Source organism: Somniosus microcephalus, chromosome 7 (genome assembly GCF_052327205.1).
Source record: "Somniosus microcephalus isolate GS21.2 chromosome 7, FLI_Smic_1.0, whole genome shotgun sequence".
In the NCBI taxonomy this organism is placed as follows: domain Eukaryota; kingdom Metazoa; phylum Chordata; class Chondrichthyes; order Squaliformes; family Somniosidae; genus Somniosus; species Somniosus microcephalus.
Genome location: NC_140993.1, coordinates 14,843,937 through 14,916,025, shown reverse-complemented (window position 1 = coordinate 14,916,025; position 72,089 = coordinate 14,843,937).

Genomic DNA, 72,089 nt, shown 5'->3' with positions numbered 1-72,089 from the left:
TTAAGAAAGGGAAGATAGATTATGAAAGTAAATTAGCAAAAAATATAAAAACAGATAGTAAGAGTTTTTATAGTTATGTACAAAGAAAAAGGGTGGCTAAAGTAAATGTTGGTCCCTTAGAGGGTGAGACCAGGAAATTAATGGTGGGAAATATGGAGATGGCAAAAACACTGAATGAATATTTTGTATCAGTTTTTACAGTAGAGGACACTAAGAATATCCCAACACTGGACAAACAGGGGGCTATAGCGGGGGAGGAGCTAAACACGATCAAAATCACTAAGGAAGTGGTACTCGGTAAAATAATGGGACTCAAGGCGGATAAATCACCTGGACCTGATGGCTTACATCCTAGGGTCTTGAGGGAAGTGGCGGTAGGGATTGTGGATGCATTAGTAATAATTTCCCAAAACTCCCTGGACTCGGCAAAGGTCCCGGCAGACTGGAAAACTGCTAATGTAACACCCTTATTTAAAAAGGGCAGTAGACAGAAGGCTGGAAACTATAGACCGGTTAGCCTAATATCTGTGGTAGGTAAAATTTTGGAGTCCATTATTAAGGAGACAGTAACAGGACATTTGGATAATCATAATTTAATAGGACAAAGTCAGCATGGTTTTATGAAGGGGAAGTCATGTTTGACAAATTTGCTGGAGTTCTTTGAGGAAGTAACATATAGGGTGGATAAAGGGGAACCAGTGGACGTAGTGTATTTAGACTTGCAAAAGGCATTTGACAAGGTGCCACACAAAAGATTATTGCTTAAGATAAAAAATCATGGGATTGGGGGTAATATTCTGGCATGGATAGAGGATTGGCTATCTAACAGAAGACAGAGAGTTGGGATAAATGGTTCATTCTCAGACTGGCAATCAGTAACTAGTGGTGTTCCGCAGGGGTCAGTGCTGGGTCCCCAACTCTTTACAATCTATATTAACGATTTGGAGGAGGGGACCGAGTGTAACATATCAAAGTTTGCAGATGATACTAAGATGGGAGGGAAAGTAGTAAGTGAGAAGGACCTAAAAACCTGCAAGGGGACATAGACAGGCTAAGTAAGTGGGCAGAGATTTGGCAGATGGAATACAACACTGGAAAGTGTGAGGTTATGCACTTTGGCAGGAAAAAATCATAGAGCAAGTTATTATCTTAATGGCAAGAAACTGGAAAATACTGAAGTACAAAGGGATCTGGGGGTCCTGGTGCACGAAACTCAAAAGGTTAGTATGCAGGTGCAGCAAGTGATTAAGAAGGCCAATGGAATGTTGGCTTTCATTGCTAGGGGGATAGAATATAAAAATAGGGAGGTATTGCTTCAGTTGTACAAGGTATTGGTGAGACCGCACCTGGAATATTGCATACAGTTTTGGTGTCCATACTTAAGAAAGGACATACTTGCTCTCGAGTCAGTACAAAGAAGGTTCACTTGGTTAATCCCGGGGATGAGGGGATGGACATATGAGGAGAGGTTGAGTAGATTGGGACTCTACTCATTGGAGTTCAGAAGAATGAGAGGCGATCTTATTGAAACATATAAGATTGTGAAGGGCTTGGATCGGGTGGCTGCGGAGAAGACGTTCCCGATGATGGGTGAAACTAGAACTAGGGGGCATAGTCTTAGAATAAGGGGCTGCTCTTTCAAAACTGAGATGAGGAGGAACTACTTCACTCAGAGGGTGGTAGGTCCATGGAATATGCTGCCCCAAAAAGCTGTAGAAGCTACATCATTACATACATTTAAAACAGAAATAGACAGTTTCCTAGAAGTAAAGGGTTACGGGGAGCGGACAGGAATTTGGACATGAGTCTAGGTTCGGATCGGTCATGGCCCTGTGGGTAGCGGAGCGGGCCCAGGGGCCGTGTAGCCTGATCCTGCTCCTATTTCGTGTGTCTAATTCTGTTAGATTCAGGAGATGGTTCTGTGATAGTAGATTGGCGGTTAGGATCAGATCAGCCATGATCTTATTGAATGGCGGAGCAGGCTCGAGGGGCCGATTGGCCTACTCCTGCTCCTATTTCTTATGTTCTTATGTTCTTATGTAAACTGCTTCCAGTGGCAGGAGTGTTGGTAACTAGAGGACACAGATTTAAGGTGATTGGCAGAAGAACCAGAGGCGACATGAGGAAACATTTCTTTTTACGCAGCGAGTTGTTGCGATCTGGAATGCGCTGCCTGAAAGGGCGGTGGAAGCAGATTCAATAGTAACTTTCAAAAGGGAGTTGGAGAAAAATTGGTGAAGGTGGTCCCACAGTGCTGGTAGGGAGGGAGTTCCAGGATTTTGACCCAGCGACGATGAAGGAACGGCCGATATATTTCCATGTCAGGATGGTGTGTGACTTGGCTTTGTCAAGGGTAAATCATGTCTGACAAATCTGATTGAATTTTTCGAGGGGGTGACTACGGGGGTGGATGAGGGAAATGCTGTGGATGTGGTTTACATGGACTTCAGTAAAGCTTTTGACAAAGTCCCGCATAGGAGACTGGTCCAGAAGGAAAGAGCCCATGGGATCCAGGGTGCCTTGGCGCATTGGATCCTAAACTGGCTGAGTGGCAGGAGGCAGAGGGTGATGGTCGAAGGTTGCTTTTGTGACTGGAAGCCTGTGTCCAGTGGGGTACCTCAGGGATGGTGCTGGGTCCCTTGTTGTTTGTGATTTACATAAATGATTTGGATGAGAATGTAAAAGGTATGATCAGTAAGTTCGCAGATGACACGAAAATTGGTGGGGTGGTAAATTGCGAGGAGGAAAGCCTCAGGCTACAGGACGATATAAACGGGTTGGTCAGATGGGCGGAAAAGTGGCAAATGGAATTTAACCCTGAAAAATGCGAGGTGATGCATTTTGGACGGGCAAATAAGGCAAGGGAATACACAATGAGTGGTAGGACCCTAGGAAGTACAGAGGGTCAGAGGGATCTTGGTGTACATGTACATAGATCCCTGAAGGCAGCAGAGCAGGTAGATAAGGTGGTTAAAAAGGCATATGGGATACTTGCCTTCATTAGCCGAGGCATAGAATATAAGAGCAGGGAGGTTATGATGGAGCTGTACAAAATGCTGGTGAGGCCACAGCTGGAGTACTGTGTGCAGTTCTGGTCGCCTCACTATAGGAAGGATGTGATTGCTTTGGAGAGGGTGCAGAGAAGATTCACCAGGATGTTACCTGGGATGGAGCGCCTCAGCTATGAAGAGAGGCTGGACAGGCTGGGGTTGTTTTCCTTGGAGCAGAGAAGGCTGAGGGGGGACCTGATTGAGGTGTACAAAATGATGAGGGGCATAGATAGGGTAGATAAAGAGGAACTTTTCCCCTTAGTGGGGGGGTCAATAACAAGGGGACATAGATTCAGGGTAAGGGGCAGGAGATTTAGAGGGGATTTGAGGAGGAACTTTTTAACCCAGAGGGTGGTTGGAATGTGGAATTCAATGCCTGAAAGGGTGGTAGAGGCAGGAACCCTCACAACATTCAAGAAGCATTTGGATGAGCACTTGAAACGCCATTGCATACAAGGCTATGGACCAAATGCTGGAAAATGGGATTAGACTGGACAGGGATGGATGGGCGGCGCAGACACGATGGGCCAAAGGGCCTCTTTCTGTGCTGTAAAACTCTATGACTCTATGACTCTATGACTTGGGGGGAGCTTGGAGGTGGTGGTGTTCCCATGCACCTGCTGCCCTTGTCCTTCCAGGTGGTAGTAAAAGTTCTTTCATTTTTGTAAAGTCCGCGCCTCAATAATACACGGACTTCGGGAGAACAGTTTAACAGGTACTTTACTGAACAAGAGGCAGCTTGAAACTGAAACTACAGAAGCCTGCTAGGGCCTTTTATACAGGGGTGGTCACTGCCGGTACTGCAGTCTAAGACCAGTTATTCCCTTAAAGGTACATACACAACAATTCCTCCCCTTTTAGATAAACAGTACATAACATTCATTTAACAACTAAATAATAACTAATTACAATTACAATTTTCTCAGTAATATATACATCAACTGAAATAGTCAATTATAAGTTCAGTCTTTGAGGAGGGCAGCATGGTGGCATAGTGGTTAGCACTGTCGCCTCACAGCACCAGGGACCCGGGTTCGAATCCGGCCTCGGGTGACTATCTGTGTGGAGTTTGCACATTCTCCCCGTGTTTGCGTGGGTTTCCTCCGGGTGCTCCGGTTTCCTCCCACAGTCCAAAGATGTGCGGGTTAGGTTGATTGGCTATGATAAATTGACCCTCAGTGTAAGGGGGATTAAATACGTGGGGTTACAGGGATAGGGTGGGATATGTGTTGGTGTAGGGGTTACGGGGATCGGGTGGGATATGTGTCGGTGCAGGCTCGATGGGCCGAAATGGCCTCGATCTGCACTGTGGGGTTTCTGTGATTCTGTGATTCTGTGAGGCTTCCGGATCCGGACTGGATAGCGCCTTTCTCGAGTATCCTGTTCTGGCGGTGGAGTCAATTCTGGCTCATTGTCATTGGTTGGTTCGTCAGCTTCCAATACCCCTGCTTCTGAGGTAGACGCAATCTGTACTTCGGGCTCATTACCAGGTGCACATGCTTGTGGTACAGGTTTGGCTTGTTCCTGTGACTCTAGAATTTGGTCAGCATGGCGTCTTACGATGCTCTCTCCAACGTCCACTGTGTACATTAGTGGTCCCTGCTGTGTGCATATCGTGCCTGGCTGCCATTTTTCTGTGCGGTAGTCGCGGGCCAAGACTGGTTGCCCTATCTTGAAGCTCCTGGTTGGCTTCTCCTTTATGTGCTGGAACTGCTTATCCTCAACATCTCATCTTATGTTTGGTTTGAGCAAATCCAAGCGACATCTTAGTCTCCGGTTGAAAAACAGTACGGCTGGAGCTTGGTTGGTTACTGCATATGTCGCATTCCGGTAAGCAAACAGGAAGTTATCCACCTTGTGTTGCAGTGGTATGTCATCATTATACATTGCCTTTATGGCCTTTTTAAAGGTCTGAACAAACCTCTCAGCCAATCCATTTGTGGCTGGATGATATGGGGCAGATGTGTAATGTTTCACCCCATTATTCTTCAGGAACCTCCGGAAATCCTCAGACACAAACTGTGGGCCATTGTCGGAACAGATCTGTTCTGGCAACCCATTCCTGACGAAGATGGTCCTTAGGACTGCAATAGTTTTCTCCGTGGTGGTGGAGGACATTTTAATGACCTCTGGCCATTTCGAATGGGCGTCCACAGCGATTAGAAACATTGAGTCCATAAATGGACCAGCAAAATCAATGTGTACCCATTGCCATGGAGATGAGGGCCACTCCCATGGATGTAGCGGGGCCTGTGGTGGAGTGTTTTGGACCTTCTGGCATCCTGTGCATCTCTTGGTCATATCCTCAATTTCTTTATCAATTCCCGGCCACCACACAAACGCCCTGGCTAGGCTCTTCATTTTTACCCCTCCCAGATGACACTCGTGAAGCTCATTGAGTACTCTACCTCTCAACTTGGGTGGAATTACCACTCGGGATCCACACATCAAGGTTCCCCGGCACACTGACAGCTGTTCCCTCCTTGGCGAGAATGCTGGCAATAGTGAGTTGCCATGTGCTGGCCATCCCTTCACCGTCAAATCATAGACCCGAGAGAGTGTCGGGTCATTTCGGGTTTCCTTCTCAATACTTGCGTTTGTAACAGGCAAACATTCGACTACGGTCGCATGGAATATCTCCACCGGGTCCACTGCAGGTGATTCTTCCGCCGTAAGCAACGGTAGGCGCGACAGCCCATCAGCGTTTCCATGTTGTTTCGTACCTCTGTACTCTATGTCATACTGATGTGCCCCTAGAAAAAGTGACCATCTTTGCAACCGTTGCGCTGTCATCACCGGAACGCCCTTCTTTGGGTTAAAAATTGAGACCAGGGGTTGATGATCAGTCAGTAGGGTGAATTTCTGCCCGTGCAGATAGTAATTGAACTTCTTCACCCCCCACACCAGGCTGAGGGCCTCCCTGTCAATCTGGGCGTAGTTACGCTCGGCTGAGGTTAGCGAGCACGATGCAAAGGCTATTGGCCTCTCTGAACCATTACAGAATTTGTGTGACAGCACCGCTCCAATGCCGTAAGGTGACGCATCACATGCCAACCGAATCGGTAGTGTTGGGTTGTAGTGGGCCAATACTTCTTTTGAAGTGATTTGGCATTTACATTCCTGAAAGGCACGCTTACACTCATCACTCCATTTTCATGTTACACCAGTTTGAAGGAGGGCGTTCAGTGGGTGCAGAATTGTAGATAAATTCAGCAAGAACTTATGGTAGTAGTTCACCAACCCGAGGAACGACCTCAGTTGCGACACATTTTCTGGTGCTGGAGCCTTGACTACAGCCTCAATCTTGTCCGGCGACTTATGCAACCCTTCCTCATCAATCATGTGGCCACAATACGAGATTTGTCTCCTGAAGAACTCGCATTTGGGGCGGTTGGCTCGTAGCCCATATTCTTGCAATCTCGTGAGCACCTGTTCCAGGTTGACAAGGTGTTCATTGTCATTTTCGCCCATAACCAGGATGTCGTCCAAATAACACTGGGTCCCCGGGATCCCTTGCAGGACTTGTTCCATTGCCCTCTGCCACATAGCCGGGGCCGATGCTACCCCAAATACCAGTCGATTGTACTGGTAAAGGCCTTTGTGAGTGTTTATCGTGAGGTATTTCCTAGATGCTTCTTCCACCTTCATTTGTAGATACGCTTGAGCCAGGTCAATCTTTGTAAAATGTTTCCCTCCAGATAGTGAGGCGAAAATATCTTCTATCCGCGGAAGTGGATACTGTACTGTGTGCAGGACTGGGTTCACAGCCACCTTGAAATCCCCACAGATGCGAACCTTCCTTGGCTCCCCAGGCGTGCTGCTTAATGCTTTCTTCATTACAGGAACGATGGGTGTGGCCCACTCGCTCCAGTCCACCTTAGACAGCACCCCCGCATGCTCCAGACTCTCCAGTTCAGCTTCCACAGTATTGCGTATGGCACCGGTCTGGCCTTGAAAAATTTTAGGGTTGCGTTATCCTCAATCTTTATGGTTGCCTTTACTCCTTTTAGAGTCCCAAGTCCTTGTTGGAACACCTCTTCCGCGTCAGATAGAATTTGTGACAGACGTCCAGGTGCGACGTCATCATCTTTTTTGTCAGTCACAGTTAGTGCCAGAATGGAATGCCAATCCAATTGTAGTCTTCGGATCCACTCACGTCCCAATAATGGTGGTCCTCCATCTCGTGGTATATACATGTATAGTTTCTGTGTTTCCTTTCCGTTATATTCAACTGGCACCCTTATTTTTCCTCTGGGGTAGACCTTTTGCCCCGTGTATGTCTTCAATACAATGGACGTGTCCTTTAAGGGTATGTGTGAGAATAGCCGCTCATAGTCTCGTCAATTCATGACAGTTAGGGCTGATTTTGTGTCCAATTCCATCTTCACTGGGGACCCTGCTATCATGAGGGTGACCCAAATGGTTCGGTGATCTTCTTTTGCGATCATGTTGTGTAACTTTAAACAACTTAGTCGCCTGCTCCCGGAGTCCTTATCACTCTCCTGATCTTCTGAACTACTATCTGTCAGTTTCTTTACTTTCCTGTACTGTTCCTTAGTAGTTCTTGTCATGTTGGTCTTCTTTCCCGACCTGCAGACTCTTGCTATATGTCCCATTTTCCCACATTGCCTGCATATTTTGTCTTTAAACCAGCAGTCCTTCTGCTCATGGGTTGTTCTGCCGCAGCGATAGCACTTTTCAGCTCCATACGCCATTTCGTTAGCGCTGTATTCTTGTGGTTTCTGTTGTATTTCCGCAGCTCCCCGTGCTGCTGCTTCGTAGGATACTGCCACACTGAAAGCCTGTTCTAGCATCAGGTCCTTTTTTGAAAGTAGTCGTTTTTGGGTTCCTTCACTCTGGAGCCCGCAGACAAACTTATCTCGTAAGGTGTCTGCCAGTCCTGCTCCGAACTGGCAGTGCTTCGATAACTTGCGTAGTTCCGTAAGATAGTCAGCATTGCTCTCATCTTCGTGCTGGTTTCTTTTATGGAACTTGAATCTTTCTGCTATCAGCAGTGGTGTAGGGCTTAGATGTTCCTGTAAGATATGAACAATCTCCTCAAAACTTTTCTCCATTGGTTTAGCTGGGGTAATTAAATTCCGCAATAGGCCGTACGTACTCGCACACATCAGATTTAATAATACCGACACCCTCTTTCCATCAGCCACCTCATTTGCCTTGCAGTACACTTCAATTCTTTCCACATACGTGGTCCAGTCTTCTACCTTGTTGTCGAAAGCAGTGATACTGCCACTTTTTGGCATCTTGGGCGATTTTAAATGGCGCCTCCCGCACTTTTGCTTCTTCCCCAATGGAATAAAATGGCGCCTCCCGCGCTTTTGCTTCTTCCCCAACGGGATAAAATGGTGCCTCCCGCGCTTTTGCTTCTTCCCCTTACTGCCACGCTGCTCCTAGCGTTCTACGGGGTAATGGCGGCGACCCGCAGCTTCGGCGGTCTCGCTTTCCTTCCCCCCCGTTTAGTTTCTCTCCGCTGTCCTGTTCTGGAGCACCGACCGCGCCCTGTGCGCTCCACCCTCTCTCTGTCTCTTGTTTTCTTTTCCCGGCGACGCTGCGCGGCCCGATTTGTAGAGCCGCTCGATCGAGCTTGAGCCCGCCGCAGTCCGGAAGGGTCAGCGCGCTACCTGCTACCAGCACGATTCACTGGAACCACAGTCTCTCCTGCAATTCTCCAAACACCGATGGATTCTTTGGGCGGTTGCCCTCGGTCGACGCCCGTTGCTCAGACTACGACCTTCCAGGACCTTCCTTTCAGGCGAGATCCCCGTGAGATGATGCCACACTGCAGGTGAGTTCGAACTTACTCGTCGCCACTGTAAGGTCCGCGCCTCAATAATACACGGACTTCGGGAGAACAGCTTAACAGGTACTTTACTGAACAAGAGGCAGCTTGAAACTGAAACTACAGAAGCCTGCTAGGGCCTTTTATACAGGGGTGCTCACTGCCGGTACTGCAGTCTAAGACCAGTTATTCCCTTAAAGGTGCATACACAACAATTTTTTACCACCTTAATACTGTATTAATGGGACTTTCAAAACCAAACCTCATATTTCGTTTTAAGTTATCAACAGCCACAACAAATTTTCAGTCTTGCCCATCCTCAAACTTTCATGAAAGCTTGCAGCGTAAGAGTTAATTTTTCAGCTCTCTCTGTTCTGCTGATAGATAAAGATTTGCCCCGTGCTGACAGTTTGAAATGGATGTTACATTTACAAAGAATTTACAGCACAGAAACAGGCCATTCAGCCCAACTGGTCCGTGCCAGTGTTTATGCTCCACTCGAGCCTCCTCCCACCTTGCCTCATACATAGAATACATAGATACATAGAAGATAGGAGCAGGAGTAGGCCATTCGGCCCCTCGAGCCTGCTCTGCCATTTAATGAGATCATGGCTGATCATCCAAATTCTGTACCCTGTCCCTGCCTTCTCACCATATCCCTTGATCCCTTTTGCCTTAAGAAATATATCCAACTCCTTCTTGAATATATTTAATGAATTGGCCTCCACTGCCTTCTGTGGTAGAGAATTCCACAGGTTCACCACTCTCTGGGTGAAGAAATTCCTCCTCATCTCTGTCCTAAATGGCTTACCCCTTATCCTTAGACTGTGACCCCTGGTTCTGGACTCCCCAGCCATCGGGAACATCCTTCCTGCATCCAGTCCGTCTAGTCCTGTTAGAATTTTATAAGTTTCAATGAGATCCCCTCTCATTCTTCAAAACTCCAGCGAATATAAGCCCAATCGACCCAATCTCTCCTCACACGTCATTCCTGCCATCCCAGGTATCAGTCTGGTTAATCTTCGCTGCACTCCCTCCATGGCAAGAACATCCTTCCTCAGATAAGGCGACCAAAACTGCACACAATACTCAAGGTGTGGTCTCACCAAGGCCCTGTACAACTGCAGCAAGACATCCTTGTTCTTGTACTCGAACCCTCTCGCTACGAAGGCCAACATACCATTTGCCTTCTTAACCGCCTGCTGCACCTGCATGCTTACCTTCAGCGACTGGTGCACAAGGACACCCAGGTCTCGTTGCACTTCCCCTTCTCCCAATCTATTGCCGTTCAGATAATAATCTGCCTTCCTGTTTTTGCCACCAAAGTGGATAACCTCACGTTTATCCACATTATATTGCATCTGCCATGCTTCTGCCCAATCACTCAATCTGTCCAAATCATACTGGAGTTTCTCAGCATCCTCCTCACAGCACACACGCCCACCCAGCTTTGTGTCGTCTGCAAACTTGGAGATATTACATCTAGTACATCTGATACTACACCACAGGGAGTGGTTGAGGCGATGAGCATAGGTGCCTTTAACAGGGAGCTGGATAAACACATGAGGGAGAGAGGATGAGAAGGATCTGCTGATAGGGCGAGGTGGACAGTTGGGCCCAATGGCCACTTTCTTGGCTGTAAATTCTCAGAAAAACATTGCAGTTAAAAATCAAAATGAAAAGATTTTTAATAAATGGTACAGCAAAATGAATAAAAATGGTACTAAAAATGTACTGTGAAAGTGGCAAGTACAAAAAATAGCTAAGAAGCCAGTGATTTTTTTTTTTTAAGAGCTTCATTGCACCTGTGGCATCCATTAGGAAAATCCAGATTAACGAAAGGAGCACCCAGCGTGAGGCCATCCTAAGTGGGCAGAAAGTCACAGCAGGCTTCATTTAAAAATGCATCATAACATGCCAATGAAGCTATGGCTCATTTTTGATGAGATCTTATTAGAAAGAAAGAACTTGCATTTCTATAGCGCCTTTCACGACCTCAGGCCATCCCAAAGCGCTTTACAGCCAATAACGTACATTTTTTTTTTGAAGTGTAGTCACTGTTGTAATGTGGGAAACACGGTAGCCAATTTGCGCACAGCAAGCTCCCACAAACAGCTTCTTCTTCTTAGGCAGTCCCTCGGAACCGAGGATGACTTGCTTCCACATTAAAAATGAGTTCTCAGATGACTGATGAGTCCAATGCAGGACCTACAGTCTCTGTCACAGGTAGGGCAGACGGCGGTTGAAGGGGCAGGTGGGTGGGGTGCTTGGGTTGACGTGCGCTCCTTGCGCTGCCTGCGCTTGGCTTCCGCTTGCTCACGCCGAAGAGACTCGAGGTGTTCGTCGCCTTCCCGGATGCTTCTCTTTCACTTTGTGCGGTCTTGGGCCAGGGACTCACAGGTGTCGGTGAGGATGTTACACTTTTTCAAGGAGGCTTTGAGAGTGTCCTTGAAGCGTTTCCTCTGCCCACCTGGGGCTCTCTTGCCGTGCCGGAGCTCCGAGTAGAGCGCTTGTTTTGGGAGTCTCGTATCGAGCTTGCGGACAATGTGACCCGTCCATCGGAGCTGATCGAGCGTGGTATAAGCTTCGATGCTGGGGACTTTGGCCTGAGCAAGAACACTGACGTTGGTGTGCCTATCCTGCCAATGGATTTGCAGGATCTTGCGGAGGCAGCGTTGGTGGTACCTCTCCAGTGCTTTGAGGTGCCTGCTGTGCATGGTCCATGTCACTGAGGCATACAGGAGGGCGGGTATCACTGCTGCCCTGTAGACCATGAGCTTAGTGCCGGGCTTGAGATCCTGGTCTTCAAACACTCTCTTCCTCAGGTGACCGAAGGCTGCACTGGCACACTGAAGGCGGTGTTGGACTTCGTCTTTGACGTCTGCCCTTGTTGACAGTAGGCTCCCGAGGTATGGAAAGTGGTCCACGTTGTCCAAGGCCTTGTCATGGGTTTTGATAATCGGGGGGCAGTACTGTGTGGCGGGGGATTTGAGGAGGACACTCCATAATCCCTCACGGTTGACAGTGTCGAAGGCCTTTGTGAGGTCAAAGAAGGCCATGTACAGTGGTTGGCGCTGTTCCCTGCATTTCTCTTGTAATTGACGTGCGGTGAAGGTCATATCCACAAACAGCAATGTGAAAATGACCAGATCATCTGTTTTTTTAGTGATGTTGGTTGAGGGACAAATGTTGGCCCCAGGACACTGAGGATAACTCCCCTGCTCTTCTTTGAAATACTGGCCTTGGGGTCATTTACGTCCACCCGGGAGGGCAGATGGTGGCCTCGGATTAACAGCTCACCCAAAATTTGGAACTTCCAACAGTGCAGCGCTCCCTCAGTACTGGCACTGGGAGCGTCAGCCTAGATTTTTGTGCTTCAAGTCCCTGGACTCGAACCCACAACCTTCTGACTCAGAGGCGAGGGTGCTACCCACTGAGCCACGGCTGACGCTTTGGCCACTGGCTGCACTGCCTCCGATTCACCACCGTGCTCCCTGCAGTGCATTCCAATTAGAAATGCAGGGCAATCTGGAGGAAATTATTGGCGGTGCGATCGGACGCGTTAGACGGGGAAATTTACGGCGTACGTCAGCAATCTCCACACTGCAGGAAAATCTGGGCCGTTGAGTTCAGAAAGAAATCTCAGTTGGTGTAAGAGCTTTCAAATAATCCAAGGGTATAACCCGCCCACATTATCAAGCTTTTTATATGAATCCTAATATTGATGGAAATAATTCACGACCTGTAGTAATTTATCTTCTTTTGTGAAGACTAAAATTACCATGATAAATGGACAACAGGATCCCTAGATTGATTCCTGGGATGAGAGGGCTGTCCTATGAGGAGAGATTGTGTAGAATGGGCCAATACTCTCTGGAGTTTAGAACAATGAGAGGTGATCTCATTGAAACATACAAGATTCTGAGGGGGATTGACAGGGTAGATGCTGAGAGGTTGTTTCCCCCTGTCTGGAGAGTCTAGAACCAGGGGTCATAGTCTCAGGATAAGGGGTCGGCCATTTAAGACTGAGATGAAGAGGAATTTCTTCACTCAGAGGGTTGTGAATCTTTGGAATTCTCTACCCCAGAGGGCTGTGAATGCTGAGTCGTTGAGTATATTCAAGGCTGAGATCGATAGATTTTTGGACTATGTGGGAATCAAGGGATATGGGGATCAGGCGGGAAAGTGGAGTTGAGGTCGATGATCAGCCATGATCTTATTGAATGGCGGAGCAGGCTCGAGGGGCCATATGGCCTACTCCTGCTCCTAATTCTCATGTTCTTATATTCTAAGGCTATCTAAGAGCAGGCAGAGGTTTCTGGGACTTTAACTAAAATGACCAACAAACAGAAACCTCTTTGAGTAGTTATGCTTTGATGAAAATACAGTAAACTCTTTCTTATCCGGCACCTATGGGACCAGGATGGTGCCGGTTGATGAAACATTCTGGATAACAGAGAGTTAGACCTACCAAGGCAATTTTTAACACAAACGAAAATAAAAACTGTAGTGTATGTAACTGTTCTACCTTTAAGAGAACTATTGTATGTAACCGTCCACCTTTAAGAGAACTATTTTAGGTGTGGCACTACTTTATCTTGGCTGCTGTATACTGTAATACCGACGGTGACCACACCGGTATATAAGTGCTGTGTCAGGATTTATTGGGCAGATTCGCCCTGGCCTTCGAATAGTAAAGTCCTGTTAAAGTTACTCTTGTAGTCTGTGTATTAATTCGCCATAATACCTACAGACCTTACAGTGGCGATGAGTTCGATCTTACCCTGCGGCAACAATACTTCCGAAGCAGTTAACGAGCGTCGAGAAGAGGCACCCGCCCTCGTCGTTCTGCGGAGAGAAAACTCGAGTCTGCAGAGCAAGGAAGAAGGAAGAATTCAGACACGAAGCCTTCCATCAGCAACAGGCACTGATTGTCCCTTCTGCCACGGTGGTGAGTGAGCCGATCAGCACGAGAAGCAAGTCGGCCACGGTGACTGTGAGTAAAGGGAAAATAAAAAAAATAAACGGAGGATAAGGGCGGTGAACTCGACCACGGTCGGGGGGAAAGGAGCCGGACAGAAGTCGGGCCCAGAGGCGCTGAGACTGGGGCAGCGTGGAGCACGGAAGCCGCGGTACAAGCGGGCTGGGAGACGCAACGGTGTCGTGAGACAGCTAGACCGCGACCGGCGAAAAAGGCCGGGCAGCTACCGAGGCCACGAGGCGCTGCGACCGGGATCGTAAGGCGCGGGAAGATATAAAAATAAATAAACCGCGGTGAACTCAGCCGCAGCCGGGGAGGAAAGCACCGGACTGCAAGAGGGCTGGGAGGCGCGATTGGAGTGAAAAAGGCCGGGCAGCGACCGAGGCCACGAAGCGCTGCGACCGGGATCGTAAGGCGCGGGAAGATATAAAAATAAATAAATCGCGGAGAACTCAGCCGCAGCCGGGGAGGAAAGCACCGGACTGCGAGAGGGCTGGGAGGCGCGATTGGAAGCCGCTGAGGGAGAGATAGAGCCCGAGCGAGCGGGAGAGACAGAGCCCGAGTGAGGGAGACTGAGCGAGATGCAGCCCAGCGGCTGAAACTGTTCGCCGTCAACGGGTTGTACCCAGCGCCGGTTGCCCTGCCGAGAAAAGGGAATAAGGAACGCACTGAAGCCGACGCGCAGGCTGCGAACCCCGAAAGCCAGCGGTCGTCGCCCGAGGGAAAAGCTTACCCCTCCCACCAGGGGAAGAAACGCGGGAAGCCGCCAGTAGGCGGGGAAGAAGACAAGCGCGGGAAACCACCATTTTGAAAAAAAAAGAGTTAAAGAAATATTTCGTTGTTGTTTCTCAGGAAGAGTGTGAAGATGCCTAAGCGTAGTAACATCAACGGTTTCGATTCCGATGTGGAAGATTGGGCCACGTATGTAGAACGCATCGAGATATATTGTAAGGTCAATAAGATAGCAAATTATGACAAAGCTCTAACCTTACTAAACTCAATGGGTGCAAAGACATACGGGTTATTGAAGCATCTTCTATCACCAGCTAAACCGGCGGATCAGTCTTTCGCTAATATTGTTGCTGTCCTGAAGGATCATTTTAACCCCGCACCGCTGATGTTAGCGGAACGATCTAAATTTTACGTGAGAACGCAACGAAAAGAGGAAAGCAACGCGGAGTACCTGGTTGAACTGCGTAGGCTAGCAAAATACTGTCAGTTTGGGGTAAATCTGACAGAGGCACTGAGAGACAAGTTCGTGTGCGGGATGTAGAAGGAAGGAACACAAAAACGACTGCTCGAAGAGAACGATCTTACACTTGATAAGGCTGTCCTTATTGCAGCATCGCACGAAGCCGCAGCGAGAGGCACGGCGGAAATGCAGCGGAAGACAGCGGTACTCAGTGTGGATCAAATGACTTCGGGTACAACGAAATGTTATCATTGTGGGAAGACAACACACGACCAGAACCAATGCTGGTTTAAAAACCAGGAATGTAGAAAATGTGGCAAGCTTGGTCACATAGCTAAGGTATGCCGGTCAGGAAAGAAGACCAGCAATAATAAGTCACCGCAGAAGAAGTACAGAAAGGTACATAAGGTGACTGGGAAGAGTCCAGATGAACAGAATTCGGACTCAGACTCCAACAGCAAGGAACTGGGTAGTCTGAGGATTCACAATGTGAGTAAAGAAGCTGACCGACAAACTATCTGGGTCACACTACAGATTGCAAAAGTCCAAGTGAAGATGGAAGTGGACACCGGATCGGCGTTGACGGTCATGAATAAGCAAGATTACAAAAAGTTATTCAACATATTCCCCTACGGGATACGGAGATAGTATTGCAGACATACACGGGGCACAAAGTATACCCCATCGGAAAGATAAAAGTCAAGGTGAGATACAAGGACAAAGATCACCAAGAGATGGACATGTATGTGCTGCCCAAGGGAGGTCCACCACTTCTGGGACGGGAGTGGATCAGGAAAATAAAGATAGACTGGCATTCACTAAACACAATGACGGTAGATTCCGGAAAGGAAGATGTCAAACCTGAACGGTTGTCCAGAATATTGGACGAAGCTAAAGAGGTATTCCAGCAAGGACTGGGAACACTGAGAGGAATTAAAGCAAAAATCAAGATTGCAGAACATGCAAGCCCAAAATTTTTCAAAGCCAGATCGGTACCTTACGCGATACGACCTGCTGTGGAGGTAGAACTGGAAGAGCTTGAACGTTCAGGGGTACTGTCTAAGGTGAACTGGAGTGAGTGGGCCACGCCCATTGTTTCCGTCATGAAGTCTTCATCAAGTAACAAGCCAGGGGGACCGGGAAAGGTCCGCATCTGCGGAGACTTCAAGATCACAGTTAATCCGGTGCTTCACACGGTACAATACCCGCTCCCGCGGATTGAGGATATCTTTGCTTCATTGTCTGGCGGGAAACACTTCACCAAGATAGACCTGGCACAAGCATACTTACAAATGGAAGTCGAGGAAGAATCGCGCCAGTATCTCACAATCAACACGCACAGAGGCTTGTATCGTTATAATAGACTGGTTTTTGGAGTAGCTTCGGCTCCAGCAATTTGGCAGAGGGCCATGGAGCAGGTCTTACAGGGTATTCCAAGCACGCAGTGTTACTTGGACGATATCCTGATTACGGGAGAAGACGAGGAGGAACACCTCACAAATTTGAAACTGGTGCTCACCAGGTTGAAGGAATATGGCCTTCGAGTTAATCGCCAGAAATGTGAGTTCTTCCAGAAACGGATCTCGTACTGCGGTCATGTCATTGACCAAGAGGGGCTGCACAAGTCACCTGACAAAATAGAAGCTGTCGTGAAGGCCCCCGCTCCGGAAAATGTATCACAGTTGAGATCGTTTCTGGGGTTGATTAATTATTACCACAAGTTTCTGCCAAATCTATCCACGGTGCTGCATCCGCTGAATGCTCTGTTGCGGAAAGAAGTACCATGGAAGTGGAGCGAGGACTGTAAGAAGGCCTTTCGCAGAAGCAAGGCGTTGATTACTTCTGAGGAAGTGTTGGCTCATTTCAACCCAACGTTACCTCTTCGTCTAGCTTGTGATGCTTCCCCTCTCAGTACTCTCACACAAGTTACCAAATGGCTCGGAAAGGCCAGTCGCATTTGCGTCCCGATCATTGACCTCCGCTGAGCGAAATTATGCTCAGATAGATAGGGAGGCCCTCAGCCTTGTGTGGGGAGTAAAGAAATTCAATCATTACCTGCAGGGCAAGAAGTTCACATTACTGACAGACCACCAGCCGTTGGTGTCCATATTCAACCCTAACAAGGCCGTTTCCACTATGACAGCGCAAAGGCTACAGAGGTGGTCCGTGTTACTTGGGGCACACCAATATGACATCGAATACAAAAGGTCCAAACAGCATGGAAATGCTGATGGGTTATCGCGCCTACCGTTGCCAGTAGTAGAAGAGGCGACTACAGTGGACCCGGTAGAGATGTTCCACTCATCCATAGTGGAATGTCTACCAGTAACAAATTCGATGATCGAAAATGAAACAAGAAATGATCCGACTCTCTCACGAGTCTACGATTTAACAGTGGGGGGATGGCCAGCACATGGCGAACCAACGCTGCCCGCATTTTCGCAAAGAAAAGAACAGCTGTCAGTGTGCCGAGGAACCTTGATGTGTGGATCTAGAGTGGTGATTCCACCCAAACTTCAGCATAAGGTGCTAAAGGAGCTTCACGAGGGGCATCTGGGTGGAGTGAAAATGAAGAACCTAGCAAGAGCGTTTGTGTGGTGGCCAGGTATTGATGGAGACATCGAAGAAATAACCAAGAGCTGTCTAGGATGCCAGAAGGTCCAAAACGCGCCACCACAAGCTCCTCTGCATCCATGGGAGTGGCCCTCATCTACTTGGCAAAGGGTACACGTCGACTTTGCTGGTCCATTTATGGACTCAATGTTTCTAATCGCGGTGGATGCACACTCCAAGTGGCCGGAGGTAATAAAGATGTCCTCCACCACCACGGAAAAAACCATCACAGTATTAAGGACCCTATTTGCCAGGAATGGGCTGACGGAACAGATCTGTTCTGATAATGGACCGCAATTTGTGTCCGAAGAATTCAGGAAGTTCTTAAAAAGGAATGGGGTCAAGCACTACACGTCAGCCCCATACCATCCCGCCACCAATGGATTAGCTGAAAGGTTTGTCCAGACCTTCAAGAAGGCCATAAAGGCCATGGGTAATGAAGACATCAACCTACAACATAAGGTAGATAACTTCTTGTTGGCGTATAGGAATGCAACACATGCGGTCACAAACCAAACTCCCGCCATGATGTTTTTCAATAGAAGACTAAGATGCCGGCTGGATTTGATTAAGCCAAACGTCAGAAGGGACGTAGAGAACTGGCAATTTCAGGGCATGAATGAAAGGTCAACTAGATCCTTTCAGATAGGTCAACAAGTTTTGGCCCGGGACTACCGTTGTAAGATTCGCAATTTTCAGCAAAAATCACGCAAGAAAAACTGGATAAAATAAGACTGTTTATTGACCAAAGTAAGCTTGCACAGAAAAACCTTTGATAAAAGGGCATACAAAATGGCCGCCAGGCCCCGTGATCAGTTTCTGAACCATTTTATTTCTGTTACTGCAAGCCAGACAGGCTTGTGGATTGAAGACAGTGAGCCCGCGAAAGCCAGTATCTGGGAACCGAAACTCAGAGGAACAGCATACATATTCAATGGATTACAAGTACAGGATGGGGCCCATCTAGATATGGGCGGACAATGCAAAATCACTCATACCCATTTATTGTACAAAGGAAAAACCGTTTAGCAGCCATCAAGGAAAATCTCCGGACCGATCAATATGCGAACCGAGCCGCGGTGACAATGCAAAAGACATTAAAAGACATTATCGGCCAGGAAGGCCAGTTTAAGTTATCACCAGCTCCGTTACAAGACAAAGCGCCCCTGCAGAGATTTCTGCCCGCCAAAATTAATACAAAGACAGGACTATGATTTGGCGGGAGATAAGACTGTTCCAAAAGAGTATAACTATGGATTGAAAGTCCATATACGTTACTTCTTCAACTTCTTCGGACGGGGCCAGGATCGGCGCCCCTTCCACTTCGGCAGATGCAGAATCGATGAAAACGTTTTCGTCTTTTTAAAGACGGACGGTTTCGGTAAAAGGACAACGTGGTCGGTGTTCAGCCAAACAAGGCTCGGCCACGACGAGAAGACGACGAGGGTGGCCCGGGTGCTGGGGTTGGGAGATCATCGACGACCCAGGCCGACGGAGAAGAAACCCTCTGGAGAACCGACCAGGCTGGAGACAAAAGGACAGTCCGGGCCTGACACTTCCGTGTCTCAACATCCCATTGGGTTGTTGTTCTACTCCATGAACAAAAATCCACGACAGGCTTAGTGGATCTCAACCTTGACGAGCGCTCATCGAGGCTGTGTCTACCCCATCGCCTCGAGAGAGAGAGAGAGAGAGAGAGAATATCGACTGCGCCAGAAGTTTCCAAATCCACGTGACGACGGAAAGCGGTGCCAAAAAGGCTGCGAAACCCCCCCTTCCACACGATTTCGAGAGTGGTGAGCATGATCCCAGGTTCCCCAGGTCGAAACTTAGTTTAGGTATAGGGGAGGGAGTTAAGGGAAATCGTAATGTGTTTCCCCTTTTTCGATGTGCCGTGTGTTCCCCATTTCCATAGAGTCAAGTTCATAAATTTGTGCATGATTGTAGTTGCTTTAATCTGTGCCTATGACATGTATTTTGTAATGCTTCAAACTGTTTAAAAATAAAAGCATCCATTTCGTGCTATTCAGCCTGGTCTATTGAGTCCTTTTCTCTGCACTACTGTTCTCTGCATCTAAGTCCAAGGTCTAGAACCGTAGGGGGAGTGGGTCGAACCACTCAAGGGTAATTCTTGCACGAAGCCTGGCAGGAGGCCAGAACGGGCAAGAGAGCAGGAAAAAAAACCCTACACCGTACCGAGAAATGGCAGCCTGGAACTTTTGGGAAAAGGCTAGGGCCGCTGATGTATACCATGGACATTGGTGACAGCATAATAAGGCGCCATGTTGACCAGATCATAGGGTCATCCACAAAGGACCAACCTACTCCACAACCTTACACGGCTAATGTTGAAGCAGAGATACCCAGAGCACCTACCTCCGATCTGGTAATACTGGAATCAGATGAACCTGACACTGTCCTTCAAGCCAAATCGACCTTGCCAGAAGAACCTACTACCCCGCCGAAAACTGCTACACCACCGAGGCGTTATCCGGACAGAGTCAGGAAGCCTCCAGAGAGACTGAATCTGTGAACTGTTTTGCATAAGTTATATATATGTTATGATGTTATGTTAATGGGGAATAAGTATGTTGTAAGCTAAAAAGGGAGGATTGTAGTGTATGTAACTGTTCTACCTTTAAGAGAACTATTGTATGTAACCGTCCACCTTTAAGAGAACTACTTTAGGTGTGGCACTACTTTATCTTGGCTGCTGTATACTGTAATACCGACGGTGACCACACCGGTATATAAGTGCTGTGTCAGGATTTATTGGGCAGATTCGCCCTGACCTTCGAATAGTAAAGTCCTGTTAAAGTTACTCTTGTAGTCTGTGTATTAATTCGCCATAATACCTACAGACTTTACAAAAACCACTGACTAACTCGGCCACCGCGGGTGACTCGGACTCGGAAAAACGAGTGCTGGATGGATTCGTCAAGATTACCGGTTATCTATTTTGCCGGTTATTAAAGTATTCCGGATGATTAAGTGCCGTTTAAACAAGAGTTTACTGTATGGTGTTGGTGATGAGATGGAGTCAATGGCCTTCACTAAAAACGATACCATTCACAAGACTGGTTTGAACCCAGGTTTCCAACATTTGAGAGCAGTGTATTAAGCCAATAGTGGTTTTGTTACTGGATGAATGATCCAGAGACATGAGTTCCCACCACAGCAGCAGGAATTTAAATTCAATTAATTAACTAAATGTGGAATAAAAAGCTAGTGTCAGTAATGGCGACCATGAAACTACTGAATTGTCGTAACAACCCATCTGGTTCACTAATGTCCTTTAGGGAAGGAAATCTGCCGTCCTTACCCGGTCTGGCTGATATGTGACTCCAGGCCCACAGCAATGTGGTTGACTCTTAACTGCCCTCTGAAATGGCCGAGTGAGCCATTCAGTTGTACCAAACCTTCTTCTCCCCTTCATAGGCAATCCCTCGGAGCCGAGGATGACTTGCTTCCACATTAAGAATGAGTTCTCAGGTGACTGATGAGTCCAATGCGGGACCTACAGTCTCTGTCACAGGTGGGGCAGACGGTGGTTGAAGGGCGGGTGTGTGGGGTGCTTGGGTTGATGTGCGCTCCTTGCACTGCCTGCGCTTGGCTTCCGCTTGCTCACGCCGAAGAGACTCGAGGTGTTCGGCACCTTCCCGGATGCTGCTCCTCCACTTTGTGCGATCTTGGGCCAGGGATTCCCAGGTGTCGGTGGGGATGTTGCACTTTTTCAAGGAGGCTTTGAGAGTGTCCTTGAAGCACTTCCTCTGCCCACCTGAGGCTCTCTTGTCGTGCCGGAGCTCCAAGTAGAGCGCTTGTTTCGGGAGTCTCGTATCAGGCATGCGGACAATGTGGCCCGTCCATCAGAGCTGATCGAGCGTGGTCAAAGCTTTGATGCTGGGGATGTTGGCCTGAGCAAGAACACGGACGTTGGTGCGCCTATCCTGCCAATGGATTTGCAGGATCTTGCGGAGGCAGCGTTGGTGGTACCTCTCCAGTGCTTTGAGGTGCCTGCTGTACATGGTCCATGTCTCTGAGGCATACAAGAGGGCGGGTATCACTGCTGCCCTGTAGACCATGAGCTTGGTGCCAGGTTTGAGGCCCTGATCTTCAAACACTCTCTTCCTCAGGCGACCGAAGGCTGCACTGGCACACTGAAGGCAGTGTTTGTCCAACACCAAACCACTACAAAGACGTATACTAAAATAAGACCTGATGGATCACATGCCAGCGATCTTGGCACCGAACACAACAGAGGCGCACCCAGCACAGTCAACCCTGCAAAGTCCCCCTACAACGTTGTGGGAGCACCTTCACCACACAGACCGCTGCGGTTGAAGAAGGCGGCGCTCAAGGGCAATTAGGGATGGGCAATAAATGCTGGCCTTGCCAGCGACGCCCACATTCCAGGAATTAATTTTTCTTTTAAACTGGCGGACCGAGACTCATGGAGGTGTAACTTTTGTACGAAAATGTCTCCAGTGTTTGTGATGAGGAACGAAAAGACTTTTTAGAAAGGTCTGAAGTTTTTATTCAATTTATGCGATTAAAATCCACCCTTGTCTGAGTTTGTCTCATTGAATACTTGCTGTTGCCTCATACCATTGGAAAAATATCAATTTAAATTGCTTACAGTGTAATGCCAAGTGAGTGCTTTGAGCTTCAGCCTAGTGGAACCCAAATGATGATTAAACCTTTCTGAATTTCTATGCCCACTGCAAATTGCGTAAGGATTCCGTCTCACTTAAGTTATGGAGTTACTGTACTGTATCCACAATAATCAGTTTGTGATGACTTGCCGTATAATAACCAGTGGTGAGGATGATCTTAATGAAATTGTAATACACAGTTAAATGAAAAAGCAGCATTGTGTCAAAGCACTAATGGATTTCTAATAGCATTGATGTGTTTCAAAATAGTACATTGCCAACGTACATTTATAATTGGGTGTTAGGCTAATTTAATGAATATATCAGGAAATTATGCGGTCAGTTCAATTATATTTTAATAATTATCACAACAATTGCTACTTATGCATTAGTTTCAGGGAAAGGTTAAAGTCTTACTGAAAAACACACTGCTCTGCAACCTGCGTTGAAAGCTGGTCTGTTTTACGAGGGTAATTTCAAAGAAGCTTCAACATAAACTTAACGATTTGTTCCGCATTCACAACATGATCGCTGGCAAAATCAATTATAATTGAAATTGCGCACAATGCAATTTGTACACATGGGGCATGTCCTCGAAAACCACCATTAAAAAACTATTAGCCAAGAAATGCAGGTGCGATTGAAAAGAAGGTTTTCTGGGGAGGATTTTGAAGCAAGGCAGGAAGTAACCATGATTCCCTAGTTCCCTCGCCACCGATTCCATCCGCCCTCCCTGGCCGAGCCAGACTGTCCGTAACCTCACCGTCTTAGTTGACCCCGAGCTGAGCAACAAGAGCTGGACGACATTCAGGCTTGGGCTGATAAGTGGCAGGTAACATTTGCGCCACACAAGTGCCAGGCAATGACCATCTCCAACAAGAGAGAGTCTAACCACCGCCCCTTGACATTCAACGGCATTACCATCGCCGAATCCCACCACCATCAACATCCTGGGGGTCACCATTGACCAGAAACTTAACTGGAACAGCCACATAAATACTGTGACAACAAGAGCAGGTCCGAGGCTGGGTATTCTGCGGCGAGTGTCTCACCTCCTGACTCCCCAAAGCCTTTCCACCATCTACAAGGCACAAGTAAGGAGTGTGATGCAATACTCTCCACTTGCCTGGATGAGTGCAGCTCCAGCAACACGCAAGAAACTCAACACCATCCAAGACAAAGCAGCCCACTTGATTGGCACCCCGTCCACCACCTTAAAAATTCACTCCCTCCACCACCGGCGTACCGCGTCTGCAGTGTGTACAATCTACAAGATGCACTGCAGCAACTCACCAAGGCTTCTTCGGCAGCACCTCCCAAACCTGTGACCTCTTCCACCTAGAAGGACAAGGGCAGCAGGCGCATGGGAACACCACCACCTCCAAGTTCCCCTCCAAATCACACACCATCCTGACTTGGAAGTATATCGCCGATCCTTCATCGTCGCTGGGTCAAAATCCTGGAACTCCCTCTCTAACAGCATTGTGGGAGTACCTTCACCACACGGACTGCAACGATTCAAGAAGGTGCCTCACCACCACCTTCTCAAGGGCAATTAGGGATGGGCAATAAATGCTGGCCTTGCCAACGATGCTGTCAGGAATGACCCAGGTTCTGCCTCGCCTCGCCACCAGAGGGCACCATGAACTCTTAATTGTTTCCTTCTTTCTTCCTAATCGTACTCACCTGTGCATGGTTATCTGCCTGCTATTTAAGTGGTGCTTAGTTTTATGTCCGGTGCTCAGTCTTGAGTTTCACACTGCCTTGTGATCCTCTTGCCGGCCTGCTAGCCTTCATCTGTGCTGTTGTTATTTTGTTTGTTTCTTTCTAGTAAAGTCTACCTTTGTTTATGCAACCTAACCTCTGCCTCAGTTTGCCTTCCTGCAGTTGGGTTCACCCAGTGTCACTCGTCACAGATGCCCACATCCCATAAACGAATAAAAAACATGTTTTTAATCCTCTCCATCACCAAGACCGCAACATCGCCCGACTCCACCCATGCCTCAGCCCATCCGCTGCTGAAATTAGCCAAGGAAAGGAAGGCCCACGACGCTGCACATTGTAGGTAGAATAGTGCGCAATCTAACACAAATAGATAAATGGAACAGGACCAAAGAATTTGAGTAAAATGTTCCATTTCATGCAATTCTGCAAACTGAGCCGGTCTCTGGGCAGGGGAACAGATGGATTGCTCATCACTTCCTATTGCAACCAAGGAACTCGTAGAATTCCCTTTTGACTACCATCACCAACAGATAGCAAAGAACATATGAATTAGGAGCAGGAGTAGTCCATACGGTTCCTCAAGCCTGCTCCGCCATTCAATAAGATCATGCCTGATCTTCTACCATCAACGATGAAATAAACATAGTGACAGAGGAAGTATTAAGGGGTTTAGCATCTTTGAAAGTGGATAAATTCCCAGGCCCAGATGAAATGTATCCCAGACCGTTAAGAGAAGTAAGAGAGGAAATAGCAGAGGCCCTGACCATCATTTTCAAATCCTCTCTGGCTACAGGTGTGGTGCCAAAGGACTGGAAGACGGCTAACATGGCACCTGATGTAATAAAACTCACTACGCACTTGGTTCGAGTATAAAGCAAGGCTTTAATCAACTTGTTTCAAAACATGGAGGTCTAGTTGTATTTCACTAGTTCCTGTTTACACAATGTCCTGGGCAAGCTGGGCCCACGCCCGAGTATTTATACTCCTTGGACGGCGCCACCAGCTGGCCATCCAGTGTGATTTCATGAGTCTTTCTTCATGGATCATAAGATTCATAACAGTACTGTTATTTAAAAAGGGAGAAAGGGATAGACCGAGTAATTACAGGTCAGTCAGCCTAACCTCAGTTGTGGGAAAATTATTGGAAAATATTCTGAGGGACGGGATAAATCTTCATTTAGAAAGACACTGATTAATCAGGGACAGGCAACATGGATTTGTTAAGGGAAGGTCATGTCTGACTAACTTGATTGAATTTTTTAAGAAGGCAACAAGGAGGGTCGATGAGGGAAGTGCGTTTGATGTAGTCTATATAGATTTTAGCAAGGCTTTTGATAAGGTCCCGCATGGCAAACTGGTCTCGAAAGTAAAAGCCCAAGGGATCCAAGGCAAAATGGCAAGTTGGATCCAAAATTCAGAGGCAGGAAACAAAGGGTAATGGTCGAAAGGTGTTTTTGTGACTGAAAGGCTGTTTCCAGTGGGGTTCCGCAGGGCTCAGTACTGGGTCCTTTGCTTTTTGTGGTATATATCAATCATTTAGACTTGAATGTAGGAAGTATGATTAAGAAGTTTGCAGATGATACAAAAATTGACCGTGTGGTTGATAATGAAGAAGAAAGCTGCAGACTGCAGGAAGATATCAATGGACTGGTCAGGTGGACAGAACAGTGGCAAATGGAATTCAACCTGGAGAAGTGTGAGGTAATGCATTTGGGGAGGGCTAACAAGGCAAGGGAATACACAATAAATGGTGGGACACTGAGAAATGCAGAGGATCAGAGGGACCTTGGAGTGCATGTCCACAGAGCCCTGAAGGTAGCAGGACAGGTAGATAAGGTGGTTAAGAAGGCATACGGGATACTTGCCTTTATTAGCCGAGGTACAGAATATAAGAGCAGGGAGGTTAAGCTTGAACTGTATAAAACACTAGTTAGGCCGCAGCTAGAATACTGCGTGCAGTTCTGGTCACCACATTACAGGAAGGATGTGATTGCACTAGAGAGGGTACAGAGGAGATTTACGAGGATGTTGCCTGGGCTGGGGAATTTTAGCTATGAGGAAAGTTTGGATAGGCTGGAGTTGTTTTCTTTCAAACAGGAGGCTGAGGGGAGACTTTATTGAGGTGTATAAAATTATGAGGGGCCTAGATAGAGTGGATAGGAAGGACCTATTTCCCTTAGCAGAGAGGTCAATAACCAGGGGGCAGAGATTTAAAGTAATTGGTTGGAGGTTTAGAGGGGATTTGAGGAGAAATCTTCTCACCCAGAGGGTGGTGGGGGTCTGGAACTCACTGCCTGAAAGGGTGGTAGAGGCAGAAACCCCCATCACATTTAAAAAGTACTTGGATATGCACTTGAAGTGCCGTAACCTACAGGGCTACGGACCAAGAGCTGGAAAGTGAGATTAGGCTGGATAGCTCTTTGTCGGCCGGCACAGACACGATGGGCCGAATGGCCTCTTTCTGTGCTGTAAATTTCTATGATTCTATGAACTCCACTTTCCCGCCCGATCCCCATATCCCTTGATTCCCCCAGAGTCCAAAAATCTATCGATCTCAGCCTTGAATATACGCAATGATTCAGCATCCACAGCCCTCTGGGGCAGAGAATTCCAAAGATTCACAACCCTCTGAGTGAAGAAATTCCTCCTCATCTCGGTCTTAAATAGCCGACCCCTTATCCTGAGACTATGCCCCCTAGTTCTGTACTCTAGATCTAATACTCGGCTGCCCGTATCTTAACTCGCACCAAGTCCTATTGACCCATCACTGAAACACATTCACTCCCAGTCCATCAATGCCTCAAATTTAAAATGATTATACTCTTGTTTAAATACCTCCATTGCCTTCAGCTGCCTTGGCCCTAAGCTCTGGAATTCCCTCCCTAAATCTCTCCTCCTCTCCGCCTCTCTCTCCTCCTTTAAGATGCTCCTTAAAACCTGCCTCTCTGACCAAGCTTTTGGTCACCTGTCCTAATATCTCCTTATGTGGCTCGGTGTCAAATTATGTCTGATAATCGCTCCTGTGAAGCGCCTCGGGGTGTTTTACTATGTTAAAAGTGCTATATAAATGCAAGTTGTTGTTGTTATACATGACAGCACCTACCCAGATTGCCCCGTCCAAGGGCTTTCAACCCTACAGGTCCTTCATGTCCACCTCTGACCTTTGATGGCTTTTACATTCTCAGCACCACTATCTCCTCTGACTTCAAATGAAATGTCTACATCGATCCTATTGCTCAAGCTCCTTTGAAGAAGGGTAAGTTCCTTTCTTGTGTTGAACACTTCTTTTCACCTCAACAACGCTTAGTTCTCTATAAAGCTCAGATCTGTGCAAGACTTAAGTACTGCGCACATAATACAGCTGCTCTTCCACAAGCTGCTTCACGCTACTAGACATAGAAACAGAGAAAATAGGAGCAGGAGTCGGCCATTCGGCCCTTCGAGCCTGCTCCGCCATTCAATATGGCCATGGCTGCTCCTCTATCTCAATACCATATTCCCGCTCTCTCCCCATACCCCTCGATGCCTTTTGTGTCCAGAAATCTATCTATCCAGACTCCATCAATCGCCTGGGTTCCGTAACCCTTAATATCCTTGCCTAACAAAAATCTCTCAATCTCTGTTTTAAAGTTTTCAATTGACCCCCCGCCTCAGCAACTTTTTGGGGGCGAGAGTTCCAGATTTCCACCACCCTTTGTGTGAAGAAGTGCTTCCTGACATCACCCCTGAGCGGCCTGGCTCTAATTTTAAGGTTACGCCCCATGTTCTGGACTCCCCCCACCAGAGGAAATAGTTTCTCTCTCTCTACCCTAGCAACTCCTTTAATCACCTTAAACACTTTAGATCACCCCTTAATCTAGATTCAAGGGAATACAAGCCTAGTCAATGCAAACTGTCTTCAGAATTTAACCCTTCTGCTCCTGTTCCTATGTTCCTATGTAAGAAAAAGGCTTGTTGTCTGCTAAGCAAACTTTATCTCACTTCTAATCTCTAGCCGCTCTCCATTAACTTTACTTGTTTTTCCCTCCCTAAAACATCTCCTACTTTCTCCAGCCCTACAACCCTCCGAGATCTCTGGGCTCCTCCAATTCTGGCCTCTTGTGCATCCCCGATATCCATCGCGCCGCCATTGGCGGCCGTGCCTTCAGCTGCCTGGGCCCTAAGTGTTAAGTATGTGTATTGTATTGAACAATTAACACAAAGACTTAAACGTATAACTCAAACAGGTCTTTACTGGTTGGAGGTAGGGACTATACATAGGTCTTTACTTCATGCCCACAGGCGGGAACTGAGGGGAGATCAGTACCCACAGTACTATTTATACCCCTATGGCCAGGAGTGGTACTGCGTATCACTACGCCCAACAAGTAGTGCAGTCCTGTCCATAGGTTCAAAGTAGCACACATATTACATACACAACATTCCTCCCTTCCTAGCTTTACAGTCATCTCCCCATTTAACATAACGTAATAACATATATACATATATAACTTCAGGTTTACATAACAGAATAACATAGATACATAGATAACTTCATGTCAAAACAGATCACAGATTCAGTCTCTGCGGAAAACAGTTCACAGATTCAATCTCTGTGGTGGAGTCGGTTCACGTTGCTGGAGTGACTCATTCAATAGTCCTTCCATGGATTTAACAGTTTGAACTTCCGAACTGAATTGGCTCCGTTCGGAGGGACCACGTGTGTGATCTGGTAGAGGTAATAATGGTTCAGATGGGTCATCTTCTGTTTCGACTTTTCCTTTTCTGCTTCTTGGAGACTCTCTGGGCTCCACTGTCAGCTGCCAGCTGCATGCGCAGTTCCTCCTTCTCTCCCTCCTTTTTCCGTAGTAGAGCCACCTTCTCCCGATGTTCCGTAGACTTTCGGTGCTCCTCCATGATTTCTGTATGGTGGGAGTCGAAGTTACAAGTTGGGCAGGACAGGACATAGTAATATTCGGTGTCGTCCCGATCTAGGCCAGCGAGAGGGTCTTCTATTTCCTTCATACCCAGCTGGGCGTTAGCCAGCTTTTGTTCCAAGTCCAGACATCTTTCCTGAAGAGACTTCTTCATGCGTACCTCTTCATCCAGCTTTTTCTGGGCTTTCAGCAAGTCGTTTACTAATGACCTCATTTGAGATTTTACTACTTCAACTTCTTTTGGAGATTGATTGATCGGACTATTCAATCCCTCTACCGGAGCAGCTGTTTCAGCGGTCTGTTGTTCTACGTTGACGTGAGTCAGCGTACTTTTGGCATCCAAGGGCTGCTCTGTTGCAGTCATCTCAGTCTGTGTTGCCACCTCAGCTCTTCCAATAACCTTTGAGAGCTCCGAACCCCTTTCGTTTGAATATTGAAGTTCGTGTTCAAGTTTTTCCCATTTCAGAGTCCTGTCCTTCAGCATATGCAGGAGTTGGCTGACCGTTAACTCCTCTGACATCAGACGTTTTGTGTGCTCCTGCTCCATTTTCTCCATCAGCTGCTTCTGTTGTCTTTCCAGATTCTCCAACTCTATATCAAAGAACTCTTTCGTTGCATTCAACTCTTGCTCACAACGGCGAAGCATTTGTTCTAATTGCTGTTGTAGTTTGAAATGGAGTTGAGTTCGAGCCCGGTGTCCCTCAGAAATGGGCACATCAGTAGACTTGCCAGACTCAGAATCCACAGTTAAACTATGTTGTTGTTGCTCAGTGGAATTCTGTGCTGAAACTTTGTCTTTTGCACCTGAGTTGGGCTTACCATCATCCGTTCCAGAGTCTGGGCCGACTATCTTCACCGAGTTCTCACTCGTTATTGTTTGTAGGAAATGCCAGTCCATATTCATTTTCCTAATCCACTCCCGTCCTAGTAGTGGAGGACCTCCTTCAGATATCACATATAAGTCCATTATTTGACTGTCTTCGCCCTTGTGGACCACTGCAACCTCTATTTTCCCGATGGGGTACACTCTTTGCCCCGTGTATGTTTCCAATATAATCCCCGTATCCTGTAGGGGAATATGTTGGAATAACTTTCCGTAATCTTTCTTATTTATGACCATCAATGCCGATCCAGTGTCCAATTCCAGTTTTACTTGGACTCCTTCTATCTGAAGAGTGACCCAAATTGTCTGGAGGTCTGCACCCTTACCAGCGTTGAGTACTCTTAAGCTAGCCAGTTCATTACTGCTAGCATCTGAATCGGACTCCTGTTCGGTCACCTTGTGTACCTTTGCGTATTTTCCTTGCGGTGACTTCTTGTTGCTGGTCTTCTTCGCTGACCTGCATACTCTAGCTATATGTCCAAGCCTACCACAAGTTCTACATTCTTGGTTTTTAAACCAACACTGGTTCTGATCATGCGTTGTCTTTCCACAACGATAACATTTGCCAGAACTCACACCCAATTTGTGTGCACTGAGCTCCGGTGACCGTAGCTGCATTACTGCCGTGCCTCTCGCTGCGGCTTCGTGTGCTGCTGCCATAGTGACCGCCTTCTCAAGCGTCAGCTCATTCTCCTCGAGCAGTCGCTTTTGTGTATCCTGTTTAAATAAACCACACACAAATTTGTCTCGAAGTGCCTCTGTCAGTCCCGTTCCAAACTGGCAATATTTCGCTAATTTACGCAATTCCAGCAAATAATCAGCATTGCTTTCATGCTGTAGCTGCCTTCTGTCGTAAAATTTAAATCGTTCCGCTAGCATCAGCGGCGTGGGGTTTAGATGATCTTTCAGGACAGTAACAATCTCATCGAACGTCTTATCCGCCGGTTCATCTGGTGATAACAGGTGTTTCAATTGCCCGTATGTCTTCGCACCCATTAAATTTAATAATGTTAGAGCTTTATCTTGGTCACGAATTTTATTGGCCTTACAATAATTTTTTACTCTTTCAACATATATGGCCCAATCTTCGAGGTCACTATCAAAGGTGCTAATATTCCCGTGTTTAGGCATTGTAGATTTGCAATTTCTCAGATTTTATTTTCTTTACTTGTTATCAAAGATGGCGGCTTCCCGCTCTTGCCGTCGTCCTCCGCCCACAAAATGGCGGTTTTCCTGCGCTTGGCGGTCTTCACCCGTCCCCCGACGCCGTCTCCCTTCAGCCCCCGAGTGCGGCCCTTATCTTCGCCGCGATCGCCCGAGTGCGGCCCTTATCAGCGGATGCGATCGCTGGATAGCGAAGTGGCTCCCGACCGAAGCGGCTCTTGCTCGCTCCCTCCCGGGCTCTGGCTTACCCGCTCGCGCGTTTCACCGCGGCTCTTATCAGGGATTGCGATCGCCCTTATCTTCTCCAACTTCCCCAGCCCTGTCTTTGCAGCCAACACTGCACGGCTTACCCCACCACCTAGGTTGAACAAGGAAACTGCAGAAAGACTTCTGTCAGTCGCTGGAAGCTGTCAGGATGGCTGCTGCATTCCAGTGCTCAGTCGCTGATGGAGGCTTCAGAGTCCTAAAGCCTGTCGCTTCTAGTGGGGTGGTGATGTTTGAAACCTCTCTTCAACTGCCGCAGGGTAAGAACCTGACTCGTCGCCAGTGTTAAGTATGTGTATTGTATTGAACAATTAACACAAAGACTTAAACGTATAACTCAAACAGGTCTTTACTGGTTGGAGGTAGGGACTATACATAGGTCTTTACTTCATGCCCACAGGCGGGAACTGAGGGGAGATCAGTACCCACAGTACTATTTATACCCCTATGGCCAGGAGTGGTACTGCGTATCACTACGCCCAACAAGTAGTGCAGTCCTGTCCATAGGTTCAAAGTAGCACACATATTACATACACAACACTAAGCTCTGGAATTCCCTCCCTAAACCTCTCCGCCTCTCTCTCCTCCTTTAAGACGCTCCTTAAAACCTGCCTCTTTGACCAAGCTTTTGGTCACCTGTCCTAAAATCTCCCTATGTGGCTCGGTGTCAAATTATGTCTGATAATCGCTCCTGTGAAGCACCTTGGGACGTTTTACTACGTTAATGGCAAGATGATATTGCATTATCAGTCGAGTTAGGGAAGTTGCCATTGATATTTTTGTACACAACGACAACTCGCATTCATTTAGCACCTTTAACCTAGTAAAACATCCGTAGGCGCTTCACAGGAGCGTTGTCAGAGTTCTCAGAGGTTTGTAGGGCTGGAGAAGGACACAGAGTTAGGGGGGAGTGAGGCCATAGAGAGATCTGAACACATGGATGCGAATGTTAAATCTGAGGCGCTGCTGGACCGGGAGCCAATGTAGGTCAGCGAGCACGGTTTGGGGGCGGGGGGGGGTCGGTGATGGGTGAACGGGGCTTGGTGCGAGTTAGGACACGGGGCAGCAGAGTTTTGGATGAGTTCAATGTTGACGGAACACCTCAGAACAAAATAAGCTCTCACTCACCGAGAGCAATGCCACAGGAGATTGATAAAAATAGAGGTGGAAATATTCTGGAACGAAGCTTAAGAAATAGCGAGGTTTAAAATGTAAAATGTGAAGCCTGGAGTGTGATATTTGATACAGGCGTCTTAGTATACTGGAGATTAGCATTGTGGCTCAGTTGGGTAGCGCTCTCGCCCCTCGAGTCAGAAGGTTGTGAATTCAACTCCCACTCCAGAGACCAGAGAAAAATCGAGGGTGTATATCACTAGGTTGTTAAGTTCTGTGTTTAAATACTGTGCTGTGTCAGATTACTCACTGAGATCCATCCATGGGGTGATGGGAGAACGGGCCTCCACTCCATCACCAAAACCGCCTACTTCCACCTCTGTAACATCCCCCATCTCTGCCCTGCCTCAGCCCATCTGCTGCTGAAACCCTCACCAACGCCTTGTTAGTTCTAGACTCGACTATTCCAATGCTGCCTTGGTCGGTCTCCCATTTTCCACCCCCCATAAACTTCAGTTCATTCCAAAACTCTGCTGCCTGTATCCAAACGAGACCCTAATAAAACCCGTTCACCTTGTGCTCGCTGACCTACATTCACTCCCGGTCCGGCAATGCCTTAAACTTAAAATTCTCATCCTTGTTTTCAAATCTTTCCATGGCCTCGCCCCCTCCCTATCTGTACCCTCCTCCAACACTATAACCCTCTGAGATCTCGGCTCCTCTAGCTCTGGCCTTTTGCACATCCCCGATTTCCATCACCACCCCATTGGCGGCCGTGCCTTCAGCAGCTCTGGAATTCCCTCCCTAAACCTCTCCATTCTCTCTACCTCTCTTTCGCCTCCTTTAAGACGCTCCTTAAAACCTACCTCTTTGACCAATCGTCCTATAACAACACCACCTTGGGGGGAAAATTCAATTTCTTTGCGCCTCACATTAGCACTTAAGAGGGCGCTAACGGGACCCAAAGCAACTAGCGCCCGGGAGTGGCGCCGCCAATGCCTCCCGTGAAATTCAGCGGGAGGTTAGCAGTGGCAGTAGCCGTTAGCGCCCCATAGCGTTGCGCCACCGGCGATGACATCATCGCCGTGCGCAGCGACCCGCTCGTGCCCCGACCGCCTTGGTAAGTTAAGTTCTGTGTTTAAATACTATGTCCAACGGGGTCAGGGGAGCCTACCTGCAGCCGGGGCGGCGCTATTTAAAGGCGAGGTGCCGGGCGGCCATTTTTGTTGCTGGCCGCCTGCCAGCACCTGCCTGCGCTCCTGTCCCCGGCCTCCTGAGCAGCCCCCCACCCCCCACGGTGTGCCAGCTCCGCTCCATGAGCTCGGCACTTCTCTTGAGTGCCGGGCTCTTTTGCCGGCACTCCGATCCCCGGTGGCCCAGCTGGGCCCCGGGTCGCGGTGCGCAAGACCCCTCCCCTTTAAGAAGGGGAGGAAGGCCTGCAAAACCGTGGCGCGACGTGCCGCAGCATCACGTAGCACCGTGATAGTCCCTCGCAGTGCCCCAAGAGGGAGGCAGGGTGCTTCCAGTAGTGCCCCGCTTCCCTCTTGGGGCGCTACCACTCAATTTCGGCCGCGGGAGCGCTAAAAGTAGTGCCCCAGCGAAGTTAGCGCTCCAAAGGGGGCGCTACTCAATTTTTCCCCCCCTTCACAGAATCACAGAATCACAGAAACCCCACAGTGCAGATAGAGGCCATTTCGGCCCATCGAGCCTGCACCGACACATATCCCACCCGATCCCCGTAACCCTTACACCAACACATATCCCACCCTACCCCCACGTATTTAATCCCCCTAACACTAAGGGTCAATTTATCATAGCCAATCAACCTAAACCCGCACATCTTTGGACTGTGGGAGGAAACCGGAGCACGCGGAGAAAACCCACGCAAACACGGGGAGAATGTGCAAACTCCACACAGACAGTCACCCGAGGCCGGATTTGAACCCGGGTCCCTGGCGCTGTGAGGCAACAGTGCTAACCACTATGCCACCGTGCAACCCTTACATTTATATAGCGCCTTTAGGGGGAAAAATGCAATTGTTTGCGCCTCCCGTTAATGGGGTGCAAAGCAACTAGAGGCCGGGCGCGCCGATATTTGCGCCGCTCGCGAAATTAACTAGACATTTTGCGGCGGCGCTAAACACCACCGCCACGATCTCCTGCGCCGGCAGGTTGTGACGTCAGTCGAGTGCGCAACACCCCGGTAGCGCCCCGGACCGGATATTGAGTGGCGCCCCCTGCCTTACCGCCTGCCGCTAGCAATGACAGGTTGAGGTGAGCGTTTTGCAGTCAGGAAGGGACTGGGGAGCGCTATTTAAAGGTGACCGCTTCCTGCCTTTTTTTGTTGGTGACATTTTTGCACCACGCATTCTGAGAGAGAGAGAGAGAGAGAGAGAGACATCTGGAGAGATTCAACGCTGTGTGAAGGAGTTTTGTGTACTGAGCAGCACTTTGCAGGTTGGTTTTGATTTGCCCTTCCTTGCTTCGCCAGTGCTCTGAGGTAGCGCCTCGCTCCTCGGCCTTTGCGCCTTAAGACAGGTGTGAAGCGCCTGATTTAGTGCTCCAATCACCTCCAGGGGCGATTAAAGCCAAGTTTGCCGTTGGAGGCGATAATTAGCACCAGGCGCAAAACTTTGCGCATGGCCGATAATGGCGCCCCAAATGGGGCGATACTGAATTTTTCTCCCAAAATGTATTAAAACGTCCCAAGATGCTTCACAGGAGCGATTATCAAACAAACTTTAACACCGAGCCACAGAAGGAGACATTAGGACAGATTGTTTCTGGAGGGGATTGTCACCATTATTATCCATGGTTGGCGGTCAAATCTAAAGAAATACCACTCATTATAACTTTGAAATATAATTAACTTCAGTTACATATTTTCACAGACTCCTATTATTTAATGAGTAATATTTATTGAGGAAATTTAATTTGAAGGTCTTGTTCTAAGTTTTATTGGTGATTCAGTTTCAGCAAAGCCACTTTACTCATCTCTCTAACAGTAAGAGATCTTTCTAATAATATTCACTTGTAATCAGGTTAGAGCTGCCTGGTTTCTGAAAGTGAAGTTAATCTGGTTACACTTTAAAATTTCTGGAACTGAAAACTGAACATCAACATGGATTAGGGACAAACCCGTTATCTGTCCACCTGTCCAGCTCTCCCTCTGGCAACAATGCTAATCTACAGTATATTAAGACTCCTGCATCAAATATCACACTCCAGGCTGCACATTCCAGATGTCAGCTGTGGCTCAGTGGGCCACGCTCCTGCCCGAGTCAGAAGGCTGGTGGGTTCAAGTCCCACTCCACAGACTTGAGCACAAAAATCTCGGCTGATGCTCCCAGTGTGGTGCTGAGGGAGTGCTGCACTGTCGAAGGTGCCGTCTTTCGGATCAGATGTTAAACTGAGGCCCCGTCTGCTCTCTCAGGTGTGGATGTAAGAGATCCCAAGGCCACTATTTTGTAAAAGAGCTGTGGGGTCAATATTTATTCCTGAACCAACATCACTAAAAACAGATTATCTGGTCATTATCACATTGCTGTTTGTGGGACCTTGCTGTGTGCAAATTGGCTGTTGAGTTTTCCACATTACAACAGTGGCTGTATCAATACTGTACTGTGCCCTTGGAGTCCGGGTATCATTCTGGTAAACCTACGCTGCACTCCCTCCAAGACCAATATATCCTGCCTAAGGTGTGGTGCCCAGATCTGCTCCCAGTGCTCCAGGTGTGGTCTAATCAGAGCTTTGTACAGCTGCAGCATAACTTCTACCCCCTTGTATTCTAGTCCTCTAGCTATAAAGGCCAGCATCCCGTTAGCCCTTCTGATTATTTTCTGTACCTGTTCATGACAGTTGAATGATCTATGTACCTGAACCCCCAAGTCTCTTTGGACATCCACTGTTTTTAGCTTTTCACCATTTTGAAAGTACCCTGTTCTATCCTTTTTAGGTCCAAAGTGAATGAATTCACATTTGCCGACATTGAAATCCATTTGCCACAGTTTTGCCCATTCACTTAAGCTATCAATACATTATATTAAATAAACTAATCAAACTCAAAGAGGAAAAAATCCCATGTCCGGATGGATTACATCCGCACATTTTAAAAGAATCTAGGGAAGAGATAGCAGAGGCATTACTAGAACATACTTAATAATTCATTAGAAAAAGGTGTAGTGCCAGAGGACTGGTGGATAGCTAACATAATGCCTATGTTTAAGAAGGGGGATAGAACATGTCCAGTCAGCTTAACATCGGTGATAGGAAAACTAATGGAATCCCTACTAAAGGAGAATAGAAGAACATCTAGAAGCCAAAAATATAATAAGGAATAGTCAGCATGGATTTCAAAAGGGAAAGACTTGCTTGACCAACCTCATTGAATATTTTGAAGAGGTAACAGGGAGAATAGACAAGGGTAATGCGGTAGATGTAATTTATCTAGATTTTAGTACTGTGAAACCGGAAGTAGAATCCGGGTATAAAAAGGGGCGGGCTTAGAGCTGCAGGCTGAGTGCAAGTCGCATTGAGTTTAAGCAGACTTTGGTAAGTGGCAGGAAAAGTCTTTTAAGTGCATTTACTGTATTTTAGTGAGTAAAAAAGTGAATTATTTGAAGTAAGTTTAATTTTTTAGAGTAAATTAAGCTGTTGGGGAGTTGAAACCGGAAGGAGATTCCGGGTATAAAAAGGGACGGCCTTAGTGCGGTAGCGCTGAGTGCGGTTGCATTGAGTGTAAGTAGAGTTTGGTAAGTGGCAGAGTTCGGGCAAGTGGGAGGTGAGGGGGTGCTTGTTGCTCTGTTTTGCTTCCCTCTCTCAGGCTAATCCAACACTGCGGGCATGGAGCAGTGAGACAATTCAACCAGACAGGTCCCCCACACAGCTTCCACGAGGGAGGTTGGTGATCAGTTGGTTGGTAGGTTCTCTTCCTTCTCTTCTATACCTTTAAGTTGGTTAAGTCCTATTAAATAGTGGTGTAATATTATCATCTATATCAGGGCAGAGGGTCTTCATAACTAATAATAAGAAATTTAATTAATTACACAGATATGGGTGAACAGGTGATGTGTCACTGTTGCAAAATGTGGGAGCTGGTGGACCCCATTGAGGCTCACGGTGATTACATTGGCGATAAGTGTTTGCTGCTAGAGGAACTCAAGCTCCAAGTTAAAGAGCTTGAGACCGAACTTCAGGCACTGCGACACATCAAGGAGGGGGAGAAGTTCCTGGACTCTATGTTTCAGGAGGTGGTCACACCTATGAAATTAATTACTGCAGATGTAGTCCGTGGTCAGGGACAGGATGGTGTGACTACAAGTGAGGAAGGTACAGGGATCCAGGATGTAGTGTTGAAGGAGCCGCAGCCCTTGCTCTTGTCAAGCAGGATTGAGGTTCTTACTCCCTGTGAGGGCAGGAGCGGGGACTGCAGGGAGGATGAGCAACCTGGCCACAGCACCGTGGTACAGGGGGCCATTCAAGTGGAGGGAGTAAAAAGAAATGTTGTAGTGGTAGGGGATAGTATCATTAGGGGGATAGATAGGGTTCTCTGCAGTCAAGAGCGGGAGTCCTGAAGGGTTAAGGACATCTCTTCTGGGCTGGAAAGAAACTTGGAGTGGGAGGGGGTGGGTCCAGTTGTCATGGTCCATGTTGGTACAAACGACGTAGATAGGACAAGGAAGACGGTTCTGTTAAAGGAGTATGAGCAGCTTGGGGTCAAATTAAAAAACAGAACCTCAAGGGTAATAATCTCTGGGTTATTACCTGAGCCACAAGCGAATTTGGCTAGGATAAATAAAATTAGAGAGTTAAATGCGTGGCTCAAAGACTGGTGTGGGAGAAATGGGTTTTGCTTCTTGGGACACTGGCACCAGTACTGGGACAGGAGGGAGCTGTTCCGTTGGGACGGACTCCACTTGGCCAGTGCTGGGACTAGAGTCCTGGCGAATCATATAACTAGGGCTGTAGAGAGGGCTTTAAACTAATTAGTGGGGGGGAGGTTTCTAGAGAGCAAATAACAGAAATGACAATGGAGAAGGTCATAGACTTAGATAGCAGTGGGGAAATTAAAAAACAGAACGTGTCAGGAAGGGACAGAAGGTATGGAGTAAAAGGTAAAGTAGTAAAAAGGGAAAAAACAGGAACCAAGTGTCACAAAACATATTTGAAAGTTCTTTATCTGAATGCATGTAGCATTCGGAACAAAATGAATGAGTTAACGGCACAAATAACTACATATGGGTATGATCTTGTGGCCATTACAGAAACATGGCGGCAGGGTGACCATGACTGGGAATTAAACATACCAGGTTATTTTACAATCAGGAAGGACAGGCAGGAAGGGAGAGGAGGTGGGGTGGCTATGTTAATAAAGGAAGGAATCACTATAATACAGAGAAATGATATTGGGTCAAAGGAGCAGGATAGTGAAACAGTTTGGGTAGAGATAAGGAATAATAAGGGGAAAAAAACACTAGTGGGCATACTCTATAGGCCTCCGAACAGTTGCAACTCTGTTGGACGGAGTATTAATCAGGAAATAGTTGAGGCTTGTAATAAGGGAACAGCTATAATTATGGGGGATTTTAACAATCATATTAACTGGACAAATCAAATTGGGCAGAGCAGCCTTGAGAATGAATTCATTGAGTGTATTAGGGATGGGTTTCTTGAGCAGTATGTAGCTGAACCGACCAGGGGGCAAGCAACCTTAGATTTGGTCCTGTGTAATGAGACAGGATTAATTAAAAATGTCCTAGTAAAGGATCCCCTTGGAATGAGTGACCATAACATGGTTGAATTCCATATTCAAGGAGAGGGTGAGAAGGTTGGATCTCAAACAAGCGTGCTGAGCTTGAATAAAGGAGACTATGAAGGTATGAGAGCGGAATTGATTAGAGTGGACTGGGAAAATAGATTAAAGGGTAAGATGGTACATGATCAGTGGTGTACATTTAAGGAGTTATTTTACAACTTCCAAAAAATATATATTCCACTGAGGAAAAAAGGGTGTAAAAGAAATGATAGCCATCCGTGGCTAAGTAAAGTAATTAAGGATAGTATCCGACTAAAAACAAGGGCATATATGGTAGCCAAATCTAGTGGGAGGATAGAAGATTGGGAAGTCTTTAAAAGACAGCAAAAAATAACTAAAAGATTGATTAAGAAAGGGAAGATAGATTATGAAAGTAAATTAGCAAAAAATATAAAAACGGATAGCAAAAGTTTCTATAGTTATATAAAAAGAAAAAGGGTGGCTAAAGTAAATGTTGGTCCCTTAGAGGATGAGACTGGGAAATTAATGGTGGGAAACATGGAGATGTCAAAAACGCTGAACAAATATTTTGTATCAGTCTTTATGGTAGAGGACACTAAGAATATCCCAACACTGGACAAACAGGGGGCTCTAGGGGGAGAGGAGCTAAATACGATTAAAATCACTAAGGAAGTGGTACTTGGTAAAATAATGGGACTTAAGACGGATAAATCCCCTTGACCTGATGGCTTACATCCTAGGGTCTTGAGGGAAGTGGCGGTAGGGATTGTGGATGCATTGGTAATAATTTTCCAAAACTCCCTGGACTCAGCAAAGGTCCCGGCAGATTGGAAAACTGCTAATGTAACACCCTTATTTAAAAAGGGTAATAGGCAGAAGGCTGGAAACTATAGACCTGTTAGCCTAACATCTGTGGTTGGTAAAATGTTAGAGTCCATTATTAAGGAGACAGTAACGGGACATTTGGATAAACATAATTAAATAGGACAAACTCAGCATGATTTCATGAAGGGGAAGTCATGTTTGACAAATTTCCTTGAGTTCTTTGAGGAAATAACATACAGGGTGGATAAAGGAGAACCAGTGGATGTAGTGTATTTAGACTTCCAAAAGGCATTTGACAAGGTGCCACACAAAAGATTATTGCTCAAGATAAAAAATCACGGGTTTGGGGGTAATATTCTGGCGTGGGTGGAGGATTGGCTCTCTAACAGAAAGCAGAGAGTTGGGATAAATGGTTCATTCTCGGACTGGCAATCAGTAACTAGTGGTGTTCCGCAGGGGTCAGTGCTGGGTCCCCAACTCTTTACAATCTATATTAACGATTTGAAGGAGGGGACCGAGTGTAACATATCAAAGTTTGCAGATGATACAAAGATGGGAGGGAAAGTAGTGAGTGAGGAGGACATAAAAAACCTGCAAAGTGACATAGACAGGCTAAGTAAGTGGGCAGAGATTTGGCAGATGGAATACAATACTGGAAAGTGTGCGGTTATGCACTTTGGCAGGAAAAATCATAGAGCAAGTTATTATCTTAATGGCAAGAAACTGGAAAGTACTGTAGTCCAAAGGGATCTGGGGGTCCTGGTGCACGAAACTCAAAAAGTTAGTATGCAGGTGCAGCAAGTGATCAAGAAGGCCAATGGAATGTTGGCTATTATTGCTAGGGGGATAGAATATAAAAACAGGGAGGTATTGCTGCAGTTATACAAGGTATTGGTGAGGCCGCACCTGGAATACTGCATACAGTTTTGGTGTCCATACTTAAGAAAAGACATACTTGCTCTCGAGTCAGTACAAAGGAGGTTCACTCGGTTAATCCCGGGGATGAGGGGGTGGTCATATGAGGAGAGGTTGAGTAGATTGGGACTCTACTCATTGGAGTTCAGAAGAATGAGAGGCGATCTTATTGAAACATATAAGATTGTGAAGGGGCTTGATCGGGTGGATGCGGTGAGGATGTTCCCAATGATGGGTGAAACTAGAACTAGGGGGCATAATCTTAAAATAAGAGGCTGCTCTTTCAAAACTGAGATGAGGAGAAACTTCTTCACTCAGAGGATGGTAGGTTTGTGGAATTTGCTGCCCCAGAAAGTTGTGGAAGCTACATCATTAAATAAATTTAAAACAGAAATAGATAGTTTCCTAGAAGTAAAGGGAATTAAGGGTTACGGGGAGCGGGCAGGAAATTTGACATGAGTCTAGGTTCGGAATGGTCATGGCCCTGTGGGTAGTGGAGCGGGCCCAGGGGCCGTGTAGCCTGGTTCTGCTCCTACTTCTTGTGTTCTAATTCTGTGTTAGATTTCAGGAGATGGTTTTATTCCTGCTCCTGGCTGGGGTGGAGATCGCCTTTACAGAAGGTAAGTACTGTAGAAAATATAGGGACAGAGTGATCTCCTGGAAGAGTTTCGATCGCCTAGATGGGTCGGAGAGGAATTTCCCAGATTTTTTCTCCCAAATTGGACATTGGGTTTTTTAACTGGTTTTTCGCCTCTCCCGGGAGATCACATGGGTTCGGGTGGATGGAGAGTGATAGAAGATTTGAGGTTAGGATCAGATCAGCCATGATCTTGTTGAGATACCGCGGCAAACGTGGGAGTCGAGACCAGAGCTATTGAAGACACAACTGCTTTATTCCAACCACATGACAAACAGCTACTAGAAAAGCCCGTGTATCCACTTAAATACTTCCCAGACAGGAAGTGCTCCCGGCAGCCTGTCCCTGCGGGAAACAAGTTGCTGGAGGAAAGGGCCCCCGGCTGGGGGCTTCTGCTTAGACTGTCTGTGCCGCCGTGAGCGGATTATGTCCAGTGGTGGCGTGTCGCCACAGAGCTCCCCCCAGAATCCGCTTAGGAGGAGTGGACGAGTCGTGACGGTGGTCTAATGGTTCTGCCGCAGCGGCTCTGAGTGGTCGCCGGTCTGGTTGGTTGGGTCGGGCGGTTCGCCGCCGGCTGTGCTGGCTTGCCGGGGGGACGGCCTCTAGTTGGAGGCTGAGCCACGGGGTCCTGTTCCCCTGGTTCTGTGTGTGCTGGTTTGAGCCGGTCGATGGAGACTGTCTCGACCCTGTCGCCAAGTCGCAGCTTGAAGACCTTGTCCCCGGTTTGTAGTACCTCGTACGGACCGTCGTACGGGGGTCGCAGGGGCCCGCGGTGCGCGTCGTGTCGCACGAAGACGAAGCGCGCCTGCTGTAAATTTGGCGGGACGTGAGGTGCGAGTTCGCCGTGTCGGTTGACCGGAAGTGGGGCGAACTGCTGAGCGGAAGAGAAAGAGTCAAGCCGCTGCTGTTCGGCCGACCAAGGCTTGGTAGGCTCTGGAAGGAATTCGCCTGGGACGCGCAGCGATTGTCCGTAGACCAACTCCGCTGCCAAGGACTGGAGGTCTTCCTTGACCGCGGTGCATAGGCCGAGTAGCACCCACGGTAGGCGGTCAGTCCAGGTACTGTCCTGCAGGCCGGCGCGGAGTGAGGCCTTGAGTGACCTGTGGAAGCGTTCACAAAGTCCGTTGGCCTGCGGGTGGTACGCCGTGGTGCGGTGGAGCGTCACCCCGAGGTTGCGTGCTGTGGCCGTCCAGAGTTCGGAGGTGAACTGGGCGCCTCTGTCGGAGGTTATGTCAGCCAGTACGCCGAACCTCGCAACCCAGGTGTTAACGAACGCCCTGGCGATGTCGGCTGTGGTGGTGGAGGTCAGCGGCACTGCCTCAGGCCAGCGTGTGTAGCGGTCGACCATCGTGAGGAGATAAGTTTGGCCTTGCGATGGCGGCAGGGGACCGACGATGTCGACGTGTACGTGGTCGAAGCGGCGGCTGGGTACCTCGAAGTCTCCCAGGGGTGCTTTGGTGTGCAGCTGTACCTTAGCCCGTTGGCAGGCGAGGCAGGAGGTGGCCCAAGTCCGAACATCTCTGCTGAGGCCGCGCCAGACGAAGCGCTTGGAGAGGAGTTTGACGGATGCGCGGGAACCCGGGTGAGAGAGCCCGTGGAGCATGTCGAAAACGCAGCGGCGCCAGGTCTCAGGGACGACCGGCCTGGGTTGGCCGAGTGAGACGTCGCACGTGACTGCCGTGGCTTTGGGCCCGTGCGCGACCTTGGCTAGGCGTAGCCCTGGCAGGCTGGTAGCCGCCGAGAGGAGGTCTGGGTCCGGGAGCTGGGCCGCTGCTAGTTGTGCGTAGTCGACCGCGAGGTGATTCGCACAGACGGCGGGACGGGAAAGGCAGTCGGCGACCACGTTGTCTCTACCGGAGACGTGCTGAATGTCCGTAGTAAACTCGGAGACGGCCGCGAGCTGGCGTTGCTGCCTAGCGGACCAGGGTTCGGTGTGCTTGGCTATCGCGTATGTGAGTGGCTTGTGGTCCACATATGCGGTGAAGGGGCGGCCTTCCAGGAGGAACCTGAAATGGCGGACCGACAGGTGGAGTGCGAGAAGCTCGCGGTCGAAAGTGGAGTATTTGACCTCCGGGGGGCGCAGTTGGCGGCTGTAGAAGGCAAGTGGCTGCCACGCGCCATTGACACACTGCTCGAACACGGCCCCGACCGCGTGGTCGAAGGCGTCGGTGGTGAGCGCGACCCGGGCATCGGCCCTCGGGTGCGCGAGCAGAGTGGCGTCGGCGAGCGCGTTTTTGGTGGCGTCGAAGGCGGCTGCCGTGTCAGTGGTCCAGGCTACATCCATCTTGCCGGATTTTCCTCGGAGGGAGTCGTATAGGGGCTTCATGAGGGCTGCGGCTCTGGGGATGAACCTGTTGTAGAAGTTCACCATCCCGAGGAACTCCTGGAGGCCCTTGATGGTTGTGGGGCGGGGGAATTGCTGGACGGCCTGCACCTTGTTGGGCAGGGGGACGGCCCCAGCAGGGGTGATGTGGTGACCGAGAAAATCGATCTCGGTTCAGCCGAATTGGCACTTCGCCGGGCTGAGGATGAACCCGTGTTGGGCTAGGCACCCAAACAGGATGCGAAGGTGTTCGAGGTGTTCCTGTTTGGAGGAGCTGGCCACGAGAATGTCGTCTAGATAGACGAATAGGAAGTTCAGGTCCCGGAGGACTGAGTCCATAAGGCGCTGGAAAGCCTGTGCTGCATTCTTGAGGCCGAAGGGCATCCTCAGGAACTCGAACAGGCCGAATGGGGTGATGACGGCCGTTTTGGGGATGTCCGCGGGGTGTACGGGGACTTGGTGGTAACCGCGCACCAGGTCGACTTTGGAAAAGACGGTTCGTCCGGCCAGTCGGGCCGAGAAGTCCTGGATGTGTGGCACCGGGTATCGATCGGGGGTGGTGGCGTCGTTGAGGCGGCGGTAGTCCCCGCAAGGGCGCCAGCCTCCGCCGGGCTTGGGGGCGATGTGGAGGGGCGAGGCCCAAGGGCTGCTGGAGCGGCGGATGATGCCGAGTTGTTCCATGGTGGTGAACTCGGCCCGCGCGATTTCCAGCTTGGCCGGGTTGAGTCTGCGGGCGTGGGCAGAAACTGGGGGGCCGGTGGTGGGGATATAGTGTTCCACACCGTGCTTGGCGGCTTTGGCCGAAAAGGTCGGGTTAGTGAGGGCGGGAAACTCAGCTAGGAGTGCCGAGTAGTCGTCCGTGGCTCTGGCGAGGCAGTAGGTCGTCAGGCCGGCCGAACGGGCCGGGGTAAAGGCGCCGGGGATGGGGGCCATAGTGTTGATGTCGACGAGGCGGTGCCTCGGAATGTCGACAAGGAGGCCGTGGGCGCGTAGGAAGTCGGCGCCGATGAGTGGGCAGAGGACCTTGGCTGTGAGGAACTCCCAGCGGTAGCGGCGGCCCGCGAGGTCGAGCATGACCATGCGGGTGCCATATGTGCGGATTTCAGAGCCGTTGGCTGCAGCCAGTGTGATACCCCGTGTACCGCGTTGGATCTCGAGGGCGGAGGCGGGGGTGATGCTGTGCTGGGCCCCTGTGTCGCACAGAAATCGGCGGTTGGTTCTGTCGTCAGTGACGTACAGTAGGGGCTCCTTCTGCCCCGCGGCCATCGCGGGGGCCGGTGCGGGGGGGGTTTGAAGGTACACGGTGGCGTGCAGCGTTGAGCCCTAGCACCAAAACGGGTGTGGTAGTAGCAGTGACCCAGAGTGGTAGGGCGGTCGGGCCTAGCGGCCCGGGAAGACCGCGTGGTCATTGCCGTGAGGTCGGGCGCGACGTCGCGAGCGGCCTGTGCAGAGAGCAGCCGGTCGGCCTTTTCGGCTATATCATTCAGGTCCGTGGAGTCAGACTCCACAATGAGCGGGCGGATGCTGGCGGGGAGCTGCCGAATGAAAAGCGTGCGAAAAAGGGCGCCGGGGTTTTTGTCGTCTGAGAGGGACAGCATGTGGGAAAGCAGGTCTGATGGTGAAGCATCACCAAGGCCGGGGAGGTCCAGGAGTTGGCAGTGGCGCTGGTAAGAGGACGTTTGAAATTTTTTAAGTAGCGCAGCCTTCAGATGTTCGTACTTGCCCTCTGTTGGTAGATTCTGCAGCGCTGCCCAAACCTTGGGGACTGTAGCGTAGGTGAGCGAGGCGACGAGGTAGTCGTACTTCGTGGCGTCGACTGTAATGCCTTTCAGCCGGAATCTGGACTCAGCTTGAACGAACCAGGCTTCGGCGAGGTTCTCCCAAAAGTCTGGTAATTTAACCGTGACTGCGTTTGTATCCGCCATGCTAGCTTAGGATTCGTCCTGAGCGTCGGGGTCACCAGTGTTGAGATACCGCGGCAAACGTGGGAGTTGAGACCAGAGCTATTGAAGACACAACTGCTTTATTCCAACCACATGACAAACAGCTACTAGAAAAGCCCGTGTATCCACTTAAATACTTCCCAGACAGGAAGTGCTCCCGGCAGCCTGTCCCTGCGGGAAACAAGTTGCTGGAGGAAAGGGCCCCCGGCTGGGGGCTTCTGCTTAGACTGTCTGTGCCGCCGTGAGTGGATTATGTCCAGTGGTGGCGTGTCGCCACAATCTTATTGAATGGTGGAGCAGGCTCGAGGGGCTGATTGGCCTACTCCTGCTCCTGTTTCTTATGTTCTTATGTTCTTATTTTCAAAAGGCCTTCGATAAGGTCTAATAGACCTTCTAATAGACTAATGAATAAGATCAGAGAATGCGGAGTCAGGGGACAAGTAGCAGAATGGATAGCTAGCTGGCTTCAAGATAGGAGGCAGAGAGTCGAGGTAAAGGTTAGCTATTCACAGTGGCAGAAGGTGGATAGTGGTGTTCCACACGAATCAGTGCTGGGACCACTGTTGTTCACTATTTATATTAACAATTTAGGCTTTGGAATCAAAAACACAATTTCTAAATTTGCAGATTATATCAAATTGTGGGGGAGTATAGTTAATACTGAGGAGGACTGCGACAAATTACAGGAAGATATTAATAAACTTGCAGAATGAGCATATAATTGGCAAATGAAATTCAACACAGATAAATGTGAGGCATTACATTTTGGTAGGAAAAATAGGGAGGTCACTTATTACTTGGAGGGTGTGAGTCTGGATGGGGTAGAGGAACAAAGGGATCTCGGAGTACAAATACACAATCACTAAAAGTAGCGACACAGGTTAGCAAGGCCATAAAAAAAGCAAACCAGGCACTAGGGTTTATTTCTAGAGGGATAGAATTGAAAAGTAGTGAAGCTATTCTAAACCTGTATCGAACCTTGGGTAGACCACACTTGGAGTACTGTGTACAGTTCTGGTCGCCATATTATAAAAAGGATTTAGAGGCACTGGAGAGGCTGCAGAGAAGATTTACAAGGATGATACCAGAAATACGAGGGTATACCTATCAGGAACGGATGAACAGGCTGGGTCTCTTTTCTCCTGAAAAGAGAAGGCTGAGGGGGTGACCTAATAGAGGTCTTTAAAATTATGAAAGGTTTTGATAGAGTGGATACAGAGAGAGTGTTTCCACTTGTGGGGAAGAGCAAAACTAGAGGCCATCAATATAAGATAGTCACCAAGAAATCAAATAGGGAATTCAGAAAAAACTTCTTTACCCAAAGAGTGGTGAGAATGTGCAACTCGCTACCACAGGGAGTAGTTGAGGCAAATAGTATAGATGCATTTAAGGGGAGGCTAGATAAGCATATGAAGGAGAAGGGAATAGAGGGTTACGCTGATAAAGTTAGATGAGGAAAAACAGGAGGAGGTTCGAGTGGAGCATAAACGCTGGCATGGACTGGTTGGACCGAATGGCCTGTTTCTGTGCTGTATATCCGATGTAATCCTAAGTAATCCCTTTGTAATTTTATGCTTTCATCTACACTGCCTACAATGTTGCCTATCTTTGCGTCATCGCAAATTTGGATATGTAGCTCTCTATCCCATCATCTAAGTCGTTAATAAATATGTTGAATAGTTGAGGCCCCAACACAAATCCCTGCGGGACACCACTCGTCACATCCTGCCAATTAGTGTACCTGCCCATTATCCCTACTCTCTGTCTCCTGTCACTCAGCCAATTTCCTAACCAGGTCAATAATTTGCCTTCAATTCCATGGGCTTCAACCTTAGTTAACAGTCTCTTATGAGGGACTTTATCAAATGCCTTCTGGAAGTCCATATAAATAACATCTGCAGACATTCCGCTATCCATTACTTCAGTCACCTCTTCAAAAAATTCAATCAGGTTTGCCAGGCATGACCTACGTTTCACAAATCCATGCTGGCTCTCTCTGATCAGCTGAAAATTTTCACGATGTTCAGTCACTCTATCCTTAATTATGGACTCTAGCAATTTTCTGACAATAGATGTTAGGCTAACTGGTTCATAATTCCCTGGTTTCCCTCTCTCACCATTCTTAAATAGCGAAGTGACATATGCAAATTTCCAATCTGAAGGAACGGTTCCTGAATCAAGACAACTTTGGAAGATTATAGTTAGGGCATCTGCAATGTGCTCACCTGCTACCTTTAAAACCCTGAGATGGAAACCATCTGGACCTGGGGATTTCTCACTCTTTGGTGCCATTATTTTCTCCATTACTGTTATACTGCTTACGATAATTTGTTCAGTCCCTATCCCTGATTCAATATTAGTTTCCTTGGGATTTCCGGCATGCTATCCCCTTCCTCTATTGACGCAAAGTAATCATTGAACATGTCCGTCATTTCCTTCTTATCATTGACAATATCACCGCATTCCGTTTTCAAGGGGCCCACATTGCTCCTGACCACCCTCTTTTTCCTAATACAATTGTAAAAAAAAAATGGTGTAGATTTTGATATCCTTTGCAAGTTTCTTTTCATACTCCCAGCCTCCAGACAGCACAGCCCTCTGCACTGTCTGGAGTCTGGGCTGTCTGGAGTCTGGGCTGACTCTGATATTGAAATATTGCCATAAGGCTTAATAAGATTTGAGTTTGCCCCAGTGGATAAGCAGTAGTGATGGCTAGGCAGGGCAAGGGCCCAATTGGACTTGGTTTTGTGAATGACACCTAACTTATTAACCAGAAGTGCTTGGATTGATAGCTTGCTGATTTAGCCCCAGTGGATTTTTTCTGTGAACTGTTCAGTTTCCATTGGTCACCTGATTTTGTTGCCTAATCGAATGCTGGCCCATTACATGCCATTGATTAATGTCACCCAGTTCCAGAATACTCTGATATCCGATATAGACCTGAAGCCAGAATTCCTGGTGACCAGGCAACAAATACTTGATCAGACCCTGCAGTCACAGATGACTCTGCATATTCCAGCCTTTATACAGATCTATTGCATTGATCTCTATGCCTCTATAAAACCATGAATAATAAAACCAGTTACTCACGGGGTTTGAAAACTTAAAAGAACATGACAGGTCATTAAACAATGGTTTCATTGATTATCTGAACACCAATACAGAGCCATTGATTCAGTGCTTCCTCATAATTAATTATTTCATATATGTACGAGCTGTTTTTTTTTGGTGTGAATGCTGAAAATCGAAAAATAAAAACTAGCTGAAAATACACAGCTAGTTCAGAAACACCCATAAAGAGAAAAGGTGTTAATGCTTTGCATGGGGACTTTTCATAAGAACGCTATTGAGGACTGAGGTGAGGAGAAATGTCTTTACTCAGAGGGCGATGAACCTTTGGAATTCTCTGCCTCGAAGGGCTGTGGAGGCTCAGTCGTTGAGTATATTCAAGGCTGAGATCGATAGATTTTTGGACTCCAGGGGAATCAAGGGATATGGGGATAGTGCGGGAAGGTGGAGATGAGCTAGAAGATCAGCCATGATCTTGTTGAAAGGCTTGAAGGGCCAAATAGACTACCCCTGCCCCTATTTCTTATGTTCTTATGATCTCTAATTCTGGCAATCTCCACCCATAATATTGACTTACCTATTCTCGTTCAGATGTTCGAACACTTTTTGTTTTCTTTCTATTTTCATAGACTCTTACAGCACAGAAGGAACCCATTCGGCCCATCGTGCCTGTGCCGGCTCTTTGAAAGAGCTCTCCCATTAGTCCCACTCCCCCCTGCTCTTTCCCCATAGCCCTGCACATTTTCTCTCCTTCAAGAATGTATTCAAGTATTTTAAGGTGATTAAGCGCACTATTTTAGCTTAGCAGCTAGCTTTACATGCGGTGATCTAGTCTTCAGAGATGGTGCTGCACCTACAGAATGAGTGCCCTGAAATTATGCAACGGGATACTTAGGAATTGTATTCCCTCAAGTTTAGAAGATTAAGGGGTGATCTAAATGAGGTGTTTAAAATGATCGAAGGATTTGATAGGGTAGAGAGAGAAACTATTTCCTCTGGTGGGGGGAGTCCAGAACAAGGGGGCAAAACCTTAAAATTAGAGCCAGGCCGTTCGTGGGTGATGTCAGGAAGCACTTCTTCACACAAAGGGTAGTTGAAATCTGGAACTCTCTCCCCCAAAAAGCTGCTGAGGCTTGGGGGTCAATTGAAAATTCCAAAACTGAGATTGATAGATTTTTGTCGGGTAAGGGTATGAAGGGTGACGGAACCAAGGCGGGTGGATGGAGTTGAGATATAGATCAGCCATCATCTCATTGAATGGTGGAATAGGTGTGAGAGGCTGAATAGTCTACTCATGTTCCCATGCTCCTACTAGTATACGTCCCATGTATTAATCCAAAATGCGTCTCATTGCTATCTGAGTGGAGCTATTAACATTTTGGGATTTCTTTTACTCTATTTAATTTGGATACTTTTCGTTTACATGCTTCAAACTCCTCTCACTTTCTTCACAGGATGTGGGCATCGCTGACAAGGCCGGCATTTATTGCCCATCCCTAATTGCCCTCGAGAAGGTGGTGGTGAGTCGCCTCTTGAATACACCTGAGTGTCTCGCTCGGACATTTCAGAAAGGCAGTTAAGAGTCAACCACATCTGTTGAATCCGTGATTCTTAAAGTATGATGTTTTCCAATAACTAGACGGAGGCTGTAAATTAACAATCAACAGGTGTTTACTGGAGGAGGGTAGTCTAAAGACTAACAGTACAGAGGCATGCTCAAGGCTTATATACAGGTGTGGTCACTGCCGGTACTACAGTATACAGGAGCTGTAAAAGTAGTTCTCTCTTAAAGGTACATACACTACCACATCGTTGTGGGTCTGGGGTCACATATCGGCCAGACCGGGTAAGGGCGGCAGATTTCCTTCCCTAAAGGACATGAGTGAGCCAGACGGGTTTTTATGAAATCCAGTGGTTTCATGGTCACCATTACTGATACTAACTTTTCATTCCAGATTTATTTAATTAAGCCTAAATTCCCCGGGTGCTGTGGTAGGATTTGAACTCAAGGGCTTGATTTTAACAGTCCTGAGGAGGCGGGTTGGCAGCGAAAATCGGAAATAATGGTTTCAGACACCCAACCCGCCTCCATCCCGCCCCCACCCGATTTTTCTGAGTGCCTGTTTAGCTGCTTCCAAACTGACCCGATTCCAACCGGTGGGACAGGTAGTTAAGAGCCTGTTAACTGCCTTGCTAATCCTATTTTCATCGTGGTTTCCCATTTTCGTGCCTCTGGCTCCTGTTTCCCGACTAGTCAGAAACAGGCCAGGTTGAAGGAGACGAGTTGCTGGAGGACATGATTTGTATGCATTGGGCGAGCGCTTTAAAAGCGCCCCTGAAACATGGTTGACATTCAAATGCAACAAATTTGCTGTTGTAGGTATGGGATAAGATTTTGCACATCTACTGACCTTCTGACTGTTCAAGCTGACACCCATCTGCAGTGTGACCTGAATGGAATAATTTCAGCCCACTTTGACTGTGCGCTTGCAAGATTGTTGTCTCAAATGAAATCTATAGTAAGGGGATGGAAAAACATTGATGTCTTCTCATCCTGGTCCTCATAATCGAAGGAGTAGCAGCCGCGTGGCTCAGCGCAGGTCTTCCTAGGAAGAGGAGGAGGAGGAGGACGAGGGGAGCCTTGCATGCCCTGTTGTGAGCAATGCAGCATCTCTCCAGTTCACTGCTGCCCATCAAGCAGGGTATGCACGCTGCCTTGCCACATTAGCATAAGCTTACTCTTCAACCATAGGTGGCTACCATATGGCTCTGTAATTGCAGGCGACACTTGTCCAACGTCATACATCATCTCTGCTATACCCGGTTATTTCCTATCACTTTCACCATCAGCATTACAAAAGCAAGTCGCCCTGAGCCCTCAATGCGTTTTTGCCATTTCCCATAAACCATAGGCCACACAATTAACTGTTTGCCATAATTTTTCTTGTACACATCACAAAAGGATAATAAACCAACAACGGTCATGAAAAAAAGATAAATCACCCAAGTGAGTCCCCTTGTGACTATAGGTGCTTAATCTTTCTCTTACGCGTGCTTCTACGTGGTGCTTCCCCTGTGGCTTCAGCAGATGTAGAGGCAGCTTGCTGACTAGGATGCTGCGCCTGCTTAGATGCCTTTGGCGGGTGTCCTCTGGGTTTGGGAGCCTGGGAGGGCTCTTCAACAGTCTGCTCTTCCTGCAGCTGTGCAGGGGCTGAAACGGCCATCTCAGTTGTCGCTGCAAAGTGGGTCTCTGACCAAGGGCTCTGCAGTGACAAGGTTGTGTGAGCACCTTGAGAGGAGCCCCCACTTCCTTCTGTCCTGCCAACAATATCCCTCTCATGGGTCAGCTGCACCTCAGTGCTGGCAAGTGGCTGGAGAGCACCTTGCTGCACTTCAGGGGGACCATGAGGACCTGTATCTGCACTGGCAGTCCTCATCAAAAGGACGTCCATGAAGGTCTGGTCTCTCTGCTCAATAGCTGTCCATCGCTCCTCCAGAGATGTCATTCTATTCTGAACAGTCATCATGTTTTCCTGACTCTGGCGACTTATTTCCTCCATGGCCGTAGCCATCCTTGCCACTGAGGTAGCCATCCTTTCCACTGAGGTAGCCATCCTTTCTACTGAGGTAGCCATCCTTTCCACAGAGGTTGCCACCCTATCCATGGTGGTGCGTTCATGCGCCATTGCCTCCACCACGGCAGTGCTGATGTTGCAGATGGACTCCTCCACACTCACACTAACCCTGGAGGCAAACCCTTCCAGAAACACCGGCACTTGTTCCTGTATTTCCCGCGATGCTCTTTTTCTGGATGGCCCCACCTGCTGATGCTCACTTGTGCGCTGTGATAGACCAGGTGGCAACACACGAGGGCCCACCGAGGTGTGCGTTGCTGCGCTGGTGCTGGGTGCACTGAGTCCTGGTGACGCTGCTCCCTCTGGCTCTTCGTCCTGAATCGTGGGGAGGGGGGCGCTCGATGGTCCTGTGGGAGAGTAAAGGCATGATTTAGACATCTGATATTGATGTAGCAGACAAATCCTTTTGAACAGATGGTACAACGCAATTCTCTATCAACATCATGTGCCATTGCATTCTGTGAGGAATGAAACTCTATTATGTCACCAGCTTCCTCTAGTGTGCCCATCTCTCCATCGTCCACTTCCAGGTCCTCGCCACCTCCAACAATCTCATTTGCTGCCTCCTCAGAACTTGTCAATGTTGCTAGGGTAGGTGTACCTCCTCCAGTCAGTGATTTCTCCCTCTTATTGTGGGCTATCTTTTCCTGCAAGGAGGGACACAAGTGGTGTTTCAGCCACAGTGATGGAGTGAGTGTCAATAATCCCTACCATAGTGTGGTAAACCACTGTTTGTATTCCACTGTGTACATGCCTGGACATGCCTCGGCTGACTCCTCCCACAAGTCCTAGTATAAAGGTGACTGCTCCCCAGCCCTTTGTATTTCTGGACCGGTCGACCACTCGAGGCAGACCTTCATTCTTTTGTTAATAAAAGCCTTTAGTTACTCTCTTAACTCTCAGTCTTCTATGAGTAATTGATAGCGCATCACATAGAAGCTTTGAGGGAGATGAAGTTGGGGTGAGGTGCCAAGAGGAAGCTAGCTCCCTGTGCATTGTTAGTTGTTGTCACTGCATGACAGTGAGAGCAAGTCTAAGGGGTGCATAGGCAGGATGCTGAAGTGATTCAGTGCAGAGACAGAGATGGATAGGAAAGGGTGCAAGGGAAGTAAGGGTAAGGTGGGATGTGAAGAAGGAGGCTTACAACGCAGAGTGCTGGTGATGAGAAGAGAAGGGAAGCAGAGTGAAGGCAAGTGAGATGGGTACTCACTTTTGATGTTCGCACAAGATCATTAAACCTTTTGCGGCGCTGGATCCATGAGCGTGCAAAAATGGGCCTTGCGCTCACCTCCTGAGCAATGCGCAGCCAGGCTGCCTTGGTCTGCTGAGGAGGCTTCCTCCGGCCATCAGGAGGGAGGAGAATCTCCCTGCGCCCTCTGACAGCATCCACAAGAACTTGGAGGGACTCATCATTAAAACGAGGAGCTGACTTGCCTCTGGAAGAAGTCATAGCTTTGAAAGGAAGCGCAGGAAACCACAATGGAAAGGCTCAGGCTGGATGGCAGCATTAAAAGCAGCATCTATGATGACGTCATCAGAGGCGGCCAGCCGACACGATCGCACTTGTTGGACCGGCCAGCGCGCCCCATCGAAATTAACAAGCTCATTGAATCAAAATCAGACATCAGCGGCTGATCCCGCCGGAAGCGGCACCGGAACCTGCCCACCACGCAACCTGACTCCAACCCGCCTCGGCAATTAAAATCCAGCCCAAAGTCTTCAGATCATTAATCCAGGCCTCTGGATTACTAGTCCAGTAACATCACCACTGTGCCACCACTCCCAAAGGTGAGCCCCAGCTCCCTAAGGCCTTAAGGGCACCTGCCCTTGCTCTGAGATTCAGGTAAGTTAGATAGCATGCCTGGGAAAATGAGAAGAGAATCCCATGAAGTTCATGGGATCACCATACCGCAGCAGTAAATATGCAGCACAAATCTGTCTTTGGTCTAAAGCAGTGCCCGAATTGATTAGATGGCCAAGGGCCTTACCCAAAATTAAAACAGACAACGCTGGATATAATCAGCAGCCCCAGGCAGCATCTGTGGAGAGTGAAACAGAGTTTCTTATCTGAGGAAGGATGTTCTTGCCATGGAAGGAGTTCAGCGAAGATTCACCAGGCTGATACCTGGGATGGCAGGAATGACGTATGAGGAGAGATTGGGTCGATTGGGCTTATACTCGCTGGAGTTTAGAAGAATGAGAGGGGATCTCATTGAAACTTATAAAATTCTAACAGGACTAGACAGACTAGATGCAGGAAGGATGTTCCCGATGGTCGGGGAGTCCAGAACCAGGGGTCACAGTCTAAGGATAAGGGGTAAGCCATTTAGGACAGAGATGAGGAGGAATTTCTTCACCCAGAGAGTGGTGAACCTGTGGAATTCTCTACCACAGAAGGCAGTTGAGGCCAATTCATTAAATATATTCAAGAAGGAGTTAGATATATTTCTTAAGGCTAAAGGGATCAAGGGATATGGGGAGAAAGCAGGGACAGGGTACTGAATTTGGATGATCAGCCATGATCGCATTGAATGGTGGAGCAGGCTCAAGGGGCCGAACGGCCTACTCCTGCTCCTATCTTCTATGTTTCTATGTTAACATTTCAGGTCAATGGCCTTTCATCAGCACCATCGACCTGAAATGGTGGCCGCGATTTCCCCTAACTCGGCGGGTCTGTGGCGGGTCCTGACCCCGCGGCTGGCTCCATCCCACTGTCCAAAATGATTTTCCCTTGATTGGGATTGTTAAGCCCTGCCCAGCGAGGTTCCCGGCCAATTGAAGGAAGCGGATCTGATGACGTCATTTGAAGACACGTCATCAGCCGGTTTCCTTAAAAGGATCACGTGCAAATTTATTTTGACAGTTGTGCTGTCAGTGTTGAGCAGCATTGAGGCGCTGCAGACACTGACAATCACTGTACAGAGGTGCACGGCTGCACCCAGGCTCTCCCATGACTCCCTCCATATGCTCATAGAGTGAGTCATAGCATGCAGGGAGGTCCTCTTCCCTTCCAATGGGTGGAAGAAACCTCCCCAAGAGACCAATGCAGCCTGGTTGCACATTGCACAGGAGGGCACCAGCAGGGATGTGGTCAGGGGGATCAGGCTGCAGTGGCACAAACCTTTCAATAATTTCAGTCGATCACAAAACGTTACTGCAAAGCCACAGTCACCTTGATCCTGCCGTGCTACTCATCACATCCCCATCACTCTGCCTTCCCTACCCTGCTCCTGCACATCCTTACACCAACTTACCTTGCACCTCCACCCATCCCTCTCTACCTACATTATCACTTCCCCATCTCACTAGCCACCCCTCACACTCACCCTCATCCTAGTCCAATCACATCAACTAACAACACACAAGGGTAGGCACTTGGGTATTTTTAGCCAATGTTCATGTAAAGTTTCTGTTAATGTGCTGTCAAACATTGAAACTTTTATTTTCAACACTTTGTGTTCTTGGACAGATTTGTGTGCACCTTTGGAAGTGGCTTAGTGAGTTGCAGTGAATGGTGAGACATAACAGTACCCCCTGCAATGGCGATGAGTGTGAAAGGAATGGCTCGGGTATTGTAGGAATGCTTTATGGTGCTGGTGTGGGGTGGTGCCAACTGTTAGATCCGTGTATCTTGATGTTGTGTGTCCTTCAATAATTAGACAAGAGACTGCAGGGAACAATCAACAGGTGTTTACTGGATGAGGGTTACTCTAAAACTAACTGTACAGATCCCTACTCAGGGTTTATATACAGGTGTGGTCACTGCCGGTACTACAGTATACAGGAGCTGTAAAAAGTAGTTCTCCCCTTAAAGGTACATACACTACACCAACCTGGCGCATCATGTGTGTAAGTGGTTTTCTCGGGCGCACCGAAAACACACCTCTTACTACAAGTTCTGGAGGATAGAGATTATTTGGAACAGATCAGACTCGGACACCCGTTTAAGCTCAACCGTATTGTGTTTAATAGGATGAACAATAACACTCGTAACAGTACAAAACAATACAACCCTGGCTTTCCAACAAGCCATACCGTGCTAAATTACCACGGTCTAATAAAAGAACCCTCCCGTGAAATAAACTAACACAGGACCCCAGCACTAAACCCCTCTAAGGTTTGGTTGGGACTTACAATCACCCCCTCACACAGCTAAGTGGTCTTGTGGATGTGTAGGCGCAGGCAATATGCTCACCCCCATTGCCTGTTGTCTTGCTTGCAGCTTCTTCCTGTACGTCTCGCTCCTGGTTCCGTACTGCCGACGCGGCATCCAAGTTTCAGTTTGAGTCAAGGTCCATTGATGAGGGATGAAGAGCAGCGCTCAGCTTCTGGCGGTGTTCCGTCGAGCCGAGCCTCACTCGGGAGACTCGCTGTAGATTGATGCCGAGGAAAAGAGAGAGCAGCCCCCGAACAGCTCCTGATATACCCGAAACCCATCGCCTTTACCTCCCGCCAATACTGATCGGTGTATTGACTCAGGTGATCTGTCTGGACCCCCCTGTGGCCTGGAGTGACTCATGACCTTTGAAATCTTTGTGAAAAATTATATTCCATTTCCCCGCTCCTAGGCCTGGCACCTGGAGAGACGATGAGTGCTGATTACTGGATGCCTGTCGTTTCCTGAGTTGATGGCCCCCATTAGCAGGTAATGGGTTTCAATCTCAAACCAAACTTGCTTAACTGGCTTATCTCCTGGGAGACAATGGCCTGGCCATCTCCTGCCTTTCACCAGCTCCGGTTGGGATTGTGCTTTATTGATAGTGTCTCTGAGTTACCTCTCGGGGTATTGTTCCCAGTAATCATGTCAGATGGTGATGACGTCAATCGACCTGGGTTCCCTTCCTCCCAGCCTGTCAGTGTGAGATGGCCGTTTGCGTATGGATGCACCTTAGTCAGGTTGGACTGGCTTGTAATCCGATTCCCTAAGCCACTCCCACAAGCTTGCCCAACAGTACAGTTCTTTTCTTGGGGTTCTAGATATAAAATATGATTCATAAAAAATGGCCAGAAAGCTGGTGCTACATGTGGCAGCCCGGGTGTGCAGCGTCAAGTGAAGTAAATCTGGCCATGGTGAGGCCACCCCTGGCCTCCCGGGCAGCTGATGCCCTCTGTCCTGTGCAGCATCAGGTGATTGCGGAGAAGGCTGGTTTTGTTGTTGGTGCTGCTGGTGTGCCTGGTGCTGCTGGTTTTGGGGCTGATCGTGATGGGATTCTGAGAAAGAATGAAAGACTTTAATTTATATAGCGCCTTTCATGACCACCGGACGTCTCAAAGTGGCTTTACAGCCAATGAAGTACTTTTGGAGTGGAGTTACTGTTATAGCGTTTTGCGCACAGCAAGCTCCCACAAACAGCAATGTAATAATTGTAGTGTATGTGCCTTTAAGACAGAACTACTTTTACAGCTCCTGTATACTGTAGTACCGGCAGTGACCACACCTGTATATAAGCTTTGCGCATGCCTCTGTACCCCCAGGCTTGAGACTACCCTCCTCCAGTAAATACCTGTTTATCGTTAAGTTACAGCATCCGTGTGGTTATTGAATAACAGCATACCCTCAGAATCATGGATCTAACAGTGGCGACGAGTGTCGATTCGAATCTACCTGCAACTAAAAAAAAAGTCGAGGCCAGGAACACGGGCGTCGACCACGAGCAACCGCCCAGTCGTCAGGCAGAGAGTGAACATCGCAGGGGAGGCTGTGGAGAGCCGGGCTTGGTTCCCCAGCCATGACGATCAGCAAGAGACTGACGACAGGTCCAGTGCAGACCCTTCCCGGGCAGCAGCGGCTGAAGCCGACCGACGGCGGAGAGAAAGCCGAGCAGCGTCGACGGGGTAAGACAGAGGGTGAAGCGTACAGGGCGCAGCCGGGGGTTGAAAGCCGAGCGGCGTCGAGAAAAAAAAAAACAACAAACCGGAGAGAGAGAGGGTAAAGCAAAAGCCGGGTTCAAGACCGAGTGGCGTCGAAAAAAATAAATACAAAGAAGAACGCGCAGAGCACAGCCAGGGCTCACGGGCTGAAAAGGGTCCGCGGGGAGAAGAAGGGAGAGCGCGGGAGATGCCATTGAGCCGCGGAGAAGAAGGAAGAGCGCGGGAGACGCCATTTTTAGAAGCCGCAGCGGAGAAGAAGGGCGAGCGCGGGAAGGAAGGAAAGCACGGGAGACGCCATTTTGTGCCAGCGGAGAAGAAGGGGAAGCGCGGGAGACGCCATTTTTGATAGTTAAATCACACCCAGGGATGCCGAAGAGTGGCAGTATCTCCACGTTCGACAGTGAAGTCGAAGATTGGGCGACATATGTGGAACGTATTAAGGTGTACTGCAGGGCGAATGAAGTGCCAGATGTTAGTAAAGCACTGGTTTTGTTAAATTCCATGGGTGCAAAAACTTATGGGTTACTGCGAAATCTAATAACCCCAGAGAAGCCAGTGAACAAGAATTTCGAAAGCACAGTAGAAATCCTACAGGACCACTTAAACCCCACACCGCTGCTGATAGCAGAACGATTTAAGTTCCATAAAAGGAACCAACACAAAGACGAAAGCAATGCTGAGTACCTAACGGAACTGCGCAAGCTATCGAAACACTACCAGTTTGGAGCGGGATTAGCAGATACGTTAAGGGACAAGTTTGTGTGTGGGCTACAAAGTGAAGGAACCCAGAAACGGCTTCTATCAGAAAAGGACCTTACGCTGGACAAGGCTTTCAGTATGGCAGTATCACACGAAGCAGCCGCAAGGGGCGATGCAGAGATACAACGGAGACCGCAAGAATATGGCACCAATGAAATGTCCTATGGAACAGGGAAGTGCTATCGCTGCAGCAGAACAACACATGACCAGAAGGATTGTTGGTTCAAGGACCAAGTGTGCAGACAGTGTGGAAAAGCAGGACACATAGCAAGAGTCTGCAGGTCTGGGAAGAAAACCAACAGTAAGAAATCTCCACAGGAGAAGTACAAAAAGGTACACCAGGTGATGGACAGTGGTTCAGACAAACAGAAAAGTGACACAGACTCCGGAAGCAAGGAGCTGGGTTGTTTGAAACTACATAAGGTAACCGAAATGGAGGATCACCAGACTATCTGGGTTACACTCAAGATAGACGGAGTCCAAGTGAAAATGGAATTGGACACAGGATCAGCCCTAACAGTCATAAACCAAAGGACCTGTATAACTCTATGACTGTATGACTCTATGACTACAAGCGGCTATTTTCACATATACCCTTGAAAGCTACAGAGATTGTCTTGAAGACGTATGCGGGGCAAAAAGTCTACCCCAAAGGAAAAATAAGGGTGAAAGTGATATATAAAGGCCAGGAAATACCTAAAATGGATATATATGTATTGCCAGATGGAGGACCATCACTGCTAGGATGTGAATGGATCCGGAAGATACAATTAGATTGGCATTCCATACAGGCACTGAAGGTTGAGGCCAAAAAGGATGACGACGTCACACCTGGACGACTGTCAAAAATGCTAACTGACGCAGAAGAAGTGTTCCAGGAGGGACTAGGAACACTAAAAGGCATAACAGCAACGATTAAAATAGAGGAAAATGCAAGCCCAAAGTTTCTTAAGGCCAGACCAGTGCCTTATGCGATCAGACCAGCTGTTGAAGCAGAGCTGGAAGGGTTGGAACGTTCAGGAGTACTGTCCAAAGTGGACTGGAGCGAGTGGGCTACACCCATCATTCCTGTAATGAAGAGGCCGTTGAGTAATACGCCTGGGGAACCAAAGAAGGTCCGCATCTGTGGGGATTTTAAGGTGACAGTGAACCCAGTCCTTCACATGGTACAATATCCGCTTCCACGAATTGAGGATATTTTCGCCTCTCTATCTGGAGGTAAACGCTTCACCAAAATTGATCTAGCCCAGGCGTACTTGCAAATGGAGGTAGAAGAAACTTCGAAACAATACCTTACGATTAACACTCATAAAGGTCTCTATCAATACAACCGGCTGGTGTTCGGGGTAGCCTCGGCTCCGGCTATCTGGCAAAGGGCAATGGGTCAGGTCCTGCAAGGGATTCCAGAGACGCAGTGTTATTTGGACGACATCTTGGTCACGGACGAAAATGAAAGTGATCACCTCGCCAACTTGGAGAAGGTGCTCACCAGATTAAAGGAGTATGGGCTATGAGCTAATCGCCACAAGTGCGAGTTTTTCCAGAAACAGATTTGCTCTGATAATGGACCACAGTTTGTGTCCGAAGAGTTTCAAAAATTTATGAGAAGGAATGGGGTAAGGCATTACACATCCGCCCCGTATCATCCAGCCACAAATGGATAGGCTGAGAGGTTCGTACATACCTTTAAGAAGGCGGTAAAGGCCATGTGCGACGATGAAATTCCACTACAGCATAAGATGGACAATTTCATATTAGCCTACCGAAACGCGACACATGCAGTTACCAACCAGACCCCGGCCATGATGTTCTTTAACCGAAGGTTGAGATCTCGTCTGGACTTGCTCAGACCAAATGTGCGAAGAAATGTTGAGGACAAACAATTCCAGCACATCAATGAGAAGCCGACAAGGAGCTTCAATGTAGGGCAACCAGTCTTGGCCCGTGACTATCGAACAGAGAAATGGCAACCCAGAACGATATGCACAAGGCAGGGGCCATTAATGTACACAGTGGATGTCGGGGAGAACATTGTGAGATGCCACGTCGATCAGATCTTAGCGTCACAGGAACGCATCAACCCCATGTCTCGAGTACCTGGGGATGAACCCGACATACCGGTAGCATCTACCTCAGAACCAGCAGCAGTGGAACCCGATGAACTACCCGATGAAAAGGGGTCAGAACCGCCTCTGCACCAAGAACATGAACCTCAGGAAAGGCGCTATCCCGAAAGGGTCAGGAAGCCGCCCCAAAGACTGAATCTATAAATGGACTTTTGTTGTTTAATGTACATGTTAAAGTGTTAATTGTTATTTGAATATTAGGGGTACTACTAATCTAAAAGGGGAGGAATTGTAGTGTATGTGCCTTTAAGACAGAACTACTTTTACAGCTCCTGTATACTGTAGTACCGGCAGTGACCACACCTGTATATAAGCTTTGTGCATGCCTCTGTACCACCAGTCTTGAGACTACCCTCCTCCAGTAAATACCTGTTTATCGTTAAGTTACAGCATCCGTGTGGTTATTGAATAACAGCATACCCTCAGAATCACGGATCTAACAATAATGACCAGATAATCTGTTTTTATTATGTTGGTTGAGGGAGATATATTGTCCAGGACACCGGGAAGAACTCCAAGGACCAAGGAACAAGGACCAAGTACCAAGGACCAAGGACCAAGGTGAGACAGTTTCAAGGGCACCGCTGCTGATGTAATAGATGGCAATTGAACTTGAGATGACAGGCACGATCTGAAGATGGTGAGAGAGGTTGTTCCAATGAGGCGACACTAGAAGGAGAGTTTGCTCCAAACACTTGCAAGCTGCATAAAGGTCAATCTGTCTTCCAAATGCAGTAAGCAACAGCTTCTGAGCTTGGAAAGTGAACAGCTGTGAGATGGGAGCTTTTATAGCACATTTCAAGCTGTCAAGCAATGAGATGATTCCTTCTTCTTCTTCTTAGGCAGTCCCTCGGAACCGAGGATGACTTGCTTCCACATTAAAAATGAGTTTGCAGGTGACTGATGAGTCCAATGCGGGACCTACAGTCTCTGTCACAGGTGGGGCAGACGGTGGTTGAAGGGGCGGGTGGGTGGGGTGCTTGGGTTGATGTGCGCTCCTTGCGCTGCCTGTGCTTGGCTTCCGCTTGCTCACGCCGAAGAGACTCGAGGTGTTTGGCGCCTTCCCGGATGCTTCTCCTTCACTTTGTGCGGTCTTGGGCCAGGGATTCCCAGGTGTCGGTGGGGAAGTTACACTTTTTCAAGGAGGCTTTGAGGGTGTTCTTGAAGCGTTTCCTCTGCCCACCTGGGGCTCTCTTGCCGTGCCGGAGCTCCGAGTAGAGCGCTTGTTTTGGGAGTCTCGTATCGTGCATGCAGACAATGTGACCCGTCCATCGGAGCTGATTGAGCATGGTCAGTGCTTCGATGCTGGGGATTTTGGCCTGAGCAAGAACACTGACGTTGGTGCGCCTATCCTGCCAATGGATTTGCAGGATCTTGCGGAGGCAGCGTTGGTGGTACCTATCCAGTGCTTTGAGGTGCCTGCTGTACATGGTCCATGTCTCCGAGGCATACAGCAGGGCCCAAGATCCAAAGCCCAGAATCCAAGGTCGTCCCATCCTCTGTTGTCGAATTACAGTATGCAGACGATGCTTGCGTCTGCGCTCACTCGGAGGTCGAACTCCAAACCATCGTAAACACGTTCACCGAAGCATACGAGAGCATGGGCCTTACACTAAACATCCGTAAGACAAAGGTCCTCTACCAACCTGCACCCGCTGTAATGTATAGACCTTTAAGTGGGGAACTATCTTTTACAGCTCATGTATACTCTAGTACCGGCAGTGACCACACCTGTATATAGCCCTGAGTAGTAATCTGTACAGATCAGTTCCACTGTGAGCCATGTTGAGTAAACACCTGTTGTACCGTTCTCCGCAGTCTGTGTCTTATTATACACGGACACAACATTGGTGACGAGGCAGGTTCGAACCTACCTGCAACTCTGCATCACCTCCCGGGGATTCGTTCCTGGAGATCAGTGGATTGGAGGTCAAGGCCAGAGACTCGGGCGTTGACCACGGGCAACCACCCAGTCATCCAGCAGAGACTCGAGAATTGCGGGGGAGGCTGTCGAGAGCCAGGCCTGGCTTTCCAGTCGAGGTGGTCCAGCGAAATGGGCTGGCAACAGGTAGTGCGCAGACCCTTCCCAGACAGCGGCGGGCTAGAGCCCGACCGAGCGGCACAGCAAAGTGCCGAGCAGCGTCAACGGGGGAGAGAGAGGGCAGAGCGCACAGGGCGCAGCCGGTGTTCAGGGGCCGAGCAGCATCGGAGAGAGGGAGAGAGAGACGCGCAGAAACCCGCGAGGTGCCGCCATTGCCACGAGGACCGCCGAGAGCGGCGTTGGCAGCAGCGCAGGAGAAGCGCGCAAAACCTACAGGGCGCCGCCATTGCCACGAGAACCGCCGGGAGCGGCGTTGGCAACAGCGGGGGAGGAAGGAAAGCGCGGGAGATGCCATTTTAAGCCATTGGGAGACGCCATTTTAAACCACACCCAAAATGCCGAAGAGTGGCAGTATCACCGCATTTGACAATGAAGTCGAAGATTGGACTACATATGTCGAACGAATAGAGGTGTACTGCAAGGCAAATGAGGTGTCAGATGACAAGAAAGCGTCGGTATTGTTAAATTTAATGGGTGCAAAGACGTATGGTTTATTATGAAATCTAGTAACCCCAACGAAGCCAATGGAAAAGAGTTTTGAAGACATAGTAACGATACTAAAGGACATTTAAACCCCACACCGCTGCTGATAGCAGAAAGATTCAAGTTTCACAAACGGAACCAGCATAAGGATGAAAGCAATGCTGATTATTTAACAGAACTGCGCAAACTATCGAAACACTGCCAGTTTGGAGCGGGACTGGCAGATACCTTAAGGGATAAGTTTGTGTGTGGGCTTCAAAGTGAAGGAACCCAGAAACGGCTTTTATCTGAATAGGACCTTACGCTGGAAAAGGCTTTCAGCATTGCGGTATCATATGAAGCAGCAGCACGGGGCGCTGCAGAGATACAACAGAAACCGCAAGAATATGGCACAAACAAAATGTCATATGGAACAGTGAAGTGCTATCGCTGTGGCAGAACAACACACGACCAGAATGATTGCTGGTTCATAGACAAAGTGTGCAGACAGTGTGGAAAAGTAGGACACATAGCACGATTCTGCAGGTCAGGAAAGAAAACCAGCAATAAGAAACCTACCAAAGGAAAGTACAAGAAGGTACATAAGATGACGGAGAATAGTTCAGATGAACAAAAGAGTGATAACGACTCCGAAAGCAGGGAACTGAGTTGTCTGAAACTAGATAATGTGATCACAACGGAGGATCACCGAACCATTTGGGTCACTCTCAAGTTAGCAGGAGTCCAGGTAAAGATGGAATTGGACACAGGATCAGCCCTAACAGTCATAAACCGATGGGAATACGAGCGGCTATTCTCACACATACCCTTGAGAGAAACAAAAATTATTTTGAAGACGTACACGGGGCAAAAAGTCTACCCCAAAGGAAAAATAAGGGTGACCGTTATATATAACGGTAAGGAAACACCAAAACTAGACCTGTATGTATTGCAAGATGGAGGACCACCATTACTGGGACGTGAATGGATCCAGAAAATACAACTGGATTGGCATCCCATTCAGGCACTGACTGTGGCTGACAAAAAGGATGAAGACGTCACACCTGGGCGACTGTCAAAGATCCTAACTCACGCGAAAGAAGTGTTCCAGCAAGGACTCGGAACACTAAAAGGCATGACAGTGACGATTAAAATTGAAGAAAACGCAAGCCCAAAATTTTTTAAGGCCAGACCTTATGCGATCCGCCCAGCCGTCGAAGCAGAGCTGGAGAGTCTGGAACGTTCAGGTGTACTGTCCAAGGCACACTGGAGCAAGTGGGCTACACCCATCGTCCCTGTGATGAAAAAGTCATTGAGCTGCACGCCTGGGGAACCAAGGAAGGTTTGCATCCATGGGGACTTTAAGGTAACAGTGAACCCGGTCCTTCACACCGTACAATATCCACTTCCGCGGATTGAAGATATTTTCACCTCGCTATCTGGAGGGAAACGCTTCACTAAGATTGATCTGGCCCAGGCGTATCTGCAAATGGAGGTAGAAGAAGCATCAAAAAAATACCTCACAATCAACACCCATAAAGGTCTCTACCAATACAACCGGCTGGCATTCGGGGTAATATCAGCTCCGGCTATTTGGCAGAGGGCAATGGAACAAGTCCTGCAAGGGATCCCAGGGACCCAGTGTTATTTGGACGACATCCTGGTCACGGGCGAAAATGACAGTGATCACCTTGCCAACCTGGAGCAGGTGCTCACTAGATTGCAGGAATATGGGCTCCGAGCTAACCGCCCCAAATGCGAGTTTTTTAGAAAACAGATCTCGTATTGTGGCCACGTTATCGATAAAGAGGGGTTACATAAGTCCCCAGAGAAGATTGAGGCAGTAGTTAAGGCTCCAGCACTGGAAAATGTGTCACAACTGAGGTCGTTCCTCGGGCTGGTAAACTACTACCATAAGTTCTTGCCAAATTTGTCTACAATACTACACCCACTGAACACCCTACTGCAAACTGGGGTGCCATGGAAGTGGAGTGACGAATGTAGACAAGCTTTCCAGAAGAGCAAAACACTAATCACATCGAAAGAGGTATTGGCCCATTACAACCCAGCATTACCAATTCGGTTGGCATCTGATGCGTCACCCTCCGGCATTGGAGCGGTGCTGTCGCACAAATTCTCGGACGGCTCAGAGAGGCCAATAGCCTTTGCGTCACGATCACTAACCTCAGCCGAGCGTAACTACGCCCAGATTGACAGGGAGGCCCTCAGCCTAGTGTGGGGAGTGAAAAAGTTCAATCACTATCTGCACGGGCAGAAATTCACCTTGCTGACTGATCACCAGCCTCTTGTCTCCATTTTTAATCCGAAAAAGGGCGTTCCGGTAATGACTGCGCAACGACTACAAAGATGGTCACTTTTTCTAGGGGCGCACCACTATGAGATTGAATATAAGGGCACGAAACAGCATGGAAATGCTGCTGGGCTATCATGCCAGCTACTGCCTACTGCGGAGGAAGCACCAGCAGTGGATCCTGTCAAAATATTCCATTCGACTATAGTTGAATACCTACCGGTATCGAAAAGGAAACCCGAAATGACCCGACACTGTCTCGGGTATATGATTTGACGGAGAAGGGATGGCCAGCACATGGAGACTCACTGTTGCCAGCATTCTCGACAAGGAGAGAACAGCTGTCAGTGTGCCGGGGGACCTTGATGTGTGGATCCCGAGTGGTAATTCCACCCAAGTTAAGGGATAGAATGCTCAATGAGCTTCATGAGGGTCATCTGGGAGGGGTAAAAATGAAAAGCCTAGCCAGGGCTTATGTGTGGTGGCCGGGAATCGATAAACAAATCAAAGACCTGACCAAGAGTTGCTCAGGATGCCAGAAAGTCCAAAATGCACCACCACAGGCCCCTCTACACCCATGGGAGTGGCCCTCATCTCCATGGCAACGGGTGCATATTGCTTTTGCTGGTCCATTCATGGACTCAATGTTTTTAATAGCCGTGGATGCGCACTCGAAATGGCCTGAGGTCATCAAAATGTCCTCCACCACCACGGAGAAAACTATTGCAGTCCTACGTCTTATGTTCATTAATAAATAGACATTCTTATTATGAACACAGCTAGCTTTTGCTAGTTACTTTATTGAGCACATGTGGACTAGGTACAGTATCTGTAGAGGCTTCCATCTTGACTGCTGCCTTGTGGGTAGCCTAGTGCCTCATGGGTAATGTAGTCTTAATATACATACAGCTGGGTAGTGTAGTCTTATACATACAGCTATATACAGCTCTACACAGCTCTACGGTTCCACCTAGTGTCCACTATAGAATGGCATGTTATTGATCATTACACTACGGACCATTTTTGCCAGGAATGGCTTGCCAGAACAGATTTGCTCCAACAACGGACCACAGTTTGTGTCCGAAGAGTTCCGGAGGTTCTTGAAAAAGAATGGGGCAAGGCATTACACATCCGCCCCGTATCATCCAGCCACAAATGGATTGGCTGAGAGGTTCGTACAAACCTTTAAGAAGGCAATAAAGGCTATGTACAATGACAACATTCCGCTGCAGCAAAAGGTGGACAATTTCCTGTTCGCCTACTGGAATGCGACACATGCAGTCACCAGCCAGGCCCCGGCCATGATGTTCTTTAACTGAAGGTTAAGATCTCGCCTGGATTTGCTCAGACCACACGTACGAAGAGATGTTGAGAGTAAGCAATTCCAGCACATCCATGAGAAGCCAACAAGGAGCTTCAATGTAGGGCAACCAGTCTTGGCCCGCGACTACCGAACAGAAAAATGGCAGCCAGGAACGATATGCACACGGCAGGGTCCACTAATGTACACAGTGGACGTTGGGGAGAGCATCGTGAGACGCCATGCTGACCAGATCCTAGAGTCACAGGAACAAGTCAACCCCATGCCTCGCCTATACGTACCTGGTGATGAACCCGACGTACAGGTTGCATCTACCCCAGAAACATTAGCATCGGAAGCTGATGAACCAACCGACGACAGGGGGCCAGAATCGCCTCCGCACCAAGAGCAAGACACTCGGGAAAGGCGCTATCCAGAAAGGATCAGGAAGCCTCCCCAAAGACTGAATATATAAATAGACTATTTTCAGCTAATGTTGCATGTTAAAAGTGTTAATTGTAATTAGTTTGATATTTAATTGTTAAATGAGTGTTATGGTACTGTTAATCTAAAAGGGGAGGAATTGTAATGTAGATACCTTTAAATGGGGGAACTATCTTTTACAGCTCATGTATACTGTAGTACCGGCAGTGACCACACCTGTATATAGCCCTGAGTAGTAATCTGTACAGATCAGTTCCACTGTGAGCCACGTTGAGTAAACACCTGTTGTACCATTCTCCGCAGTCTGTGTCTTATTATACACGGACACAACACCCGCCGCACAGTGCTGCCCCCTGATTATCAAAATCCACGACAAGGCCTTGGACAACGTGGACCACTTTCCATACCTCGGGAGCCTACTGTCACCAAGGGCAGACATCGATGACGAAGTCCAACACCGCCTTCAGTGTGCCAGTGCAGCCTTCGGTCGCCTGAGGAAGAGAGTGTTTGAAGACCAGGACCTCAAACCCAGCACTAAGATGATTCCATGGTCATACAACTTCCGACCTGCTTACCTGACGAGATCCCCGAGCGGCGTGGACCCCATGGGCGACCTTGTAAAATGGTACGGTGAGCTCAAAATACTTTTTAATGGGATGCTAACAAGGTCATAATGACCTGAATTGCCTCCATCGCCGCTGCGTGTCAGTTCTGTTCAGCTCTGACAGATCCGACATCTGGGAAAGGCGCGCGGTGGCGGGTGACAGCGGGGTCCCGACCCGCTGTCAGAAAAATGTTTTTCCCCACCTGACCCACCAACGAAGGCACCTGCTGACCCCCCCCCTGAAAGATTCTCCCCGTTAACTCTGTTTCTCTCTCCACAGATGCTGCCGGACCTGCTGAGTGTTTCCAGCATTTTCTGTTTTTATTTCAGATTTTCAGCATCAGCAGTATTTTGCTTTTGTATGAGGGTATCATCCACTTTGCTGAATTGCGGAAATGGTTGGGGGGGGTGCGGTGGTGGGAGTGAGGGGGGGGTGCGGTGGTGGGGGTGGGGGTGGTGCGGTGGTGGGGGTGAGGGGGGGTGCGGTGGTGGGGGTGAGGGGGTGAGGGGGAGGTGCGGTGGTGGGGGTTGGGGGGGTGAGGGGGAGGTGCGGTGGTGGGGGTTGGGGGGGTGAGGGGGGTTGTGGTGGCGGGGGTGAGGGGGGGTGCAGTGGTGGCGGCGGGGGTGGCGGGGGTGAGGGGGGTTGCAGTGGTGGGGGTGAGGGGGGTGCGGTGGCGGGGGTGAGGGGGGGTGCGGTGGTGGGGGTGAGGGGGTGTGCGGTGGTGGGGGTGAGGGGGGTGAGGGGGGGTGCGGTGGTGGGGGTAGGGGGAGTGAGGGGGGGTGGCGGGGGTGAGGGGGGGTACGGTGGCGGGTGGGGTTATTTCCAACACTGTAGCTGCCTCAGTACTTAACCAGGAATTGTTCGTCACTGTTCCAGAATCCCCAGCAACAATGCGTAATGAAGAACATAAGAATTAGGAGCAGGAGTCGGCCATTCGGCCCTTCGAGCCTGCTCTGCCATTCAATAAGACCATGGCTGATCTTCGACCTCAACTCCACTTTCCCGCCCGATCCCCATATCCCTTGATTCCCCTAGAGTCCAAAAATCTATCGACCTCTGTCTTGAATATACTCAACGACTGAGCCTCGACAGCCCTCTGGGGCAGAGAATTCCAAAGATTCACCGCCCTCTGAGTGAAGAAATTCCTCCTCATCTCAGTCCTAAATGGCCGACCCCTTATCCTGAGACTGTGACCCCTGGTTCTAGATACTCCAGCCAGGGGGAAACAACCTCTCAGCATCTACCCTGTCAATCCCCCTCCGAATCTTATATGTTTCAATGAGATCACCTCTCATTCTTTTAAACTCCAGGGAGTATAGGCCCAGTCTACACAATCTCTCATCATAGGACAACCCTCTCATCCCAGGGATCAACCTTAATTGCACCGCCTCTAAGGCAAGTATGTCCTTCCTCAGATAAGGAGACCAAAACTGTGCAATGCTGCCTCGCGCAAAGTAAAAAAAAATCTCATTAAAATAGAATGACTGGAGAACACTGCCTGATTCTATGTCAGCTCTCACAGCCCTGCTATCTCTGTGACAAGACTCAGTAACAATTGCATTTTGCCTCAACGTACATGCTGCTTGGCTCCAGTGCCAATGTTATTACTCTGACAGGCTTGAACATATCGCATCCTGTCCAGTTAATTTTTTTGTGAAGTTTTTTTTCAAATTGTATCGAATGTTGTTGACGACTTTGACATTTTCTTCGTAAGAGCTTTCCAGAAACACATTGAAGGCCATTTAAAATTTTTAAACCACGAAAATGGGCAAGAGTGAAAACAAAAAAGAAAGACTGACATCAGGGGGATATGGAGATCGGGCGGGGAAGTGGAGTTGAGGTCGATGATCAGCCATGATCTTATTGAATGGCGGAGCAGGCTCGAGGGGCCGTATGGCCGACTCCTGCTCCTATTTCAATGTTCTTATGTTCTAAATGGGAGAGCTCTTTCAAAGAGCCGGCACAGGCTCGATGGGCTGAATGGCCTCCTTCTGTGCTGCAAGATTCTATCATTCTAGGAACATAGGAGCAGGAGGAGGCCATTCAGCCCCTCGAGCCTGCTCCGCCATTCAATGAGATCATGGCTGATCTGCGACCCAATTCCATCCGCCCGCCTTTGGCCCCATATCCCTTAATACCTTTGGTTAACAGAAATCTATCAATCTCAGATTTAAAATTAACAATTGATCTAGCATCAGTTGTTGTTTGCGGAAGAAAGTTCCAAACTTCGACCACCCTTTGTGTGTAGAAATGTTTCCTAATGTCACTCCTGAAAGGCCTGGCTCTAATTTTTAGACGATGCCCCCTCATCCGAGATTAATACAGCATCTTTCACAACCTCAGGATGTCCCCAAAGCACGTTGCTGCCAATGAAGTGTAATCGCTGTTGTAATATTGGAAACGCAGCAGCCAATTTGCACACAGCAAGCTCCCACAAACAGCAACGTGTTAATGAGCAGATCATCTGTTTTTAAGTCATGCTGGTGGAGGGATAAATATTGGGCTGGGCGTCTTCTGGCCCCAGCTCCTGTTCCTGGCAGGTTTGGTATGGGGGAGAAGCCACCTTCTATTTTTTAGTACAAAAAGAAAGTACTGCCGATGCTGGAAATCTGAAATAAAAACAGAAAATGCTGGAGCAACTCAGCAGGTCAGGCAGCATCTGTGAAGAGAGAAACAGAGTTAACGTTTCAGGTCGATGACCTTTCGTCAGAACTGGAAAAAAAGCAGGAAATGGAACAGATTTTTAAGCAAGTGTAGTGGCTGGGAAATGGGGGAGGGGATGAAAGAACAAAGTGGAGGTCTGTGGTAGGATGGAAGGTGAAAGGGGTTAAGAGACATTGGGGGGAAAATTCGGTATCGCCCCATTTGGGGCGCTAATTATCGCCTCTGACAGCAAACTTGGCTTTTATCGCCCCGGAGGTGATTGGAGCGCTAAATCAGGCGCTTCACACCTGTCTTAAGGCGCTAAGGCCGAGGAGCGAGATGCTACCTCACAGCGCTGGCGAAGCTCATGTGATGTCAGTCAGCAATGGAACACAGACACACTGGCACCGGTCAATTCTTAAAGTGGAGTTCTGACGAATGGTCATCGACCTGAAACGTTAACTCTGTTTCTCTCTTCACAGATGCTGCTTGGCCTGCTGAGTTTCTCCTGCATTTTCTGTTTTTATCTTAAAGGGGAGGGTTGATCTTGCTCTCCATCCACATCCTGCTCATTGCAGCCTTGAATCTCGGCCTGAATCTCAGCCTGGAGAGACCTGTACATCAAATCTGCTGGAAAGAACAATGGAGAGGCCCAGGGGAAGAGCTCAGAGTGCAGACCCCACAGTCTCTTCTAAATCGATACAAGGGAGGGCAAATCAAAAACAACCTGCAAAGTGCTGCTCAGTACCCAAACTCCTTCACACAGCGTTGAATCTCTCCAGAAGTCTCTCTCTCTCTCTCAGAATGCGTGGTGCAAAAATGTCACCGACAAAAAAAGGCAGGAAGCGGTCGCCTTTAAATAGCGCTCCCCTAGTCCCTTCCTGACAGCAAAACGCTCCACTCAACCTGTCGTTGCTAGCGGCAGGCGGTAAGGCAGGGGGCGCCACTCAATTTCCGGTCCAGGGCGCTAACGGGGCATTGCGCACTTGACT